This window comes from Rosa chinensis, chromosome 5, assembly GCF_002994745.2.
Source record: "Rosa chinensis cultivar Old Blush chromosome 5, RchiOBHm-V2, whole genome shotgun sequence".
Lineage (NCBI taxonomy): Eukaryota > Viridiplantae > Streptophyta > Magnoliopsida > Rosales > Rosaceae > Rosa > Rosa chinensis.
The window spans coordinates 38,729,257-38,801,345 of record NC_037092.1 but is presented as its reverse complement, the minus strand read 5'-3'; the positions used below and the strand labels follow the sequence as shown (position 1 = coordinate 38,801,345).

The following is a 72,089-nucleotide window of genomic DNA, read 5'->3' as shown; positions in this document are numbered from 1 at the left end:
TAAAAGTGGAATAAAAACCTAGCTCATCAAAAGCAAAGAAAATTTGGAAGTACCAGCCCTGACGTAAGTTGCAAGACTAAAGTCTGCCAATTTTATTGGAGATGAGAAGGCTTTTGTCCAAAGCCTTCAACTCTCATCCCATTTTCATGACGGTATAAAACTACCCGAATCAGATGCCTAAAGAGAACCCTTGCATCAGATTCAGAGAATTGCCCATGCTTCTCTAATTGGTGGAAAGCTCCCCGCAATCATCTCTCTTTATCTATTCTCATTATGGCCTGTGAAATCAATTGCATATACATAAACTTGGTTCAGATCCTGTTGCAGCTTCCCTTGCTCAACTAAGCTCTTATACTGCATTAATGGCCCTGAAAGCACAAAGCTTGTATTAGAATTCAAAAATCACAACTGAATTGATAATTTCGAAAGCAATAGCACACGAGACTCGATTGTCAAAGAGATCAAATCTGTTGTCTATAAGAAGCTAAACTTTTTTTTTTTTTTCCAAATAGCAAACCCCAATAGATGCAAACAGAAGAACCACCACGTGTGTACCTGCTCATAAATAAATGCATTGCTTGCAACTCAATTATGCTGCCCAGATCAGTGATTAGTTTCTATGAACCATACAACTCTTTTTCCAAGTACCAAGATCTCTCTCATCAAATTCTAACTATAACTTAATTATGCTGCCCGTACACACCAATTTTGAGGTCTTGCTAGAGGATTAAGTTTCATGATTTCTGCTTCGAGTGCCTTCTTCACTTTATTTAAAGGGATATTTTTCCAATAACAGGATCATCCCTTGCACAAGTAGGATATATGGAAATCATGTAAATTAAGATTATAGATATGTATATTGTACTCAATATAAGAACATGTTTATTCATTACAGTTAAGATGAAGATTTATTGTACTTGGTACTAACCTGCAACATACATGGTTGATCATGGTACTTCTCCTCTGAGCAATTCTTTAGGCAATCTCTCTTAATGGGGCAGTGTTGATGAATTGCTTATCATTGCTAAAGCAGGGACCAAGATATCTTTTTATAGGCATTATAGAACTAGGTACCTCCCATAAAGGATTCCCAGTCCTATTGCATAGAGGCCTAATGAACACATACATGTACAAATATGGTTACTTATGATATAGGTACGTAATGGCCATAAAACAAAACGTATCCATAAAGAATCAGGATATAAATAGAATATTACCAACATTGTCTAGTTACTCATTCTGCAAGGAACGTAGCTAAGTTGTTGCATTCCTTTTTGAGTATTGATAAGTCCACATTAATCTTACAGTCTTCCACTTGGACTATCAATTCTCAAAGCAACAAGAATGCTACTGCTTCAGATTTAGTAACTATGAAGTGTGCACAAGGGCAATTAAGAAATTCATAATTCATCCTAAAGCTTAGTCAATTCATGATTCATCATATCAAACTATGAGAAAACAGATGTTTAACAAAAGACCAACACCTCACAATGGTATAACAACTCATAAATCACAGGAGCCAGTAAGTGTGCATGAAAAATAAATATGCTTATAATATAACTTGTAAACTATAGTAAGCACATATATGGTCCAACTTAATGATTTTATAAAAGTAGAATCTATATCAGAAATCTTCAAATAAAGCTGACACAAGTGTGATGAACATGTGTGTGTGTGCGCGCGCGCGCGCGCAAATAATGCTAGGGCATTGAAAATAACTTTATTACTTGAGTAAATTAACAATATGCAGAACACATAACACAAAACCCAAGTCAAACTTGCTGAAATAAAGCACTGAATAGGAACTTCAGAAGGTTAATGTTATGAAAGATATAAAACCCAAAGCATATATCCTAAACTGAATATAAGACTATAGCAAAATAATTTTAAGCACAGCCAAAAGAAAAATAGTGCTCCCACTAAGCAAGAGAATCAAATTTATTAGGACTCTAGTCATATCAAATCATCCAAATGAACATGAAAGATGATTGTTGGTCGTTGTAGTTGTCGGTATCATACTTAAACAAGAGACATTGCATAATGCATATACTAAATTGCCATTGAAGATCCAAATTATATATCAAAGCCAGCGAAAGTGATTAATAGTCCCATCAGTTAGAACTATGCATGATACTCAGACAAATAACCACTTAACAGGAGCTACAACTTTAGCACAGTCAACGGCAAATAAAAATATGACTGATTGATACACTATGTTAGGCATAAGGAGAGAAACAGAAATATCTGCTTTATATATCATGTAGAAAATTTAATATAGTTCCGACACACACACTACTTGCATTTGATTTCATCAGCCAAAAGCAAAACAACTGTAAAACAAAAATTTACTATAAACAAACAGCTAAATTATCAGCACTTTTGGTAACTTTAGAACTCCCACTGATCTTTATAGGCATTTAAATCAAAGAGAATGACTAGTTGATGATCGATCAATGACTGTAGTTTGCATGGACCAACCAACAATTCTTCATAAATATAGCTTGGAGGTATCAATATCGGTCATCATCTACTAAATACATTTAGATTTATATCCAAATGAAATCATGCATATTGTCTTTTATAATGAGCAATGACTGCTAATAAGTAATAACTTGACATGTAGACGATAGAAACGCAACAGGCATAGACTATATAGATGATCATGCAAACAATTTGGCTCATTAATTATATTTACATTTACAGATTATTTGCACTTCTTACATATATATAACTCGAAACAAAGAAGAAAATCCAAATGAGCTTCCATCAAATGAAGTGATAGATTTTAGATCCTAGAAGGCTATAAATATGCAACCCAAGAACAAAGTACAACATAGGCATAAGGACAGGCATAAATTTATTAGTTGTAAAAACCAGGCACTATAATACACAGATTGATCAACCTGAGAACAATGAGCAAGAAACCATATGCAATTGCACACATCCATGAGATAGTTACATATGGAGGTAACAATGAGCAAACTGATCAAACTTCTTCCACCTTATTCATGCTTCTATACAGGCAACACACCAAAAGCTACTTACGAGTAGAAGGTAGTTAATAACCATTTCATTGATGACATAAAAACTCACACAAAACAAGAACGCAAGTTGCTTAATAACCATTTTAAATACTACAGACAAGTTCACAACACATGTTGCTTTATAATGGCCTTTTTTTTCTCTCTCTCTTTTTTTTTTCCTTTTTTTTTTTTTTTTTGAGTTGCTTTGCAGCTTTAAACAATACTTTTAAAACTATACTTTTATGGAGAGAAAAAGAGATGAGGAGAGAGCAAACATGGAGGAATAATTCACTTATAGGCACCGACTTCTTTCTCTAACAAAAAAGGACCGTGACCTTGAGAAGATCCAACTAAAAGGGAAGTCTTCGTTTTCTACATCTCCCAAATACTGAGTTATGAGTCTATTTAACGTCAATTTCAACTTGATGCAGATAACAAAAGAAAAAGAAAGGCTTTAAAGAGGCAAAGTTCGAACAATAGGAACCCGCAAAAAATTAAAAGTTAGCAACAAAAGTCATGCTCCTCATACAGAAAAAAAAAAAAAAAACAATGGTATTTGTCTTGGTATAGGTATATGCCCATTTAATTAGTTAAAGCATGATATTTTCTGGGAAGGAGATGAAAGGAAAACTGCTGATCTTGCATACCATTTTCCCCAAAAATTAAAAATAATTCAAGTCTCACTCATTTTTGGGAAAAGGGCAAACGATAATCAAAGAGTACAAAATGAGAGTTGATTAGACCATAACAAAATGATTAAGATGAACAATGCATGCTTATCATTGTAACCTGTATGTGTCATATTAAATGGAAAAAAAAATACACACACACAGAGTAGTGGCAGCACATTACTAAACAAATATAATGATGAATTAATGGTGAGGCCAGGAGAAGTAACATTGTCTCATGACACAATAACAATTATTGTCTCCCATTTATGCTGTACCTTGCCCAAGATTTTCAGTTTTAACATTGTTAGTCATGAGACAGAAAAAGAGTAGACAGAAGAAACATTCAACGTGAAGACACATTAGAAATTTTATAACACACAATAGAAGCATGCACTGAAAAACATCACCAATCATATGAGCTGAAGCTTAAGTGTGAAAGCTAAACAAAGATGATTTCGTAAACCCTATTGAAAATAAACCATATCCAAAACCAACATTGAAAAAACTACAAGTCAATCATAGAAGCGATGGAGTAGCACTAATAGATATTATGTCTACCTGCCCCAATAAGATCTTTCAATTCCCTAACTGCATGTCCATGGATCTGTAAAACTAAACAAAATAATGTCGCAACAGAAAGGGTAATGCATGCTCATTAAACTAGCCTGTCAAAATTAAAAGTAGTTTTATTATTATAATGGTTCTGTAGCCCATATGTGAATCATCAATAATACAATTTATTTGAAAAATGAGTAAATGAACTAAGAATGATGGACCCAATGATTCACTGTTACAAAAATATCACTTAGAAAAATATAGGTCAAGCTTAAATGAAAACAAGAATCACAAATTAAAATTGTGGTAATCTCAAAACATAATTTGGAGGTATATTTTTGGTAGAGAGTAGAAAAATGAATTTAGTCTCGCAAAAAATTCTCTTAATAGTTGATACTCAAATGAGCAAAAAAGCTTCCTTTGTTCTTTAATTTCACTGAGAAAATAGTCTTTAGTTAACTACAACTGATCTATGGGGTTAATGCAAACAATTGTGGGTCTTTATGTACAAAGGTAAAAACTCAGTTAACTGGTTGTTCTATATAAACTCATCCCAATTTTTAATAAACCAATATAACCACATAACCAGCATGTCAAGGAACATTATTACTCAAAGGTGTATAAAAGTAATATATGCAAATACACCCATGGACTTTATAAGACATATGAAGTCTTATCCTTAAGAATCAATAGACCTAGTATGAGCTCTATGACATGATTTCATCTATCAAAATTATTTAGAGGTTCGAGTTTGCTTATACTCATGAAATATAAGCTCATTCATCGATATTAACATTAACGGTTCATTAAAGATAGAAATTGTGGAATATACTAGGCATTAATGAAGAGCCCCAATATATACTAATTGTTTCGGCCTTAACTGGAGTGGTAAAAGGACTTGAGACACTTTACTGAATCTTATAACCAGAAACTAAACTCAACTTTAGGTAGATAGAAAAATAGGCAGGACAATGAAGTGCCTTAGCAACATGCTTATGAAAGTGTCTTGCTTTATGTGGAGCAGCGAAAAGACTATAGACACTTACTTTATCATATACCCGAAATTCAAAACTCATGTCAACACCTAGTAGGATGGCAAGAAGAACAATTCTAGTTACCTCTGAATATGAGTTTTAGAACTTGTTATATGCTGACATTGATATCAGGAGCCATAGTTATTCAAACCTCCTGTGGGGAGCAAGGATTCCAGCTTCTAAAACCAATATCAAAAGTTGTCGATCCAATACTAAGGTTTAGTTAAAATATTTTACACGGGCAATACTATATGTGAAAAGCTTTAACTAAAACTGGATCAAGAAGAATATTAATTGTGTTATTCGAGTTTTGTGATTAAAGCTTACTGTGTAGTTTTACAATGAATAAGGAGACTTAGATTTGCTGTAGGCAAACAATTACACAGCAAACCAGAGAAAAAAAAAATACTCAAAAAATCAATCATCCATCTGCAACAAGGCTATCTGAATTTAAATTGCAGAATACTAATATGAAAAAGAAATTTCGATTAGCACACCTGGGTTCGAGGACTTTGTAATCCGAAGGAAAATTAGAAGATGTTGAGCTTATTCGATTAACACTTCAACAAGTTTTGAAGAAAAATTTAGGCAGAAACCGATTGTTGAATTCTTAATCGAAGAACCGTAGCATCTAGTGCAACCCAGATTTGGGGCTGACCGTTGTGATATCAACGGTAAAATTTTAAGCACAGCCAAAAGAAAAATAGTGCTCCCACTAAGCAAGAGAATCAAATTTATTAGGACTCTAGTCATATCAAATCATCCAAATGAACATGAAAGATGATTGTTGGTCGTTGTAGTTGTCGGTATCATACTTAAACAAGAGACATTGCATAATGCATATACTAAATTGCCATTGAAGATCCAAATTATATATCAAAGCCAGAGAAAGTGATTAATAGTCCCATCAGTTAGAACTATGCATGATACACAGACAAATAACCACTTAACAGGAGCTACATACTTTAGCACAGTCAACGGCAAATAAAAATATGACTGATTGATACACTATGTTAGGCATAAGGAGAGAAACAGAAATATCTGCTTTATATATCATGTAGAAAATTTAATATAGTTCCGACACACACCCTACTTGCATTTAATTTCATCAGCCAAAAGCAAAACAACTGTAAAACAAAAATTTACCATAAACAAATAGCTAAATTATCAGCACTTTTGGTAATTTTAGAACTCCCACCAATCTTTATAGGCATTTAAGTCAAAGAGAATGACTAGTTGATGATCGATCAGTGATTGTAGTTTGCATGAACCAACCAACAATTCTTCATACATATAGCTTGGAAGTATCAATATCGGTCATCATCTACTAAATACATTTACATTTATATCCAAATGAAATCAGGCATATTGTCTTTTATAATGAGCAATGACTGCTAATAAGTAATAACTTGACATGTAGACGATAGAAACGCAACAGGCATAGACTATATAGATGATCATGCAAACAATTTGGCTCATTAATTATATTTACATTTACAGATTATTTGCACTTCTTACATATATATAACTCGAAACAAAGAAGAAAATCCAAATGAGCTTCCATAAAATGAAGTGATAGATTTTAGATCCTAGAAGGCTATAAATATGCAACCCAAGAACAAAGAACAACATAGGCCTAAGGACAGGCATAAATTTATTAGTTGTAAAAACCAGGCACTAATACACAGATTGATCAACCTGAGAACAATGAGCAAGAACCCATATGCAATTGCGCACATCCATGAGATAGTTATATATGGAGGTAACAATGAGCAAACTGATCAAACTTCTTTCACCTTATTCATGCTTCTATACAGGCAACACACCAAAAGCTACTTACGAGTATAAGGTAGTTAATAACCATTTCATTGAAGACATAAAAACAACTCAAACAAAACAAGAACGCAAGTTGCTTAATAACCATTTAAAATACTACAGACAAGTTCACAATGCATATTGCTTTATAATGCCCTTGTCAGTTGTGGGTTGGGCTTTCATAAACCAGGCCCAAATCAAACAAATATTCCTCCTCCCTTTGGTGCTTGGGTTTTCAAAATTATTATTATTATTATTACTTCTTCTTCTTTTTTTATATCAAATTTAAAATGATATTTAATCAAGCACAATGGCTCTGATACCAAATGTAAATTAAGATTTTAGTCTTATAGATATGTATATTGCAAATTTGCTCACCTGAGAGTCAGTGAGGGACAGATGTATCTCAACCACATATATTAAATTAAGAAGCTGTAATTAATTTTGTGCAAGCCTCATTAATTAATATTGTAATTCTAACTTATAAAATTCAAAAAAAAAAATTGATTAGAAAAAGTTAAAAATTAAAATTTGATCCACAAAAATGAAAAGAAAATATATTAAAATCGTAATTCTAACCCATGAAATCTGGTAAAATGTAGTAGTATTAAACTCTTTTAATAAATAAATTTAATAAAATTAATGGAAGGTAACTAATCATCCTTACACTAACAAGTAATTAGAGAAGTAAAAAAGAAAATATATTGAAATCTGTTTTAGAGAAACGGGAATTGAGAGAAAATCATTGTGTATTGTCATTGATAATAGGGGCCTCTTTATATAGAGGATTACAAGGCATATAATCTAAATCATACAAGAAAGGTAATCATACATTGAATTGGAATCTCTAAGATTCTTCGAGATTATCTAATTAAACGCTATTACCACTAGGTCAAGTAACCTAGAGTTTGGGCCAGACACAAACTAAGGATTTACTTGAACACTCCCCCTTGTGTCGCCCAAACGCGGTGCTTCTCTCGTTGCCTCGCTAAAAACCTTGCCGAGTAACAAAAACCCAGTGGGACAAAAATAACCTCGGTCGAAGGGGAAAAAGAGCACAACACACCCTTCACGTTTTGAGACTATATATGTAGACATCTCCCCCTGATGACTACGGTCATGGGAGTTCAGATAACTTCCGCAAACGATGCTACAAACATGTTTCTCGAAAGTGGAATTTAGGCAATGACTTAGTGAGCAAGTCTGCCCACACTGTCCTCAGATTGAACCTAGTTCACTTTGATCTTGAGGAGAGTTTGTTGCTGATTATGCTTGGTGTTGTCGCTTTTGATGTACCCTAAATGCTCGTAGGCTCATCTGTGGTAGACTTCAAACCACAATTGTTCGAACATGCGTAACTATGGATCCAATCCATATATATATATATATATATATATATATATATTCACGAACCACTTTGTGAAGAGCAATAATCTCTGCATTGTTCGAAGATATAGCAACTAGGGTCTGTTCTGTAGACCTCCAAGATATCACGGTGTTTTCCCATAGTGAACACTTAACCAGTTTGGGAATGACCTTTGTGTGGGTCAGAGAGATACCCAATATCAGCAAAACCTTCCAAAACACATGTCGTTTTGGGATAGGGATAGAGAACGCAGGCCAGTGTTGGCGGCTTTCCTGGTGTGTGATAGGTCTGAATCCATCGTCTCTCTGTAAGGGTAGAACAAGCACATATCAATCATACAACTCAAGTACCGAAGGATATCTTTTACACCAATCCAATGGCGTCACGTTGGCGCAGAGCTATACCATAACTAACAAGTTCACTGCAAATGAGATGTCCGGTCTTGTGCATTGAGCTGAGTACAATAATGCGCTTATTGTACTCAAGTAAGGCACTCCTGCCTCTAGCACATCTTCGTCATCGTCCTTCAGACGAAGATGAACCTTTTCAAGATCACGACTACGGACGATCATGGGGGTGCTTGAAGGTTTGACCTTATCAAAATGCCTAAGCATCTATCAACACGATGCTCAAGTTCCAAACTGAGACATAATTGTGTTCTCCCAAAATCCTTCATCTCAAACTCGGATTTCAAGTGTTCAGTGGTTTCCCTTAACTCTTTAAGGGCTTCCATTGAATATCATGTCTAACATGAACCGCGATAGAACTTGTTATGGAAATGCGTGGGCATATCCCTTCCCAATCAAGTAGTCACTTTAGTGAGCGTTTTAACCTTATTATAAATGCGCTCCGTGGTCTAGCCACTTGACTTGGGTAAATGAAGTTCACCATGAACCTTCATGTATATTCCATATTTAGATCCCCATATAGATACGTAGTGACTACATTTGTAAGCTGTATGTTCAGTTATTCAGAAACCACCAAAATAGAGTCATAATGAAAAGAATTCAAAATTTTATTCATAAGCCAACAGAGTACATCATTGTTTTTTTTTTACCAAAAGAAAATCTAATCCAAATAATAGGTAATGCAAAACAATGGTAGTCGTTTGACTTCTTTCAGTAACTCCAAAACAAATATGAGAAAGTGAGTAGAGAGATGCCCGTGTAGTACCACTTATCTCAAAACCTTCCTACACATCAATATTCTTACTTTGGATGAGCCTAGTTGAAGAAAAACTGCATCATTGGCATTTACTATAAAAATATTTGGCAAGTGCCTATTACATCTCTTGGAAAAAATAAAAGATTTATACAAAATCGTCATTCTCTTGATCTTGGCCTTTGAAGTCTTCCACTCTCAGATTGTGATCATCATCTTGATCTTCTTGTTCCATGAAGTTTGCTTCCCTTGCTTCATGATACACGTTGTATGCATTAACAACTTTCCGGACACAGTACATGTCTTGGCCCAATGTCTTGGTGCTCCACATCGAGGACAAGCATCTTTATGGTCTGGTCCTTTGATCGAGGTGCATTTGGGGCACGCATCTTTATGGTCTAGTCTTTTGATCAAGGTGCATTTGGGGCACTTTTGGGATGGTTATTTACCTTGGTGGCTAGAGGCTCTACCTCCTTCTCTCTTCACATGTTGACTACCTCAGTTTTGTGCCCGGTTTTGGTGGTTAATTACCTTCCTTATTACAGCGAGAATATGGACCAGAATGTCCAAAATTATCCCTAAACTTGGGGGATCCTTCCTAGCGCCCTCTGATAGGCTATTTCTATACACCTAAATAGATGCATAAAAATGCCTATAACTTAACCCTACAAGAACATCGAAAATAGTATAGGTAAGTAGGGATCGTTCCCGCAAGAGATTGTGGTCTAATCACTAATCTAAGACTCGAAACAAAATAAAACCTATACTGTTCGGTTAGAAAGATCTGACTGGTAGACGACTCTAAACTACTCTAAATGTTCCGAAAATTTACAAACAGACTCTAAACACGATAAACTAACTACTGACAATGTTTTGATAATTTTTGAAGATGTTTTGGTTAACGAAATAATCAACTAAAAACGAAGCAGTAAACGACTCCGAAAATAGAAAGATTTGATTCAGGCTTTTGAAAATTAAAGATAAAACAAGTTAGAGGAAAATTGCATCCACCACCAATCAATCAAGTAAACTAATCATGTTCAACCTATTTTCATTTATTTATGGATGAAGATGCTCAAGTTAACCCATCGTCTGAATTAACCTATTATTTTTCCTTACTTGTATGTTAGGTGAGAGACGCTCTACACCTAACCTATTTTCTAAAATGCAACCTTGGTTGATGCAACTCTAGATTTAACACAAAAAAATCATTACTCAATTGAAAAACGAGACATGACAAGGCATCTTGAGTACGACGCGTCTCAATTAACCTAGAAACCTAATCACTTGCCCTATAGACAATTTACTACTCTAGAACCCCAACGAAACCCTCGAAGCAAGGCACATGCAATGATTATTCATAGCAATGGAACCCTAAACACGCAATCTAAGTTACGCCCTAAAGATAACATGCAAAGGAATCATCAATGTATAAATAGAAATTAGGTTCTCATCCAATATATAAACAAAACTAATTGAAAGTCATAACAAGCCCTAACCCCTAAACAAAACTAATTCCTTTTTGGTTTAAGATTCCTAGAGTTATAGAGAAAGCCAACTTCTTGATTTTCTATTTGATTTTGGATTCTCCACATCACTTGCCAATAAAAGCTTGCCATGTCATCATCAATATTTTCTGAATATTTTCTCCTTTAATGTTGTGTCATCTCCATGGATTGGGCTCCTCAATTCATCAAGGTCTTTTGCTTGGGTCAGGACTTCAAGCTTTTCTTTATTTGCACATATCTTTCTCCATATCACCTCTTTTTATATATTTGCTCCAAAATACTTGATAAATACAAAAGTAAATAAATAAAGGGAAAATAGAATAAACTAACAAAGATTAATATAGGGATTGACATTATAAACGTTGCATAAAATGATCCTATCACCCTCCTTTAGCGGTATCTTGCTTAACGTTGGTCCAAGACTGGACCGCTACTGAGGAGGTTGTAACGCTACCGCTATATGTCAAATGAAATACACAGGGCGTCAGAGGGAGACCGCGGTTGGCGGTCTTCTCTTCTATGATGCTTAAGTTAGTCAATGTATTTATGTTGACAGAATAACGTTAGGTAAGTAATAAATGCGTAGTTAATGAAGAGAGAGGAGTTGACCTTTTATAGATGACGAATTGACTGATCTCTTCCTTGCTTTCGATGTGGGACTTATATGCTTCTATTCCCAGCTTCTGATGCTTCAGTGAATGTGATTTTGGCGTAGCGCCTGGCGGCACGTCAGCTGCGATCTTGGGCTGAGCTGGAGCTCAGGCGAGAGCCTGTCTGGCGGTGTTTCCATAGGTCACACCCTTGATCGGTGTTGGTATCGCTAGCGGTAGCATGAGCGTGCTCATTATAGCTAATTATGGTTAGGCAAATGCTTATGTAAGTACCAGTGTTCTAAAACTCGGCCGCCTAGGCGCTGAGCGGTGGATCTCCGATTCGAGGAATGACAACTCGGTACTATTGGGCGGTCAAATGTTCGGAGGCCGCCTAGGCAGTTTTAGGCTGGTCTGGGCGGGTTTTAGGCTGGTCTGAGCAGATCTAGTCGGATCTGGGCAGAATGGATTTCAAAACCTGAAAATTTTTCAAGATCATGAATTCTTCTCTGTCCTCTGTAAATCATGTCTTGGTGAGATCAGATTGCACTCAGAGCTCCGCTTCTAAATTTCTAACCCAGAGTGAAATTGAGAGATAGACATGGAGGGGGAGAGAGAGTGTGTGCCGTGATTTCAATCCAGTTGCTGGAGAGAGAGAGAGAGAGAGAGAGAGAGAGAGAGAGAGAGAGAGGAGGAGGAGGAGGAGGAGGAGGCGCAGCGAGGAGAGCAGGAAAAGAGAAAATTTTTTGTTCTTTACCGTATTCTCTCTCTGACAGAGAATAAATAAGATTAATTGTTCTTTCCAATGGCATCCTTTCCATTTTCCAATGTTCCCCTACCCCTTAATTCATTTATTAACTTTGAATCGACCGACATTGGAATAGGAAAATAAAATATATAATATCTCATTATTCTTCTTTATTAATTATAATAAGAAGTAAATATATTTTGAGTCCATTTATACTCTTATTTATATTTTTATATGGTATAAAAATGAATTGAAAATTAAAAAAATGTAAACCGCCTAGGCGCCGCCTAGTCACCCACCTAGGCGTCTAGGCGCTAGTCCCTTGGTCACCGCCCGACTAGCGCCTAGCGATTTTTCAAACCTTGGTAAGTACAAATCTCTCAAGTCCTAAACCCTAAATCCTAAATGGGGTGTATAATTAAACCCTAAACCTAAATACACTGGGCCAAATCAAAGACTGAAGTCATAATACAGTTTTATATTCACATTTATAAGCATATATAGTTGAACAGTATGTAAAATAAATAAATAAATAAACAAAATAAAAACCGAATATATTCCTATGATTGAATAATACCACACAGTAGAAATGACGTACCAGACTCCTTTCAAGGAACACATTGAGTGGAATTTCTTATATTTACATCTCTTGACACGAGAGGGGGGGGGGGGGGTCTGGTCCCACGCGTGCCTTGGAATTTGGCAACCTTGGCCGTAACTCCAGTTCCAGAATTACGAGAAATAACAAATGATACGAGTGCTGATGGCCATTGATGTACAGGGACATCATTATTTTCCAACAAAGGTCTCTACCCACCATTCCAACACGGAAGAGATTCAGTGGACCTCGCAGAAAACAATAGCTACCAATATAGGTTATGACATTTGCTAATCACGAAAATTTGAGGGGCCTTGAAATTTGAGCCAATATGATTCTCTTACAAGCCAAAACCAGTTGCTTTTCTGCAATCACATTTTGAAAGAACCTCTACTGCTTTTGCCTTAAATTTGCATTCACGGCCGAGTCTACTCTCCTTGCCAATTCTTCAGCTGCTCCAATAGTGTTGGACGGTCTATACCCTAGTAGTTCAATCTTTGGTTCGTAGTGTAAGTCCAGCAGACACATAAAAATCTGTTATAGTTTCCGAACCAACTAGTATTCCTTTGTTCATCAGCTGTTTCAAATCGTCCACTGGAAGATTAAAATTTTTCACAGCCTATATATGAATTGGCAGCATATAAATATTTGGCAGTACATACACTTCAATTCTACAACAAAAGAGAATATACACAGAAACTCTAATGAAAGTTATATACAGCCTTTAGTGGTCCAGAAAAAGATGGGTGAGACAGGTCCAACTCTACATTGATGAGTTCTTCATACACCTTAAGTGAGGAACAAAAAAAGATCAGAAATATATCCTGTGCAGAAAGTGTATTCTCTTTTTGGCTTGTATCTAATTTTGACCTAAAAGAATATTAGCAAGCAACCTTCATTTATTGCAAAGTTATATATTGTACGTGCTGCATACCTGGAGCTTTGATATTCCCTAAAGTCTGCTTTTGTAGGCAAGAAGAGAATGCCCTAATCCTAAATCCATGTTCCTCAAAACAGATGAGTCGATCAAGTCTCGCTGTAAGTACACAAACATAGTAAATATATCATTTCCAAGAACAGTTAAAGAAACCATATTTCCCAACAAATCATAACCAGTATATATAACAAATTGCTATATAGAAGTAAGTTGGCAGATGCATACCTTTGGAGTGTTATTCTTGAAACTTATAAAACCATAAGGACTTGCAGGGAACATAAACAAGTTGAAAGGATAACTGAAGTTCTTTTTAGCTGCAAACGTGAAATAGGCAACTTCATGCTCGGGTGATAAAGATTGGCATTAGCCACACCAAGATTGCCTTTGCTAATTTAAAAATGAATAGGGTTTATTTTTTGAGGCACTGCTGATGAACCAACCTCACTGTCCTTAGTTATCTAAGCAAATTTTTAGCACAAAATAGTCATTTTGATCTCTTGTTTAAAAGGAAAACAATGTTTTCAATGCCACATTATCAACACTCTCACCTAGGGGTGGACTCAGTGCGGGTTGGCCCGGTTTGAGGCCCAAACCGCATCCGCACCGTATTTTGCGGTTTGGTTATTTTCGGAACTGCAACCGGTTTTTCAGTGGGCTGGATCGCATTTTTCGGTTACACCGAAATGCAGGCCGGTAACAGATTTATTTAGGCCCAATAACAGACCACCTTTAATACTGGAATTGGTGTGGGAGTAGTTCGACTGGTTCCAATACTGGAATCTGTAGTTGGAGTTGTTGTAGGAGTCGGGCTAATCCCTTCCATAATCTGTATATATAAAAGAGAAGCCCCACATTAAAAATAGAAAGCCAGAACACCAATTGAAAGACTTACTATGCCTAATCTGCAACATCTCAAAGACTCAAACCCAGAACACCATTTCAAAGCCACAATGAAATAATTCATAAACCCAGAACAACAATGATTCAATGAAGCTCAGAAACCCTAATTTCAAAATTCAAATTTTCGTTTATATCATAAAGCAACACACAATCCAGTAACAAATTGACTTAACTTGCTTAAGAAACCGACTTGTTCAGCTTTTAAACATGAGAAAATCAAGCTATCTCAAGCTAAAAGCAAGAGAACACAAGCTAAAAGCTATCAAGCTTTCTTTTGCATTTCACTTCATTTCTTTTGCAGCATTGACCACAAGAATCAATAAGAACACAAAACCAATTGCAGAGAAACCAAATGCTCAGTAAATCAAAATCTGCCGACAGAGAAGGGAAGAGATTTAGAGAAGAGAAGAGATTTACCCTCGCAAGATTTAGAGAGAATATGGGATCAGAGCAGATCTTTTAGAGGTCGAGAGAGATCGAGAGAGTTGGGAGAGGTCGAGAGAGTTGGGAGAGTTTCCTAAAGAGTGTTTTGGCAAATGAGGTTGTGCGGCTAGGCTTTGAGGGTGTTAGGATTTCTGCAGATCCGGTGCATACAAGTCTATGTAAGCTTGGTTTATGACCAATCATAATTAGACTAGTAATAAAATTAATTAAAAAATTAATTTAAATAAAAATGCGGTTCGGGCGGTTTAACTCGGGCGGTTCAACAACTGGACCCGATTCCGAACCTTATGAACCGGTTCGGTTCGATGAGACTTCAAAACGGCACCGTTTTTGGTTGGTCCAGTTTCCAAGCAGGAAAATCCGGTGCGGTCCGGTCAGTTTCCGGATTTTCGGTGTGTTATGCCCAGCGCTACTCTCACATGCTTAAAGTAACATAGATGCTACAAAGTCAAACTCTTAAGCAACATGGGGCCAATTAATATTAGGATATGCAACAAGATGAGTGTTGTAATTTCCAACAGCACCAGAAAATTTCCCCATTATCGCCACTGAAGAGATCTCTTTCCTTTCTCTCCTTAATCTCACAGCAAAAGTTGCCATTTCTTTCCCCACAGTTGTGGTGCATCAAGCTACAAAATGATAAGGATTCAAATAAATGCATTAGGAGGTATAAATGCAAGTCCAAGAAAATTATGACAACAAAGCATGGTTGATTTGCAAAAGGTAACTTTATGAAAAGGCCAAAGAGGAAGTGTACAAGCAATAGAAATGAAACCTGGTTTCCTAAACCAAGGATAAAGGAATTTCAGTACATGCAAGAAGCAACTTTTCACCTGGCCACGAGTACGAGACCCCCTAGGAATATGAGCATTGGCCTTAGCCATGTTACATAGTACGTGCTTGAATCAAATCATCCATGAAAGGGATTACGACATTGTTCATGGCTCCTTCTAGCATTAATGCACGGGCAAGATTGTTGATATCCTCAGATGTGCAAGCAAAATGGAAAAATTCAAGCACCTTCAAAAAGAAAGTAGAGGATAATTAAATATTCAAAACAAAAAGCTATAAATTTAAATGATGTAAATTACAAGGAACATTTTGTTTTGCATTTATAGAACCCAATAAAGCGATTTTCAACGTTAGCTATTTCTTCCTGCAAACTCGCATCTCTGTTTGAAGAAGTACTCCACCACTTTAACATCATGGTTGGTCTCTCTCTCAATCTTCTTTATTTCTACTGCATCACTTATGCTAAATCCACCAATCAGTACGTTCTTGTAAATATGACTGACCATTTTCACTAAAGCTAGGTAGGTCTTTGACTTGAGGAATTTGTGAAAGCCATAACAACCATTTCAAAAGTCTAAGCCATAACAGACATTTCAGGAATCAGTCGAATCAGTTCTTGTAATGTTTCTGTGATGCAACCATTACAATACGGAAGCTTCACGCAAAATGTAACATCCCAATTTCAAAAGAAAAAAAAAGTTGTCATCTTAATCAAATGTTAACCTGTTACCATCACCTTCCAACTTGCAAAGTACACCAAAAACAGACAACATTGGTCAGAAATAAACAAAAGCATACACTGTTTTCTGAGATTTGAAATAAAAATTCCCCTGAGTCTATGCCCAAAATGACAATTACAACAAAATGTCTCAGTAGCCAACTATATCAAAAGCAAAACATGAAGATAGTAAAGCAAAGTAATGAGTACTAGTTGCGCTTGGAAAGACAATACAGAAAGTAGAGCAAAGTAATTTCAGTAGCTTAGAATTAAAGACCAAAAGAGTAGCTCGGTCCTGATAATTCCATGTTTCCACATACCAATCAATTCCTGCTTCAAATGCATATGAAAATTGCAGCTATAAGCCCATATTGGCTTCCCCACACGTGCGAGATTCCCACTCAAGCCGGTTCATTCTAATCCTTCACTTCACTATATCTTTCATAAATGATACTTTTATTTGGGTCATGAACACATTGGGCAGACCTAAGTGTTTGAGAAAACAGGGTCAGTGGCCCATCAGGGTACGAAATGTCGCTTTTGCCCTTTTTTTTCCAGCAATTACGGGTGCCACCGTGAGTCTGGGTTAAGAGTGGTCGTCGTTTTCCTGTTTGTATTTTGATGCTCTTGAAGGGATTGGGTTTGGTTTGGGGACTGTGGTGCTCGAATAGAAAGAAATGAGGGGATTTGGTTTCCACAACACTGAATTTGTGGTTTTACTGGGTTTGGCGAGAGTGAGAATTGCAGGTCTGGAACTTTTCTTCTGGTATTGTTTTTGTTCATTTTTGTGTTATTTGGCGTGTAATTGATACAGGTTTTTATGTTTTAGGGGTTTGGTTTATCTTTGGCTTGGAATTCCAGTTATTGATCGGAAAGGTTGCAAGGTATGGTTTTGACCTCAACTAATTTTAAGGTTGTTGTTGGATGGTGGTCAGGAACTACAAGGGCTACTTGCTCTATAGCCCAAGGGGAAATTGGGGCCAAAATCTGTCGGGGAATAGCCCAAATTAAAAAAAAAAAAAAAAAAAACTAAACTAATGCTTCTGGCTTGCTGCTGTCGGGCTTTAATGCTGTCGGTCCCGACTCTCATACCATCCCCGTCTCCCCCCGATCAGATCGATTTTGGTTCCGCCTTCCAGAGTTCCAGCAACCGAGCCACCTCCCCTTTCAGTCCGCCTGAGCCACCTCCACCTCCACCTCCACTGCGAGTCTGCATCTCTGATCTCTGCGACTACTTGAAGGCTTCAATCCCTGAATCTCAGGCAAACACCGTAAACTGATTACGCAGTAGCCATGCTGATGATGTTTGATAATTGGGAATGGGTTGTCCAGATTCGTGAATCGTGATGTTTGGTGTTTAGGGTGAGGTGGTAAACTGATTACCCAACAGTCCAATACCCAATACCCATGCTGAGAGCTTCTGTCTGATTGCTGCTGGAAATGAAGAGGAAAAATCTCTCCAAGTTAAGTGGTGCTCTGGTGCTGGTGCCATCGTAAATCATCTTCATCATCAGGTACCAATTTCTCTTCTTTTTGGTTTTATGAGTTTTGCTTATTCTGGAAATTGGATGTGTTGATAATGTATGAGTTCTGCAACGATTTTGATTGTTTGGAATTGGATGTGTTCAGTTTGAATGATCTGCAATTGGATGTGTTGAGTTTTAGTTCAAGAATTTACTTTGTGATTGTTGATTACGTTGTTTGGTATTGATTGGTGTTAATTTTCTAAGAGTCTATTGAATTTGGTTGATATAGTTATCATGCAGAGAAGTATTTGAATAATTTGAATACTAAGATAAAATCACCATTACCTGATCAGACACGTCCATCGTCATATAGTTTATACCAATCGTCTCCCCTGCCTTGCTGAAAACAGCTTGCATATATATATATATATATATATATATATATATAAACGTCTTTCTCCCAAATAATTCAGTCTTGAATGTAATCTCCCTTTTCATCAGAATCCCTTTTTCCAAAACCTCTCTCTTGAAGTCTTGAGATTCCTCAACTCCAGCCCCACTGAAAATCTCGACGTCTGTTCTCCCTATACTGTCCTGGCAAAAGAAAAGAAGAAACTTAAGGCAGTCTGGTCTACTGTGACACTTAAATGTCATTGTTACTTGAATAAACATGCGCTGCAGGAAAATGCAATGATTTTGGTAATTCTGATCCATGATCTATGGTATTGTCCGTTTAACTTTTGATCAAGAGTATTTGGTTAAAGTGGAAACACGTGGCAGTAGCTTCTAGCATTATGGATGAAAATTGGCTGCATCTGAATTCCTCTCTTCTGATCTGATCCCATGCATATAAGCATTAGCTTTCATTTCTTTCTTAGTTTGAACAAGAGAAAACTGAGAATTGATACGTCACTCCTCATTTTTAGAAATGCAGTTTTAATGAGGGAAATCTGATGATCATCCCCGTTAATGATCAAATATCAATAACTGGTGTTAAGCAAAAATTTTATCTCCTTGCTTTATAAACCACAGTTTCTTTGTTGATAGAACTAGATCAATTGAAAGGTACTGAATTTGGCTATTGATATGTCATATTTATATCTTTATTGTAGTCGCAAACTATAGGAGGAACTCAAAATGTCATTGTTCTAAATTTACTGTTGTCCACTTTATTAAAGGCGTTTGTTTTTCTTCTTTACTATTGTGATTGATATTTAGCGATTCATATCTGTATCAGACGCCTCTGTTATTTAATGTTGGAATTGATGTTAAGGATACCCATAATGCTAATTTAGATCAGTTTCCAAGTTGGGTCCAACATAATGCTAAATGGTCACGTTTGATAGTGGATGGTGCTATATTTTTTCGGTGAAGATTATGGCTTTAGTCTTAGCTACCTTTTCATTTGGGGATTCATTTGACTGTACTGACTACAATTGAAACAAAGTTTTCTTTTCAACTTCAATTCAGTTCTGTTTTCCTTAACTTCATTTTTGGCAAATTTCAATTCTATTTTATATACTTTTTCTGCTTAATGGGCAGCAACATGGTTAGTGGACAATAAAAATCATTAATGAATCTCTATATTTGCTTGGCCATGCGCATATTTCCTTTCTTTCTACTTAGACATGCATGTCTTCCCTTTTCTTTATTCTCTTTTCTGTTCCTTTTTCTTTTTCTTTTGTTGGAAGTTAATTGATGAAAAGACATGATTCATTCCAGAGCCAAGTTCTGAATTTTTTTAATTCTTCAATCCATGGCCTTCATAAGAAGTTTTTGAACTGATAGTACCATACCATTCAGCCTTTTTTGTGCAGGAATTGATCTTTCTATTGATTTTCTTTGATTGTTAGCTTGGTATTTTGTGGTTTGTGTTTAATTGGTTCTGATTAAATCAATACTTTGTGAATGAATTTTGTATTCATTGTTTCAGGTTTGATTCAAAAAAAAGTTGGAAACGCGGAAGCCAAGGAAACTGCAGACTGAAAAAAGAAAGTGCAGAGTGGCAGGAATGTCGTATAGATCGAAATTCCCGTTAAAGAGCAAGAGCAAGAAGAATGTGGATGAAGAAGACAAGGCGGAAAAAGGAAGAAAAGAGACTATTCAACGCTCTCTCTTGGTGGCGGCAGGGAAGCGATTGATGAGCAATCTGCGCCAGGAAAAGAAAGCCTTCATTCCCGACGATCATCGCTCTCTATACCTCTGCTTCGGTGACTACGAAGAGGGCAGCAAGGTCTCCTACACCATTCTATCACTCAGCTTGCGGCAACTGTTTTCTGCTTCATCTTCGCCATGGCAATTACAGCTGGTTACTAGATTATCCGGCGATGGCCTTCCCCGTTATATGGGTTGCGGCGTTTGGGGCTCCAAAATTCTCTTTGGGGGTGGCGCAAAACCGGGTTATTTGCATCGTCCGGCACGAGGGCACCCGGTTACTGGGCGTTTCATGCATCACCAAGTCAGAAAGATTTACTATTTTGAGACTACAGAAGAGACTCAGGTGCCGGTGCCACTCCCTAAGAAGATGCTGAATGGGAACATCCAGCCCCGGCTGGTGGAGGTGGACAACAAAGTATACGCTATTGGTAAATCATTATCCTCCTTTGAGATGTTTGATGGCAATGATTGGTGTGAACTGGCACCACCTCCAATCAGAAAATATTTCTGTTATCCCTTTACACACTCCGACCCGGCTTGTCAGTTCGATATATACTGTGCAGTTGCAGGCACAAATATATTGGTTTCTGATGGTGGTTCAAGCTTCCGCTTTGACACAGCTGACCCCAACCAAGGCTGGAGAAAACTAATGTGGGCCGATCAATTCTGTTTTAAGGGCACCTGTTTGGTTGTGGATGATGGTAAGCAATTTGTGCTTTTCACATTCCAACCCTCCAATGGTCAGCACATATCAGTGCATCTGATTTCATATGACTTCAATAGCATCACACAAGACTACAGTCAAGTGCAGCTGCCTTCGTACTTAATGGAATGCAAGGGTGATCGTCTTGGTGATTTTTCATTACCTAATTACCAGCTGGTACACCTAGGAGATAAGGCCGTCTACCTTCTTATGTCTGAACTTCGCCCCAGTGGAGTGGATGAGAGGGAGAAGATGATTAGGTCTGTTGAATTTGCCACATTCACATTCAAAGTGAAAGACAATGCTAAGTCCTTGAAAATCAAATTTCTACCTCGTACTCCAAAGCTCATATATGATGATGATATGGACGTGGCTTCTAGGGCTGGACAGATGCTTGGTGCCTTCTTGTTGTAAGCAACCTACGGTCCTTCCTTTTCGCTGCTTATAGATTCTTTATTAATCTCTCTCTTTTGCTTGCATTTGATGGTTTTTTAGCTTGATTGTGTCTCAATTTTCTCAATGATTTGCCTCTAAACCTGTAGATTGCATTTATAATAAAAGAGCACACTTGATGTGCACATATGGAGTTCAGTTTATTGGATAGATTGTGTAATCGGTTGAGAATCCCAACATAAAAACTCCTCATTACGACAAACAATTGTACCAAATACAACCATGGTAGAAAAGCTCACATTTAACTTCATCTAGACCATTAAAGGATGACATTAAATAATGTTATGCCTTCTACGGGCATTGTAGTTTAGCCCTTCTCCAATACAATGCAGTAGCGGTCCGGTCAGAACCATAGGTTAATAATCTAATAGAATCATGAGCCTAATAAGCCTCAACAGTCATTTGTAGTTTTATCGTATGGATCTCCTTTATCAATGGTGAACTCTTTGCTATTTATACACCTCTAAATAAGCCTGTAAGTTTTAATATTGGAATTTCTTGCCTATTTCAAGTTTGGCTCTTGGCTGAATGAATATGCTTTAGCAAATTGGAAAACTAGCCAACTATCTGCTCCTTTCCTTTTTTGCTTAAATTTTATTTTATTTTGGTGAACAAGAATTGCAAAGGATGTAATCAAGATCTGTTATTTATTTGCAACAGGGAAAATTCTCAAATGAACAAGGAGGACCTTGCAGCAGAATATTAGAGTGCAGAAGGAAGATATATGTCACAATGATGATGGTATGAACCAATTGCATAATGGATGCAAAGTTTTTTGTATTCTCAGACATGGATAGTTAGATGACATAAATGATCTGTTGTGGTCAGTATATATAAAAGCACAAGATGAAGTGTCTTACTGTGGCTTTTAGGGTCTAAGAACTATCTATCCTGATGTTTATTTTGAAACGCACTTTTGGTGGGCAAATATGGCAAAGGATTTAGTCAAGGTTTGTTATTTATTTGCAACAGGAAAAACTCTCAAGTGAAGATCAGTCGTAACTCACAAGAGCAGGACCTTGCAGTAGAATAACTATTGGAGTGCACAAGGAAAAGGGTTTCTGTGAGAACTAAAACTCGTAGTATCTCCTATCTAATGGAAGCTAATTTAGAGTTAGAAGTAATGTCAATAGGTCGCCAACTTAAACAGGTGCTGTTGCCTGCCATGTTGGCTTAGTCTTTGCTTTAGAGGCTGAAGCTCTTGTTTTTAAATGGAGCCTGTAATGGGTATATGTATATGATGTATGTTCAGACTTCAGAGATTCTAATCTTAGTAGAGGTGCTACTGGGTAAGGAACACTGTCCTATTACCCCAAATTGGTTTCTTACTCCTTTAATATCTTTCCGATATTGTTCCACCATGTTTGCTACTTATTCTGTAGTTTATTACCATGTTTAGGTACTTTCTAACTTCTTGCACTCCATCATCTGGTGCATTATCGGTATGGCCTTTTTATTTCTACAATTGTATAAATTTGGTTTGTGTTTCCAATTCAATAAATGATATGTGAGAACTTTACATTTTTGTCAAAAGAAGAGGAAAAAAAAAGAGGAGGCTGTATTATCATGCTCATCATCTCTTTTTTACTAGCATTGAATATGAAGATTACAGTGTGATAACTTCATAGTTTACATGAAGGAAAATACTTTAGTACATTAATGTACCGATACATCAAGCAGACTAGGTTCAATATAGAGGTAGACTTGCTCAGTACAAGGGTATATCAACTCCATGTATGTCTACCCATGTACTGAGCTAGTCTACATCTGTATTGAACTAGTCTACTCGATGTATCGGTACATTAATGTACTGTAGACGATCTATTGTCTGCTCTGGTTTTATCTAAGTTGACCAAATGCAGGGTTCATCAATATCATGTCTATTAAGTTTCATCAAATTCTCAACTCGCCTTAAGACCAACTAGGCATAAGGCTTTGAACCTAGTCAAAGAAAAAGTTACAAAGGAAAGACAACAAAGATGACCGTTTAACATATGCAAAGCTCTTGTATGTGCAACCAAAAAACTGGTACTACTAGAATGAGCACCTGCGCTATGCTGTGGGACTTGTCGTTGTTAACAATTTTGTATGTAAAACTCTATTAATGATGTGAATAATTGAGAGAAGTATAATTACATATGCATGGTTAATGAAATTATTCATTTGTTAAGAAATGATGAAAGGCCATTTCAAGTACATTTGTTTTGTTTATTATGAAGTATCAGTTGCTTGGTTGATAAGTAGTTTCTCAACCCGCAGCAAATGATTGTGATTTGTATATACAGTTTCAACTGGATTTGAAAATATTGTAGTTCATTCCTCTTTGCTTCAGCAATCGACAAAATTGATATCTTCCATCTAATATCTTTCTTATTCTCCATCTCGTCATAACATAGCACCATTTACATGGAGTTTAGGGAATCTAGGAGTTTAATTTGTTCAAGTGAGACAATCTGAACCAACACAGAAAAGCAAGTATTATCATCAAAAATGAAAACACCAGAACACTAATCTTCATAACAGGACTAGGGAAGCCTACTGCAATTTGCTGAAACCAATCCAATTTGCTGGTTTTCCTCGTCATATATCACAATTTTATCTAGCAAAGTAATACCTGTAAACAGAACAATAACAAAGACATCAGAATTTGACTACAGAAGAGACGAAAAAGAATTACTGCATGAGGGTTTTTTTTTTGTCAGTATACCTCCTATAATGTTCAATACTTCAGTTCTACTTCAGAGCCATTCAATATCCCCAAGCACACCTTGCCATGTTGCTGAAAACAAGACTTTGTTAGATATGCTTTCCAGGTGTTTTCTTCTCTCCACTACTAACAGAAGGGGGTAATAAGAAAAAAAATTGGCCTGTTTACTGAAACTATGAGATAAGATTTGTGTCCTGAAGTTTTACATTGTTTTATTTTGTTTTCTTATATGGTCATGGAGGAACAGGTAAGACTTTTCTATGGCACGCAATAATTAGTTCTGATGCATGAGTTAGCTTTTACTTCGTAGAGGATACACTAAGCAACAGTAAAAGCTATACCATGAATCTAATATATTGTCAGATATCTGATATCAAAGTATAGGGGCAACAACTAACTAAAAGTGGAATAAAAACCTAGCTCATCAAAAGCAAAGAAAATTTGGAAGTACCAGCCCTGACGTAAGTTGCAAGACCAAAGTCTGCCAATTTTATTGGAGATGAGAAGGCTTTTGTCCAAAGCCATCAACTCTCAACCCATTTTCATGACAGTATAAAACTACCCGAATCAGATGCCCAAAGAGAACCCTTGCATCAGATTCAGAGAATTGCCCATGCTTCTCTAATTGGTGGAAAGCTCCCCTCAATCATCTCTCTTTATCTATTCTCATTATGGCCTGTGAAATCAATTGCATATACATAAACTTGGTTCAGATCCTGTTGCAGCTTCCCTTGCTCAACTAAGCTCTTATACTGCATTAATGGCCCTGAAAGCACAAAGCTTGTATCAGAATTCAAAAATCACAAAGCTTGTATCAGAATTCAACTGAATTGATAATTTAGAAAGCAATAGCACACGATACTCGATTGTCAAAGAGATAAAATCTGTTTCATATAAGAAGCTAAACATTTTTTTTTATCAAACAGCAAACCCCAATAGATGCAAACAGAAGAACCAGCAAGTGTGTACCTGCTCATAAATATATGCATTGCTTGCAGCTCAATTATGCTGCCCAGATCAGTGATTAGTTTCTATGAACCATACAACTCTTTTTCCAAGTACCAAGATCTCTCTCACCAAATTATGACTATAACTTAATTATGCTGCCCGGATTAACCATCAGTTTCTGTATGATTCCATTTGCTTAGCCTGAAATATGATAGAAAGCAAAAAAATTGATTTACAAAAAATAGTCACAGGGAAGCTGAACTAATTGAATTAAAGCCTAAATGACAGTTGAGAAATCATTGCACAATACATCATGAAAGGTCAAGAAAACATAGCAAAAATAATAAAAGAAAATGGCTACTGGTTCTGGCGCCAGAACTCTCACACAATGAGCTCTAAGAGTTCTTCAGAAGATTTTTGTAGCACGTAAGGTTCCTTAAAGTCTCAAACAATGTAACTATATATGCCATTTGATAATATGGCTTTGAACAGGAAGTGAAGAAATCTCAACATGGATGATAATTAGAATCTGCAAGAGACACATGAATATTATACATACAGACCCAACAAAAGCATTGATTGACTATGAAGCTTACCTGGCAACTCCTCTGTACTTGGATACACCACTTGAAAAGCCACTGCTTCTTCTGTAAATAGAAAATAAAAAGTCAAAGACTTGAAATTTTTACAACAGTTAAGGTACGCTGCTCAATGCTTATTAATTTGAAGGTGAATAAATACCTTCTTAGAGAGGCCTAGTATTTTTCTCTTGTTAGAGTGTTCAACAGATCAATTTCATTCTCGTAATCGGACACTGGGAATTTGTAAAAGTTGATGTTCCCCAGTACTTGAGTACTGCCAAATCATACACTCCTGCTGAGGATTCTTCTTCACCATAAGCCCTTGTAAATTCATCGTGTTAGCTGATTTAAGATATGTCTATCTGACAATTACGTGGTTATGATTGTGTTAGCTGATTTAAGATATGTCTATCTGACAATTAAGTGGTTATGAGCAGTCTAGCTAGAAATTAAGTACTTACCCAGATAAATTTTCTTTCCCTTCTTCCTTTCTGTTGGATGCCAAGACCTTTTGTCCCATAAATGAGATTCATATCTCCCTGTCCATCTATGCATCCATATAATTTCTGACCATTAGACTTCTTCAACATTTAAACTTACCGAAAGAGGAAAGAAAAAAAAACAAATCAGTATCAAGTTCTTCAACATCCAATTTTACTAAAATTTCATATCAAACTGACCTTTGTGCCGAAAGGACCTTTGGGATGGTCGATTTCCAGGATATTCTTTCCCTGCGAAAGTTGAAAAATTTAAATCAGTAAAACCAGCATATTATTGATTCATAAAAATACTCCTTTAGCTTATGAACTCGTGATTTAAAACTCAGCTGAGCTACAATAACAACTAACGAAATAAAGCAAGATTCTACATTCACTCACAATCTCAACTTATCCAACATTTTCCATTCCAACAAACACAGCATATCAAATGAATTTCTAAACAGCATAAACACAAAGTTGGAAGAATACAGAAATGAAATTCAGAAAACAGAAATGTCACCTCAAGTTCAGCTGCACGCTCCTAGCTCGTGGCCGGTGGCAATGGCCATTTTCTCCACAACCTTCTTCTTCAGAGTGGTGTCCACTACAAAAAATCCACGCAGAAAACTCAAATCAGGAAATTTTCAAGATCAGAGATGGAATTAGGGATTTGAAGAGGTGTCTTAATCCATTGAAGGAGCCACACTTACGTAGGCCATGAGCACAATCAAGAACTGAGATAATTATCTTCTAGATTCTTTTTCTCACCTCAAATAAAACAAATCAATTAACAGTACGAAGCCAAGTTTTTTTGGCAGAGAGAAAAAAGAAAAAAAGAGAGAAAAAGAACGCGCCTCACGCGCCTGGTTTCCCTGACAGAGAGTGATGCTCCGTCCGGCGGCGCGTGCTTGGGACGTCGTCGTCGGACGGGTCTGTGTTGATCTTTCGCATTCCGACGGGGGGCTCAGGCGAAGACGTGGCCGTGGTAAGGTGGTAGGTGCTGGTTTTCCGGGTCGGACTGTGAGTTCTCGATCTGCCCTTCGCAGCTTGTGGACGTCTGCAGGTGTGGAGAGGAGGTGCGGCGCGGTTGTGCGGCAGCATGATCTGGTGTCATCTTTGCTTCTGAGTTCTGGGCGTGGGCGGCGATTTGGTGTTCTGGGCAGAGTCGATCCAGATCTGGATCTATTGTTGCCGATCGGACTCAAGCCGTGGTACTATGCGGCGCAGCTGTGTGGCGTCTCGGTGGTGGGATGGGTGGGTGCCAGGTCGGGCTCGTCTGTGGTGTTTGTACAGGCTGCGGTGGGTGAGGTTTTGGATGGTGTTGTTTGAAGGTGATCGGATCGGGTGGACTCACGGTGATCGGAGGGCTGAGAGAGATGGTGCTCCTCGCAGGAGGATTCATGCCAGTGGTCGGAAGGTGTGGATCTGGCTTGCAGGACTGTGACGTGCGGCTTGTAGTCTGAGCTCCTCTTTGGTTGGGCTTTGTGCGTTTTGGGCTTGGGATCTGGGCCCAAATTCGCTTTATTTTTTTAAGTTTTATGGTTTTTTTGTCTTTATTAGGTAATGGTGGCTATATGCCGGTAATAAGTCCCTATCGAGTGGTGGTGGGGCGACGTGGGCTTGGTCCCGGACTGCACCCTTTGTGTGCCTGGTCTGTCCTAGGTAGGCTGCGAGTTCCTTGCGTTAGTAAATGGTCGCAGTCTTCTAGTGGCAGTAATGTTTCTGCTCTAGGTAGGCGGCGAGTTCCTTGCGTTAGCAAATGATCGCGGTCTTCTAGTGGCAGTATTGTTTCTGCTCTAGGTAGGCGGCGAGTTCCTTGCTTGGTCAAATGGTCGCTGCCTCCTAGTGGCAAGGTGAAACTGCATGTCGTAGGAGTTCTCTCCCGACGGCAACATATCAGAAAAGCGGTGCCATTGGTAATTATGCTACTTTGTCATCGAGTTATCTTTCTGTTATGTCACCGCAATGTAAAAGCAAATAGAGAAGCCAGTAGTGCGCTCTTTGCTAGTTGGTGCTTCTTGGAATACATGGTTTTTGTAGAGTTTCCTAAGATCATTTCGGGTCGTACTCTTTATGCCTATTGTAATCTGAGGTTTAGGCTAAATGTCCCCCCCCCCCTTGTATTCGACAGTTTCATTAATCAAGGCTTGAGGGCAGTCGCACCGGCCCTTTTCAAAAAAAAAAAAATAAATCAATAGCATACCTACAAAATACATATAAACATATTAGCATCGATGTTAAACAATACAAATCTTGTTAAACCATTAATTATGGCCAACTCTTGAGATGCATCACATTTCACAATTAATTTCTTGAATTTAGGTTTGAGATCCAAAAACCCCTGGAGCAATTGAACCCCAAAGAAACAAAACAATAAAAAAATTTCAAATTCCAATTCCAGGGTTCTCTGAATACATCCTAGAAAGCACATAAATAATATCACATACAATTTCAATCTAAAGGGCATGGAGCCATTACATCTGTACAAATTCTATCCCTGATATGGAATTTAAATTCCAAGGTTTTTGCAGCAGGTATAATAGAAGAATACATAAAAGCAAAATAGTACAAATTTTGTACGCATTTTCAATAAGCTGTGGTCTAGTCTGGCTTACTTGCACAACCATCTCAGGAAAAGCTTATTCCTTTGGTTGTTCACTGATGTCCACATGTTGTCCTTCTGCATATTCTCAGCTTCCTCCATTAAAATCCTCCACTGCATTCTCTTCTCCCAATTCATAAGGCTTGCCTGCAATAGTTGAAGATAAAGATTCAAGCTTTCAATCCTCAAACTTTAAAATTAGGCTCAATATTAAAAAACTCTTATATGATATTCCTCCATTTCTCATAATGCTCTAATCTCCCGTGCAAGTATTCCAATTGAGAAGCCACGGCTACTTGATTCGGATCATGTTGCAGCTTCCCCTGCTCAACTAAGCTCTTATACTCAACCTCCCTATTTGGCCTATAAATACAGTCATATACATAATCAATATTACGGAATATTACTGTCATTCAGTAGACATAATGATTAACTTCCAACTCCATGGCTGAAATTTATTCTCTGCATACAATTGTAAAGATATACTCTGGTGATATAAAATGCAATGTAAAAAGTTCATGGACTCTCACTGGTGATATAAATTATACTGCTCGCCAATTTCAACTCTGCACGTATTTGGTATAGATTTGGTCAAGAATCAAGATAATATAATGAACTCTCCCATTATGCATTGTCAGCAATTCTCACTGAGCATTAAGATGGTCCAACAGTTAGTTCTTAACTATCCACATTAGTGTGTACATCTTCCTTTTTTTTTTTCCTTTTTTCCCCCCCTTTCTTTCTGCCTGATAGATACAAAGAATAAAATCTCATATGTGGATCATAGATAGGGTACGTTCACACTCATTTTGAGGTCTTGCTAGAGGATTAAGTTTCATGATTTCTGCTTCGAGTGCCTTCTTCGCTTTATTTAAAGGGATATTTTTCCAATAATAGGATCATCCCTTGCACAAGTAGGATCTATGGAAATCATGTAAATTAAGATTATAGATATGTATATTGTACTCAATATAAGAACATGTTTATTCATTACAGTTAAGATGAAGATTTCTTGTACTTGGTACTAACCTGCAACATACATGGTTGATCATGGTACTTCTCCTCTGAGCAATTCTTTAGGCAATCTCACTTAATGTGGCAGTGTTGATGAATTGCTTATCATTGCTAAAGCAGGGACCCAGATCTCTTTTTATAGGCATTATAGAACTAGGTACCTCCCATAAAGGATTCCCAGTCCTATTGCATATAGGCCTAATGAACACATACATGTACAAATATGGTTACTTATGATATAGGTAATGGCCATAAAACAAAACGTATCCATAAAGAATCAGCATATGAATAGAATATTACCAACATTGTCTAGTTACTTATTCTGCAAGGAACGTAGCTAAGTTGTTGCATTCCTTTTTTAGTATTGATAAGTCCACATTAATCTTACAGTCTTCCACTTGGACTATCAATTCTCAAAGCAACAAGAATGCTACTGCTTCAGATTTAGTAACTATGAAGTGTGCACAAGGGCAAGTCAGAAATTCATAATTCATCCTAAAGCTTAGTCAATTCATGATTCATCATATCAAACTATGAGAAAACAGATGTTTAACAAAAGACCAACACCTCACAATGGTATAACAACTCATAAATCACAGGAGCCATTAAGTGTGCATGAAATATAAATATGCTTATAATATAAATTTTAACTAAAGTAAGCACATATATGGTCCAACTTAATGATTTTATAAAAGTAGAATCTACACCAGAAATCTTCAAATGAAGCTGACACAAGTGTGATGAACAGGTGTGTGTGAGTGCGCGCGCGCGCGGGCAAATAATGCTAGGGCATTGAAAATAACTTTATTACTTGAGTAAATTAACATTAATATGCAGAACACATAACACAAAACCCAAGTCAAACTTGCTGAAATAAAGCACTGAATAGGAACTTCAGAAGGTTAATGTTATGAAAGATATAAAACCCAAAGCATATATCATAAACTGAATATAAGACTATAGCAAAATAATTTTAAGCACAGCCAAAAGAAAAATAGTGCTCCCACTAAGCAAGAGAATCAAATTTATTAAGACTCTTGTCATATTAATTCATCCAAATGAACATGAAAGATGATTGTTGGCCGCTGTAGTCGTCGGTATCATACTTAAACAAGTGACATTGCATAATGCATATACTAAATTGCCATTGAAGATCCAAATTATATATCAAAGCCAGAGAAAGTGATTAATAGTCCCATCAGTTAGAACTATGCATGATACACAGACAAATAACCACTTAACAGGAGCTACATACTTTAGCACAGTCAACGGCAAATAAAAATATGACTGATTGATACACTATATTAGGCATAAGGAGAGAAACAGAAATATCTGCTTTATATATCATGTAGAAAATTTAATATAGTTCCGACACACACCCTACTTGCATTTAATTTCATCAGCCAAAAGCAAAACAACTGTAAAACAAAAATTTACCATAAACAAATAGCTAAATTATCAGCACTTTTGGTAATTTTAGAACTCCCACCAATCTTTATAGGCATTTAAGTCAAAGAGAATGACTAGTTGATGATCGATCAGTGATTGTAGTTTGCATGAACCAACCAACCATTCTTCATACATATAGCTTGGAAGTATCAATATCGGTCATCATCTACTAAATACATTTACATTTATATCCAAATGAAATCAGGCATATTGTCTTTTATAATGAGCAATGACTGCTAATAAGTAATAACTTGACATGTAGACGATAGAAACGCAACAGGCATAGACTATATAGATGATCATGCAAACAATTTGGCTCATTAATTATATTTACATTTACAGATTATTTGCACTTCTTACATATATATAACTCGAAACAAAGAAGAAAATCCAAATGAGCTTCCATCAAATGAAGTGATAGATTTTAGATCCTAGAAGGCTATAAATATGCAACCCAAGAACAAAGTACAACATAGGCCTAAGGACAGGCATAAATTTATTAGTTGTAAAAACCAGGCACTATAATACACAGATTGATCAACCTGAGAACAATGAGCAAGAACCCATATGCAATTGCGCACATCCATGAGATAGTTATATATGGAGGTAACAATGAGCAAACTAATCAAACTTCTTTCACCTTATTCATGCTTCTATACAGGCAACACACCAAAAGCTACTTACGAGTATAAGGTAGTTAATAACCATTTCATTGAAGACATAAAAACAACTCAAACAAAACAAGAACGCAAGTTGCTTAATAACCATTTAAAATACTACAGACAAGTTCACAATGCATATTGCTTTATAATGCCCTTCTCTCTCTCTCTCTCTCTCTCTCTCTCTCTCTCTCTCTCTCCTTTTTTTTTTTTTGAGTTGCTTTGCAGCTTTAAACAATACTTTTAAAACTATACTTTTATGGAGAGAGCAAACATGGAGGAATAATTCACTTATAGGCACCGACTTATTTCTCTAACAAAAAAGGACCGTGACCTTAAGAAGATCCAAATAAAAGGGAAGTCTTCATTTTCTACATCTCCCAAATACTGAGTTATGAGTCTATTTAATGTCAATTTCAACTTGATCCAGATAACAAAAGAAAAAGAAAGGCTTTAAAGAGGCATAGTTTGAGCAATAGGAACCCACAAAAAATTAAAAGTTAGCAACAAAAGTCATGCCTCCTCATACAGAAAAAAAAAAAACAATGGTATTTGTCTTGGTATAGGTATATGCCCATTTAATTAGTTAAAGCATTATATTTTGTGGGAAGGAGATGAAAGGAAAACTGCTGATCTTGCATACCATTTTCCCCAAAAATTAAAAATAATTCAAGTCTCACTCATTTTTGGGAAAAGGGCAAACGATAATCAAAGAGTACAAAATGAGAGTTGATTAGACTATAACAAAATGATTAAGATAAACAATGCATGCTTATCATTGTAACCTGTATGTGTCATATTAAATGAAAAAAAAAAATACACACACACACACAGTAGTGGCAGCACATTACTAAACAAATATAATGATGAATTAATGGTGAGGCCAGGAGAAGTAACATTGTCTCATGACACAATAACAATTATTGTCTCCCATTTATGCTGTACCTTGCCCAAGATTTTCAGTTTTAACATTGTTAGTCATGAGACAGAAAATGAGTCGACAGAAGAAACATTCAACGTGAAGACACATTAGAAATTTATAACACACAATAGAAGCAGGCACTGAACAACATCACCAATCATATGAGCTGAAGTTAAAGTATGAAAGCTAAAGAAAGATGATTTCGTAAACCCTATTGAAAATAAACCATATCCAAAACCAACATTGAAAAAACTACAAGTCAATCATAGAAGCGATGGAGTAGCACCAATAGATATTATGTCTATTTGCCCCAATAAGATCTTTCAATTTCCTAACTGCCTGTCCATGGATCTGTAAAACTAAACAAAATAATGTCGCAACAGAAAGGGTAATGCATGCTCATTAAACTAGCCTGTCAAAATTAAAAGTAGTTTTATTATTATAATGGTTCTGTAGCCCATATGTGAATCATCAATAATACAATTTATTTGAAAAATGAGTAAATGAACTAAGAATGATGGACCCAATGATTCACTGTTACAAAAATATCACTTAGGAAAATATAGGTCAAGCGTAAATAAAAACAAGAATCACAAATTAAAATTGTGGTAATCTCAAAACATAATTTGGAGGTATATTTTTGGTAGAGAGTAGAAAAATGAATTTAGTCTCGCAAAAAATTCTCTTAATAGTTGATACTTAAATGAGCAAAAAAGCTTCCTTTGTTCTTTAATTTCACTAAGAAAATAGTCTTTAGTTAACTACAACTGATCTATGGGGTTAATGCAAACAATTGTAGGTCTTTATGTACAAAGGTAAAAACTCAGTTAACTGGTTGTTCTATATAAACTCATCGAAATTTTTAATAAACCAATATAACCACATAACAAGCATGTCAAGGAACATTATTACTCAAAGGTGTATAAAAGTAATATAGGCAAATACACCCATGGACTTTATAAGACATATGAAGTCTTATCCTTAAGAATCAATAGACCTAGTACGAGCTCTATGGCATGATTTCATCTATCAAAATTATTTAGAGGTTCGAGTTTGCTTATACTCATGAAATATAAGCTCATTGATCGATGTTAACATTAACAGTTCATTAAAGATAGAAATTGTAGAATATACTAGGCATTAATGAAGAGCCCCAATATATACTAATTGTTTCGGCCTTACCTGGAGTGGTAAAAGGACTTGAGACACTTTACTGAATCTTATAACCAGAAACTAAACTCAACTTTAGGTTGATAGAAAAATAGGCAGGATAATGAAGTGCCTTAGCAACATGCTTATGAAAGTGTCTTGCTTTATGTGGAGAGGCGAAAAGACTATAGACACTTACTTTATCATATACCCGGAATTCAAAACTCAATTATAGGTAGTTTAGAACATGTCAACACCTAGTAGGATGGCAAGAAGAACAATTCTAGTTACCTCTGAATATGAGTTTTAGAACTTGTTATATGCTGACATTGATATCAGGAGCCATAGTTATTCAAACCTCCTGTGGGGAGCAAGGATTCCAGCTTCTAAAACCAATATCACAAGTTGTCGATCCAATACTAAGGTTTAGCTAAAATATTTTACACGGGCAATACTATATGTGAAAAGCTTTAACTAAAACTGGATCAAGAAGAATATTAATTGTGTTATTTGAGTTTTGTGATTAAAGCTTACTGTGTAGTTTTACAATGATTAAGGAGACTTAGATTTGCTGTAGGCAAATAATTACACAGCGAACAAGAGGAAAAAAAAAAAAATATATATATATATATATATACTCAAAAAATCAATTATCCATCTGCAACAGTCATATATATAAGCCTCAACAAGGCTATCTGAATTTAAATTGCAGAATACTAATATGAAAAAGAAATTTCGATTAGCACACCTGGTTTCGAGGACTTTGTAATCCGAAGGACAATTAGAAGATGCTGAGCTTATTCGATTAACACTTCAACAAGTTTTGAAGAAAAATTTAGGCAGAAACCGATTGTTGAATTCTTAATCGAAGAACCCTAGCATCTAGTGCAACCCAGATTTGGGGCTGACCGTTGTGATATCAACGGTAAAAGCTTTGCTCTCTCCTTTTTTATATTCAGGCCTTTCCGGGTTGTCAGTTGTGGGTTGGGCTTTCATAAACCAGGCCCAGATCAAACAAATATTCCTCCTCCCTTTGGTGCTTGGGTTTTCAAAATTATTATTATTATTACTTCTTCTTCTTCCTCTTCTTTTTTTATTTCAAATTTAAAATGATATTTGATCGAGCACAATGGCTTTGATACCAAATGCAAATTAAGATTATAGATCAAATGCAAATTAAGATTATAGTCTTATAGATATGTATATTGCAAATTTGCTCACCTGAGAGTCAGTGAAGGACATATGTATCTCAACCACATATATTAAATTAAGAAGCTATGATTAATTTTGAGCAAGCCTCATTAATTAATATTGTACTTCTAACTTATAAAATTCCAAAAAAAAAATTGATTAAAAAAAGTTAAAAATTAAAATTTGATCCACAAAAATGAAAAGAAAATATATTAAAATCGTAATTCTAACCTGTATACTTTCGTAGTATCGCGGACAAAATTCGCTCCAAACTTTCTTCTTGGAAAGGTAAACAATTATCACAAGCTGCGAGGTTGCAACTTATTTCCTCAGTAATTTAGAGTTACTTAATCTACAGTTTTCAAATCTATGAGTGGCCTCGCCATCTCCTTTACAAAGTTCAAGGTTGGATGCGTAACTTCTTTTGGTCAGGGGACCCGTTGGTGAAGGGTTTGACCTTGATCTCTTGGTCTCTTTGTTGTCTTCCTAAATGCGAAGGGGGTTTAGGGCTCAAGAATATTTTGTCTCTAAATCAATCTATGCTTCTGAAACGTTGTTGGGAAGTCATTGAAAACACATCTTTATCAGCGTCCTTCATAAGAAGCAGATTTCTTTCTGAGTCTTTGCTTCCTGTTGCCTATTATAAGAGGTCGTCAATTTGGATTGGTCTGAAAAAGCAATGGCCTCAGGTCAATATTAACTTGAGATGGTTGATTGGTAATGGTCTCAATGTCAATTTTTGGAAAGACAATTGGCTTGGCTGTCCGTTAACCCATCTGTGCAATATTGATAATTCCCTTCTTCCTTTTCTTAATTTGAAAGTGAAGGAATTTTTGTTTCAGAATCAATGGGCGTTGCCTCAATATTTTTCTCAATGGTTCCCAGATGTAGCTCATCAGATTAATAATGTGATTCTTCCCATTGATGATGTTGATGATCAAGCGGTTTGGCAAGGTACGACATCTGGCAAACTCACAGCTTCTGATGCCTATGAATTATTGCCCAACAATCACCCAATTTCGGATTGGGGTAAGGTGATCTGGCACAGGGCCATTCAACCTCGAAAAAGTTTGACTTCTTGGAAAGTTCTACTTGGAAGGATTCTAATTGACTCAAGGCTTCAACGAAGTGGCTTTTCTCTATGTTCTAGGTGTGAGTTTTGTTTTTCAAATGTGGAAACAATCCCTCACTTATTTTTAGATTGCCCTGTGAGTTTTGGGATGTGGAACTGGATTCTAGGCCTCTTTCTTTTGCATATGCCTTTACATGGGACCCTACATGATTTAATTGCTGCTCCCTTTTGGTCCCGGCTTCCCTTTTGGTCCCGGCTTCATTCTTCAGGTGCGTTACTTTGGAAACTTGCTTTTTGTAACATGGTTTGGTGCATTTGGGTGGTCAGGAATAAGCTTAGGTTTGATAATGCTTTTTTTAGCATTATTCGTTTTAAGCAATTTTTCCTTCATTCTCTTAAAGACTCGGCATTTCTATGCTTCAAATCTTGTGCTACTCCTTCCTCTTCCCTTCCCATTTTTAACCTGTTGGGGTTGTCTTCTCTAAATTATCGATCCCCAAAATTCACTCCAGTCATCTGGACTTGTCCCAATCCCCCATGGATAAAAGTGAATACAGATGGGTCGTTTGTTGATGACCAACATGCAGGCTTCGGTGGAGTCTTTAGAGACTCTAATGGCTTATTTCTGGGAGCTTTTGCATCTAGAGTAGTGGTTCCTAGTGCGGTGGATGCTGAGGTTCTTGCTATCATTAAGGCTTTACATATTGCTCATGTTCGTCATTGGACGCATATTTGGCTTGAGACTGATTCAAGTATAGTAGTTCATTATTTTAACAACCATACTCTGATTCCTTGGCTGCTACGGGTTCCTTGGTTGAATTGCCTGCATATTGCTCGTCAGTTAAACATAAAAGTTTCGCAAGTCTGTCGAGAAGGAAATAAGGTGGCAGATTGTCTTGCAAGATTTGGTGCCGCGAATGATGGCTCCCTTTGGTGGGACGAGGTTCCTGATTTCATCTCTGGGCCTTTTGGCAGAGACATCACTTCTACAGTTTATTATCGGTGTTCCTAGTTTATTATCTGTATTTTTCTTATGTCCTTTTGAGACTTGAGTACTTTTTTTTTGTGCATTCTTCTTTGTACTCTCTAGGCAAGGTTTTGGTCTAACCCCCCTTGCTTTGTATTTTTTTATTGGTTATTAATAAAACTTCGAGTGAGGGTGCTGAGTTTGCCCTTATCTCGCTTCCCAAAAAAAAAAAAAAAAAACCCATGAAATCTGGTAAAATGTAGTAATATTAAACTCTTTTAATAAATTCATCACCATCCTTAGTTATTTGCTCAAATTTTTAGCATAAAATAGTTATTTCAATCTCTTGTTTAAACGGAAAATATTGAAAACAATGTCACGTTATCCAGATTCAAGACTCTCACCTACTTTAAAGTAACATAGGGATGAAAATTCAATCCAAGAGATGCTACAAACTCTACAGTAACTTGGGGCCAATTAATATTAGGATATGCAACAAGATGAGCGTTGTAATTTCCAACAACACCAAAAAATTTCCCCGTTATCGCCACCGAAGATATCTCTTTCCTCTCTCTCCTTAATCTCATAGCAAAAGTTGTCATTTCTTTCCTCAAAGATGTGCATTAGGCTACAAAATGATAAAGAAATAAATGCATTAGGAGTTTTAAATGCAAGTCAAAGAAAATTATGACAACAAAGCAAGGTTGATTTACAAAAGTTAACTCTACGAAAAGGTCAAAAAGGAAGTGTACGTACAAGCAACGTACAGAAATGAAAAACTGTTTTCCTAAACCAAGTATAAAGGAATTTCAGTACATACAAGAAGCTTCTTTTCACCTGGCCATGAGTACGAGACCCCATAGGAATATGAGCATTGTCCTTAGCCATGTTACATAACGCCTGAATCAAATCATCGATGGAGTATGACATTGTTCATGGCTCCTTCTAGCGTTAATGCATGGGCAAGATTGTTGATATCCTCAAATGTGCAAGCAAAATGGAATAATTCAAGCATCTTCAAAAAGAAAAGAGAGGATACATTATTCTTAAACATTCAAAACAAGAAGCTACAAATTTTGAATGATGTAAATTAGAAAGAACAGTTTGTTTCCCACTTATAGAACCCAATAAAGCGAGTTTCAACCTCAACTATTTCTTCCTGCAAACTCGCGTATCTGTTTGAAGAAGTACTCCACCACTTTCACATCATGGTTGGTCTCTTTCTCAATCTTCTTTATTTCTAGTGCATCATTGATGCTAAATCCATCAATCAGTTCTTGTAAATATGACTGAGCATTTTCACTAAAGCTAGGTAGCTCTGTGACTTGAGGAATTTGTGAAACCATAACAGCCATTTCAAAAATCTAAGCCATAACAGCCATTTCAGGAATCAGTTCTTGTAATGTTTCTGTGATACAACCATTACAATACTGAAGCTTCACATGAAATCTAACATCCCAATTAAAAAAATAATTATTATAATAATAATAAAAAAATAAAAAACAAAATAAACTGTCATTTTAATCGAACTTTCCAGTTAAACTGCTACCATCACCTTCCAGCTTGCAAATTACAATTTCGGTATTAACCAAAAACAGACGACATTGGTAAGAAATAAACAAAAGCACACACATTATTCTGAGATTTGAAATAAAAATTCACCTGGGTCTATGCCCAAAATGACAATTACAGCAAAATATCTCAATAGCCAACTGTATTAAAAGCAAAACAAGAAAATAGTAAAGCAAAGTAATCAGTACTAGTTGTGCTTGGATGACATTGAAAAAATAAAGCAAAGTAATTTGAGAAGCTTAGAATTGAAGACCAAAAGAGTAGCTTGGAATGTGATTCATTGAGATGAGAGATAGTAAACAAATTCATAAGCATAAACTGAACAATATTTGCCACTAGTTGTTAATCAAGTTCAAAATGATTAGCATTTGCGTGAATGAAAGAAAGTATGAATTATATTGGCAACATGGCCTCACAATCCAATAAATCATAAGGCTTTAAACATAAGTTGAAAACTCATTTTATTGCTATGCTAGGTTGACAAAAAACGAAAAACATAAAATTCCAATAATGGAATATACCAATCAATTTCGATCGACCATTCACATAACAAGGATGAAGCATACATACCATTCCCGTTTCAAATGCATATTCCATCTTGAATCGAACAAATTACAGCTATTCATTCCAGTGGTTATGCCCATATTGGCTTCACACACGTGCGAGATTCCCACTCAACCTTCTACAGCCAGTTCATTCAAAACCTTCGCTATAAATTAAATTGTTTGATAAAACTCTTTTATGTTAAAAACATATATCTTTATCTAAAAAAAAAAACATTTATCTTCATAAAATGATACTTTTATGTTAATCAAGTTCAAAATGATTTGCATTTGCGTGAATGAAAGAAAGTATGAATTATATATATATTGGCAGCATGGCCTCACAATCCAAGTAAATCTTAAGGCTTTAAACATAAGTTGAAAACTTATTTCATTGCTAATGCTAGGTTGTCAAAAAACAAAAAACATAAAATTCCAATAATGGATGATACCAATCAATTTCGATCGACCGTTCACATAAGAAGGATGAAGCATAAATACCATTCTCGTTTCAAATGCATATTCCATCTTGAATCAAACAAATTGCAGCTATTCATTCCAACAGTTATGTCCATATTGGCTTCACACACGTGTGAGATTCCCACTCAACCTTATACAGCCAGTTCATTCAAAACCTTCACTATAAATTAAATTGTTTGATAAAACTCTTTTATGTTAAAATCATATATCTTCATCTCAGAAAAAAAAAAAAAAAAAACACTTGTGTTTATAAAATGATACTTTTATGTTAATCAAGTTCAAAATGATTTGCATTTGCGTGAATGAAAGAAAGTATGAATTATATTGGCAACATACCATTCTCGCTTCAAATGCAGATGAATTCAATCTTGAATCGAACAAATTGCAGCTATTCATTCCAGCGGTTATGCCCATATTGGCTTCACACACGTGCGAGATTCCCACTTAACCTTCTACAGCCAGTTCATTCAAAACCTTCACTATAAATTAAATTGTTATATAAAACTCTTTCATGTTAAAAACATATATATTCATCTATTAAAAAAGAAACATATATCTTCATAATAGTATCATAATAATATTGTTATGTTAAACGGTGAACGTGGATTTTGATCAAACATGTTATAAAGTTGAAATTGTGGAACAAAAGTACATGGGCAAAGAAGGTGCATCGCGACAAGAATGTTGTATAGATCTAAATTTTTGATAAAGGGCAAGTGCAAGGGCAACAAGAATGTGAATGAAGAAGACAAGGTGGAGAAAGGAAGAAACGAGATTATTCAGCGCTGTGAGCAAGTAAAAAAAAGCCTTCATTCCTGACGATCATCGCTCTCTATATATACCTCTGCTTCGGTAGGTTTTCCGGCGATGGTTTTCCCCGTTATATGGGTTGCAGCATTTGAGACTCCAAAATTCTCTTCGGGGGTGATGTAAAAGTGGCTTATTTGCATTGTCTGACACGAGGTTAACCGGTTAGTGGGTGTTTCATATATCACCAAGTCATTAAGATCTATTAATGATCTATTGTTTTAAGACTACGGAAGAGACTTGGGTGTCGTTGCTTCTCCCGAAGAATATGTTGAAACGGAACATCCAGCCCCAGCTGGTGAAGGTGGACAACAAACTATACGTTCTCAGTAAATCATTATCCTCTTTTGAAATGTTTGACGACAATAATTGGTCTAAACTGGCATCATCTCCGATCGGAATGTATTTTTGTCATCCCTTTACACACTCAGACCCAGCTTGTCAGTTCGATATATACTATGCAGTTGCAGGCACAAATATATTGATTTTTTATGGTGGTTCAAGCTTTCGTTTTGACACAGCTGACCCTAACCAAGGATGGAGAATACAAATGTCAGCCGATCAATTCTTTTTCAATCAATTCTGTTTTAAGGGCACATGTTTAGTTGTGAATGATGGTAAACGATTTGTGCTTGTCACATTCTAGCCCTCTGATTGTCAGCACATATCAGTGCATCTGATTTCATATGACTTTGATAACATCACACACGACTACAGTCTCCATGCAACAGCCTCCATACTTGATGGAATACAAAGATGATCGTTTTTGTGATCTTCCATTACCTAATTATCGGCTGGTACACCTAGGAGATAACGTTGCCTGCCTTCTTATGTCTGAACATCGCCCCAGTGAAGTGGATGAGAGGAAGAATAAGATGATTAGATGCCACATTCGCATTCAAAGTCAGAGACAATGCTAGGCTATCCTTGAAAATCATATTTCTGCCTCGTACCCCAAAGCTCACATATGATGATGACAAAGATAATGATATGGATGTGGCTTCTAGAGCTGAACAGATGATTGGTGTCTTCTTGCTGTAATCAGCCCACGATCCTTCTTTTTTGCTGCTTACATATTCTTTATTAATCTCTCTTTTGTTGCCGATTCTTTACAGATGAAGTGTCTTATTGTTGTTTTTAGGGTCTAGGAACTATCTATACTGATACTTTTTTGAAACGCATTTTCTTTTCTTTTGGTGGGCAAGAATTGCAAATGATTTAGTTAAGGTTTATTATTTATTCGCAACACCCAGTATTTTATGATTTTATTTTGTTTTTGTTTATGATAAAAATGTACTTAGCCTAAAAGTTTAATATATATATATATACACACACTTTGTTGTTGTTGTTGTAGGGCAACCTAACATACCTACAAATCGAAGTAGAATTGACCAAGATGTCGCCAGATTTTATTCCATGCCTTCATGATGCTTTTGAAAGTGTAACATTTGTGCTGAAGTTATTGATGAAATGGATAATGTAAGTAATAATTGTCTTATCATCTCAACTGGTTTTATTAGGACACATAGCTCATTCTTACACAGCTCATCTAATTTCAATGTTTTGACTTTCAGATACCACCTTAAGGGGTTGGGATGTGCATTCAACTTCTAATCTTAGTAGAGGTGCAACTGGGTAAGGACCACTGTCTTTGTACTCGAGGGAATAACATTTTTTTCCCTTGAGTTTCCCTCAAACACCATTGCCTTATCGATTTTGATATATGCTCCAATGATGGAATGCACGTTCTTATGGACATTTTTAAGGCAAGCGTTGTGCCAAAAATATGCATTCTCATCATTCATCCAAAAAATATATATATATTGTGGTCCGCATAGAATTTCTATTTTGTAAAACATGATCTCGAATTTTTATTTTTTCATACTTTGTAACTAAATCCGTTCTTAATACTATTTGGTTCTACATCAATAATATAGATGTGTTAAAATGAATCTCTCATGCTATACCACAAAAATAAAAACAAAGTTTTTAGCCCAAAAAGAAAAAATTTTGATAAGCAAAAGAAAATAAAAGTTCCCCCTATTTCGTGCTTGGGACGTGCAAAGCCGACTCTTGCTTATCCATAATCCAATATAACTCAGCCCAGTACATCCAACACTAAAGAATAGACCGAGCCGGTCCAACCTCATCTTTGTCATGCTCGAGCTGATATTAAACTTGTTGGGCTCATGTCGTTTTCTGGTCTTTTGGCCCGTTTACCACTGCTAATCGAGATGATAAAAAACTTATACTTCCATTATCCATTTCATCAATAATTTCAACTAGAATAAAATCTACCCACATCATGGTCAATTTTACTTCAAAAATGTTAGGTTGTTAGGCTAAAAAATAAAAACTAAACTTTTAGGCTAAGTATGCTTTTACTAGAAATTAAAAAAAAAAGATAAAATATTGGGGGTATTAACGAAGATTATGACCATATCAAAGGAAAGAGAGTAGAACATCCTTATAAGGAGCATATTTGTATAGCAAACAGGTGGAACTAATGCTAATCAAAATTTAGAAGTTTAAGAATATCCTATTTCAATGTTATAGTCTTAATAGTTGGTAGCCTAGCCAATATTTACCTTGAGTTGCCGAATATGTGTTTGAATTAAATGAAAGATTTTCTCAATAGCATTATGACATGTGCGGGACAAAAATTTCACTATCTTGGCAGTCACTATTTTACGAAAAAAGTATCATCCTCAATGATTTTGGAAATCTCTCTTAAATTCTTAACCTGAATTACACCTGCATGTATTCTTCTACAAGCAACCTACATGCAATAAGAACCCAAGTTAGTAATTACCTCATGGCTGCTCCAAAACTATCCGAGGGAATAACATCTTGTCACACTCTTCTAACTAGAGTTTTTCCCGAACATAATTGCCTTATCGACTTTGATGTGTTCTTAATAAAAATTAATAAGGCACCATTGCTCTATCTTTGTGAAGTTCCTTTATAGAAAGTACATTCTTAAGGACATTTCCAAGGCAAGTGTTGTGCCAAAATATGCATTCCCATCATTCATCCGAAAAGAAAATATTATGGTTTGCGTAAATTTTCAATCTTGCAGGATATGATCTCGAACTTTTCTTTTTTCATACGTGCAACGAGATGCGTTTTTAATACTATTCGGTTTCACATCAATAATAGAGTTGTGGTCAAACGAATCTCTCATGCTTTACCAAAAACATATAACAACAAAAATTTTATCCTAATCAAGGAAAATTTTAAAAAAATATTGTCGTGCTTGAAACTTTCCGGGACGATCATTGCAAACTCATGGTCTACTATACCTTAACCCAGCCCGGTCTAAAAGAATGAGTCTAGTAGGCCCAGACTCATCATTATCGTGTTCGGGCCGTGTCAGGCTAATATTAAATGTGACGTGCTCGTATCGTTCTCGGGCATTGCGCCCCGTTTACTACCCCTAATTGAGATAATAAGAAATTTAAGCTTACATTATCTATTTCATCAATAATTTCAACTAGAATATTAATCTTCGCAACGCTTCATGAAGGTAAGGAGTAGAATCTGCAGACACCATGGTCAATTCTACTCGATTTGTATGAATGTTATGTTGTTATCCTACCAAAAAAAAAAAACTAGCCTAAAGATGCTCATGATCGATTGATAGCTAGGTGGACCTTAGTTCTGGTTGGTGATATCATTTGTCTACGCTGCAGTTGTATCCCAACACATTCTAACATGATCCATGTTCTATTCAATTTTGTTTATTCTGGTTTGATCATTTACTATTATTCTGCTGAAAAATGAGGTGACAATGTAAACTTTTATATGCCCTAGGAACTCAGTCATGCAAAATTAGTTCAATTAATGTATCATGCTTGAGCCCTTCTTTTTGAATGTTATCAACAAGACGGGCATGGCCGTGCATGAAGTTTTATTCTAACGGGAGTTTTCACTTTGGCTCTGGTGTTAAAATTAATATATGTTGGACATTAAACTAAAAAAGTCCAATTTTCAATGGCCGTGGTCCGTAAAATTCTAACTTATAGATAAGGAACATGATGTCCTACATCTACACTTAATTAGCTGGTTTTCAATTCGGAGACTACAGTGCATGAATGGATTTTATACAATAATGTAAGAAGATGTTTCATAATAGATGCGAGCAATTTCATTTCTTCATTCATTTCACTTATATAATCATGTAAAGAGTTGCTTTCCTTGGAACTCCTCTTACTAATTGCCTTAAGACGTTAGAATTCGATGTTTTTAATAAGGCCCAGTTTTGGAGTGCATTTCTGCACTCCAAAAGCGAACCAAAAGGGGTTCGGTTTTAATTTGGTCATATGGACTTGATGAAATTTGTTGCTAGCTATTTGCATTTTCATCAATGTTCTTATACAGTGCAGAATAGCTTGCTTAATGGACTAAGCAGACTCGTGATTAGAAGTTGGATTAAGTACTTACAGGTAGCTAATTAACTTAACATGATTTTGTGCTTTAGAGGACATGTGGATGGAGATTTGTAGCTCATAATATAGAATTTTATTTCGCTTTTGGATCTCATTGTGAATTTTGAACTCTCATGGTTCAGGAATGTTGCTTTTAATTAAAATGGTAAAACATATAAGTGAGTGAGTGAATTATGGTATGCTTTAGAACCTAATTTTCTTAACTTGTTTTCCCTGAGTGAGTGAATTTTGAGCTGTGATGGTTTAGGAACGTTCATTTTTTAGTGGCACCAACTGATTATATTAGAAAATTCCAAATTAACATCATTATTCTTGTGATTCTATGCGATTTCTTGATCTCTGTAGAACTGGTGCTGTTGCTTCTGTACTGAAGTTTGTATACATGGTCTTATTTGCTGCCTCTATATATAGAGAAGTTCAAGGACCAAAAATTTCCATTGTGGTATTGGGAATGTAGACAAATTATTTACATGTGAATTGTTTTTTTTTCTTTGGATACAGAAGCATTTTAATCTTTTTGTTTTTGGTATCTCTGTATGTGTGTGTGAATGTTTATTTGCTTGTAATTATGAAGTTCGGGTCATTATCCATTTTGGTGCCTTACGTACAGATAGTTTTTTTGAAATTAACTGATGGGACGGCTGATATGCTGTTAAGGTTATGTCTAGAACCTAGGGGAGTGTATTAGACTGGCTTAGTCTTAAGAGCGTCTTACTGTAGCTTTTTTGGCCAAAACTGCATGCACTAACGATCAACTTATGTTTAACGTCGTCCAAGATTAAGCAGGATAGTCATTTTTGTTTTCTTAATCAGGAAGATACTCAATCTCACAGCTAAATAATTCTTTTTGGTTTTCCCAGTAGCTAATTAACAACTTAATATGGTGAGAATTGATTCTTTATTGACTCAGAACCATAGGTTAATAATATAAGACGATCATGACTTGGCCTTGCAACAGTGTCGTGGGTGCAATTTGCAAATTGTCAGTTGTCCATCCAGTTTGGACTTTGGACCAATCAACTCGATAGTCATTTGTAGCTTTATCATTTGGCTCCTTTATCAATTGAGAACTTTTTGATATTTATACAGCTGTGAGTTTTGTTATAAGTATCTTCAAGTTGGCTGTTGGCGGCTGAATGAATTTTCTTTAGCAAATTGGAAACTAGGCTAACCGGTTTGCTTTATTTGCTCCTTTCCTGTTTTTTGCTTTCATTTTATTTTCTTTGGTTGGCAAGAATTGCAAAGGACTTAATCAAGATTTGTTATATATTTGCAAAAGGGAAAACTCTCAAGTGAAGATCAGTCGTAACTCTCAAGTGAAGATCAGTCGTAACTCACAAGAGGAGGACCTTGCTGTAGAATAACTATTGGAGTTCACAAGGAAAAGGGTTTCTGTGAAAACCAAAACTTGTATTATCTCGAATCTAATGGAAGCTAATTTAGAGTTTAGGAGTATTGAAACTCAATGTCAATAGTTCGCCACTGAAAACAGGTGTGGTTGCCTACCACGTTGGTTTAGTCTTTGCTTTATAGGCTGAATTCATAGAGTCGAGATTCTAATCATAGTAGAAGTGCTACTATAGTGGGTAAAGGACACTGTCCTAGTACCCAAAGTTGGATTCTAACTCCTTTACTATTATATTTCAGATATTGTTCGACCATGTTTAGGTGTACTTGTTCTGTGGTTTACTTGGTTTTATAAGGAGAATGTTAACATAAAGAAGTATTGTAATATTTGTACAGTTCATCATGTGGTGCATTGTGATATTAAATGGCCTTTTGAATATTTTTACATCTACAATTGTATGCTAGCTTCTGGTTTGTGTTTCCAAATACTAGAATATATAAATGATTTGTGATGCAGGAAATTAGGTTCTGAATTCTCAAAAAGTCAAAAGAAGAAAATAATGGTTGTAATTATCATGCTATGCGTTTATCTAAGTTGAGATTGTTCCAAATAAGAGGTTACATACCAGTCTCTATTAAAAGAATGAAGGGTATAATCATCCCATCTGGAAACAGCCATTCCAGTGATGTTCATATAGAAGAGTTCGAGTCTTCATTCCATTGATTACAGAGTCCACGATGTTGAGATCTCATTGTGACGTCTGGTGTGAATAGCATTGCTTTGTACATCAATTGTCAGATGTTGTTCAAAGACAGCAGCTTAATTATTCAAATCCGTTTTCTCTAATCTTCAACCATGTTTGCTGGAGATACAAATCTCTACTGAGAATACACAAAAGGTTGTGTCAATGCCATTTCACCGACTGTTCAGCAATATCTTGATCATCAAGTTTCATCAAATTCTCAACTCGCCTTGAGAACAACATAGCATAAGGGGGTTTGCAGTCAAAAAAAATGTTACAACGTTAATACAACAAAGATAGCCATAGTTAAAGCAAAAGTTTTCACATAACAGTACTGAAAACTGGTATTATGAAGTGCTTCTTGGCTGCAACAGAACTGGCAAGGCATCAAGGCATTCATACACCAAGTAAAAACTACGTACATTTGTCACATTTTCATGATCAGCTTCTTGGAGTCAGCTTTACATAATCCTTGTTAGGTCCAAGATATCCAATGGATAGTATTCCAAGACTTCAGCAAAAACTCCTTACAAATTAACCAGGAAGGTTCAGAGTTTTCTTCCTCCACAGGAGCATATCAGCCTGCATCTAAATGTCAAATTTCCTGGTCGTTAGAGATCCGCATCATCTTACAGGAAGAGAACAACTCTAGAATCCATGATGGACTACATAACTTGTTTATATAAAGGCAAAGAGTACTAATGCAGGATACAACAAGATGGAGGTAGCTAGATTGGGTGCTCAGAATGGACCAAATCGACATATGGATGCATCCATTTCAGCAAGCTACCAAGAATCCAAAGTCCTCTTAGTGAGATCAAGAATTCAAGATTGTGTAGACAAGTTGATTAACTTGCTAATTAAGTAATAATCCACTTGCTCTGAGAGTACAAGGGTCCAGGTACAATACCAAGCATCTCAAACAACCTAACCTGACAGAGGTCCAAAATTTGGCATTTTTATTGCAACATACAATTTTTTTCTTCGAAGAAATGGGAAGTCGACTGCTACTTTTGCTTCAGTATGTATTTCTTGAGTCAATTAAGGAACAGAAAAGGGAAAGCAATCCATTAACTTCCATAGGCACATGAATCAGAAGTTACCAACCTTTTCTTGACACCACTTAGTCTCCCAGTCTGCATTGTCAGCAATTTCTAGCTCGCTGAGCATTAAAAAGGGTCATTTCATAAAGCTCCTCAGGATCTTTGGAATCCACACTCCTGGAAGATGCATTCAGACATTCAGTGGAAGGTCCAGTTCCTGCTGCTGCGCTAACAGTTAACTATTTACAATAGGGTGTACATTGTCCTCTTCTTTCTGCCTGATAGATACCAAGAATAAATCTAACATGTAGATCGTAGATAGGTTACGTACACCCTAATTTTGTGGCCTTGTTGGAGGATAAGTTCCCTGACTTCTGCTTCAAGTGCCTTCTTCGCTTTATTGAAAGGGATATTTGTACAATAACAGGATATCATCCCTTGCAAGAGCAGGATCTGACGATCTGTGGAGATCAAGGCATATCAAGTAATTTCACATCAAGCACCTTGTCAAATGAAAAGTGAGAAATAAAAAATGAAAAAAAAAAAATTACAGCAAACTGCATAAACTATGCTTTTTTAAAATGTATGAATTCAATTATTAACATGTATATATATGGATCCAGTTTTGACTAAAAAATTCAAATTGACTGCAGATAATAAGATATTACCTCAGGTAGACCAAATTTTGAAGGAGATCTATAAAGGACATCAGAGCTGTAGCTTAAAGTGAGAAAAAAATAAAATTAAGCAGAAATGGCAAGAGGACTGACAAAAAGAGGCCAAGACCAATAAGAAAAGGTCTGCAGATTTTTTTTTTTTTTTCCTTCGCTGGCCAAGGCCGAGGCCAAGAAGAGTTGACAAGTTTGCCGGGCAATTCTATAGTAGAAAGATATCAAGTTCTCTTCCTATAAGTCCAATAATTATATGTCAGCGCTATCAACTTGATATCTTCCAGCAAATATTTCAAATGGACCAGGGGTACAGCATTTTCAGCACCTCAGCAAAACAAGGTATTTAAAGAACGCAGAAAGATACAAGCTCATATTCAAAACAATTTGATACTAGAACGTTTCACTATTATACAGAAAGTTTCTTACTTCCTGCAACTGCTCCCAGCCAGGTTTTAGCTTGGCCACCATCACGAAGTTGATCATACCTCATAAATTCCTAACCAAAATGATAGTTCACAAACAAGGAAATAGAGTAGGGCAATTTCGCAATCTTGTTTTATTAAACTACTGAAACAACAACAAATGCCAACGCAAAATGGGATACTGAGCAATAAGATCACAAGAAAGTAGGTTTCCCTTTTATTATATTTAAGAACAAAGGCATAATTTTCTCCAAAACAAGGCAAAGCCTATATTTTTATTCTTCTGCTAGAGCTTTAAATTATAAGGCATATTCCCATCACAATATGATAAGAAACAAACTAGGGCTGTGTATCAACGTGTATCAAAAACCTAAAGTTTTCTCTTGACTTCATCATCATAGTCGTGATCAGCTACAACCGAAGGTAAGGTAAACAGCCAAAATGCAGCGATGCTGTCAATTATATGCTGAAACAGATCAATGACAGAATATCAGATAAGAACAAGATGTCAAAGTTGATTTCTCCCTTGGAGGATTACAAAGTACTTATACCTGCATTTATGTATATATACCAAAATTGTACATGTGTATAGTGTAGAAAAGATGACCAACAATATTAACATTAACTGAAAGATTGCAGAAATATCAATCTCCATACATCGGATTCTCCATTGGAACGGGAACAGAGAAATCCTTGATATTTGTAAGAAGCGATAGCAGCTAAACAACCATAACAACGAAAAAAGTAACACCGTATTAGAAGCCTATTATTAATTTATAATCACCCTTATTGACATGGAGCTCTTAATTATACGTTACACCTTGATATTGCCTTGACCGTAAGAGCCCGATTCTTCAGTGTCCAGACCAGAAGAAAAAGAAAGACAACCTAGTCTTGAGATTTGTTGCCCTCCAATATGAGGTGGCCGGACTATCTTCATCTATAAAGCATCCTCTTCAGCGAGGCTAAGCCCCCAACAGTCACCATATATATATATATATATATATATATATATATATATATATTCAACTTTTTTTAGAGATGTTCAATAGTAAACCAGAGTTACACTCGTAGAAGCAACTATCACCGCTGCGTCCGGGAACCAATATGTTCAACAGGTTTCTGCAGTAACTATAATCCAGTACGTCATGAATACGTCGTGAAACCACAGCTTCCTCATATTCTTCTTGTCAAACACTCACACTCTGGTAAACGTTTTTTGTCCAGACCTGGTAAACAAATCTAGCTGTCCTTCTGGATTAGACTGATCCCGGCCACCAAGTCCAGGGATTTTTGTGGAGATTGAATGACGTGGCGGAATGGGGCCCTGGGCCTCCTTTTTGTGATGGTGGCTAGGTCGAGATTGTTCTGGGTATAAAAATTCCTCCGCGTCGTCGGTGGATCTACGATCAAGGATTGTTGGTTTGAAGTTTTGCTCTAGGTCGATATTGACTTCGAGTCGGAGCGATGTGGATGGTCTTTTGACGGTCGACGTCTTGCGAGGGCTGATAGTTGGACGGAGCTTGATTGGCCTAGGCCCAACTTTGTAGCAACCAGTTACTATAAGACGCTGAATTTTAGGGTTTTGAAAATTTTAATAAATTTTCATCTTTTTTTTTTTTTTAAAAAGAAATTGCATATTATTAAGCAATTTAGATAGGTACTGTTTGGCTCCAGTTTTGTTGCAGCTGGTCAACAGTCTCTTTTCTTGCGCGGGCGTGCCAGCACCGTTCTGGTGTGGTCGTCGGGGGTGTCCCTTGACCTAACTTCTGTCGAGCGATTGTAGACGAGGAGAGCACCAACCTCGTCGCGGGATTCTTTGTGCCTCGTGGCGAGGACTTTTGCTGAGCTTCTTGAAAATCACAATCGATACTCGATGTTGTAGATCGAGCAGAGCGAGAACCACTAGGAAGTGAGGAGAACTTGCTAAAGCGTGACTTTAGCTTGGCTGGGTTGCTAGGGCGTTACCCTTGCTTGGCTGGTTCTGTAACCGTTGTGGTTGCGGCACTACCGTGGGCTCCCGAGGAGACTAGGACGGAAGTACGTTGACAGAGGGTTTGGTGGCACTGAAAGTCGGCTTCTGAGAAGACTAGGACTAGGAGTGTGATCACCGGTAAGAGAAAGAGAAGGAGAGGAGTTGCTCTTAGAGAGGTTGCTCTAGAGAGAACTTAGATCATCTTAGAGATGTTTTGATGTTGTGAATGTGTGTTTTAGAATGAGAGGAGAAGGTGTTTATATAGGGAAGAAAAAGAAGAGTGAAATGATGAGTGGAAGAAAAATAATGAAAGTGGAGTATGGAAGTAATTTGTAAAATATGGAAAAGATAGAGTTCAGCAAAGCATGAAGGTGCAGAAACATGGAAGTGATGATGATCTATTAAAGAGATTGTAGTAGAAAAATATATCCAAGGAAAAACAGAAAAGCATCTAGCTTTCTTAATGTGGGTAGGAAACATGAACATGATGAATGTTGAGCTGGTTTTAGGTCAGTTTATGCCCCTTTATTCCTTCAATTATTTCTCCACCAAGACTTCAGAATGGGCCTTCGACTTCTTCATAAAAATGTTCCACTATGAGTGTAGATCATCCTGGTAAAATTTCAGAGCTTTTGGTATAGCGGTTGGGCCGAAAACGCTGCTGGACCTCTTACAGGTCCAGTTTTCCAGTTTTGCTTCTGCAGAAAATTGGACTGATTGTTTGAAGGCCTTCCACTCAAAAATAGCTCTGGCACTCTTCATAAGAAATGATCCTTGGGCTTTCTAAAATTAATCTGGAAAGTTTTAGCTCATTTGGATTTCATTTGATTAGTCTGCCGCCCCTCTTTCCTTGTTTAGCTCGGTTTCTCTTAGTCGAAGTAGGAAAATGTGCTAAAGTTGACTTTTCATTTCCATGTTTCCATCATTTCCTTTTCTTGCAGCTCGCATAATCTTCCATATTGTTGCAGGTAGGCTTTATTTAGCCTCTAAATAATATATCTCGAATTTGTCTACAATATATAGCTTGGGCCACTGATATTGGCTCAATTTCTCCAAGACACGCCTTGTCAGGCCAAAATGCTCATTTTAGGTTCAAACAGGTACATCAGATAAAAGTACATCAGATGGCCAATATGGTCTATCCATTACCCCAATTTAGAATGCAGGAAACAAAAGCACTACCTAACTAAACATGCGCTGCCTGAATACATTTCCTAGGGCATATGTACAAATAACTGTAGGGAAGAAGCGGAATGGGATCATCACTTCTTCTATTACAACAATTGCAATTCAACAAAGATAACACTTGACAGTGAAGAACTAGCAAAAGCAACAATATAATGGCCGGTAACAATAGGAGAACTTTGCGAAGGCCGGCAACTTCATATTGGAGGAAGAGCCACAAGTATCTAAATCAAAGACCAAACACCATCCAAGTTCACCCTCTTTGACTACTCCAGAGACCACTCCACTAAGAGCAACACTTCCAGCAGTAGAAAAGGCAAACCATCAAAGCAACATGACTTTGTTAAGTTGATTATATTGTTTCCAAAATGAAAGCAATATAGGATCAATCAACCCCAGCAACTCTAAGAGCACAATAATATGATTCTAGGACAACCCAATTCTAGAGCACATCATCATGATTTCATTTTTTGAAATGGGTCTGCCAAGCCGAACCCACTGGTGCCTTCCTTTTATAAATAGCTGGTGAAGTGGAACTGACTTTGAGTTTAGGCTTGGAGGTCTGGGAGGAAGCCACATCCACATCTGAAGAATTGCAATTACCAACATCTTGAAGAGGTCCCATCGAAATTTTGAAGGAAGAAGTATGTGAGGGGGTGCAAGGTTTAGTTGTCTTCAAAGAAGTTAGAAGAGGATCATCAACTTTGATCAAGTTTTCCTTCGCCACAGTCGCTTTCAAAGCCTTTGAACGGGCAACCCTCTTTAAGTTAACATGGCCAGAAGAGAAAGATACAGTTTAAGAGACAATTGGTACTTCCACCAAGCATGAATTGAGATGAGACTCATGAGAGGAGTCTGAGAAAGTAGAAGCAATAACTGGTAAGGACAAAAGTGACTTCCCAACTGATGTAAAGAAAAAGCAGCTGTAGGATCAGTTTGTTGCATCAACAAAGTGGCACTAGATTGTACTGGTGGTGTCAAAATGTCACGTGATTGTTCATAAGGGCCTAAAATAGATTGGGCCTGAGTGGGTAAAAGAGAACCCAATATAGAAGTAGAGGGTGGGTGAGTAGGAGAGTCCCATGAAATCTGACCAGTATAAAACCCACTATGTAACCTCCGGTTGTAACTGTTAGTAACCGCTGGTAACCGTTCACTATGAACCACCACCGAATCTGCTCCGATTGCAACATGACTAACTCTGACATCACCTCCGCCTTGGATTACCGCCAAACCAACAGAAAAGGGATGAGAATTGGGAGGACAAAACCCCAACAACATTCGTGAAGTATTGCGTAGGGAAGAGCTAAAAGGGAAATCCACCGGATCATTTGGATGTTCTCCACGCTTAGGGCTAAAAGGGAAAACTCCACCTCTAAATCTCCAATGTCTTCTTGAGTGACAATAATCCTTTGGAATAAAGCCTAAGCAACATCCAGATGAACTCAGATACGAAGAGTGCTTCCAATACAGTCAAAATCATTATCACGATCCACATTAATGTACTGGCCAAGAGTGTCCCCAATATGTTTAGCCATAGGCTCGGTCATACTTAGCCAAGGGAGTTTATGGACATGAACCCAAAAATTAGCCTCAGACAAGTGAATAGAAGATGAGGATGCTGACGTTACCGGTGCCATTTGTTTGGACCCAAAATGAGCATTTTGGCCTGACAAGGCACGTCTTGGAGAAATTGAGCCAATGTCAGTGGCTCAAGCTATATATTGTCGACAAGTTCGAAATATATATTTAGAGGCTAAATAAAGCCTACTGTGGAAGTATGGAAATGGAAAGTCAACTTTAGCACATTTTCCTACTTCGGCTAGGAGAAACCGAGCTAAACAGAAGGGGCGGAAGACTAACCAAATGAAATCTAAATGAGCTAAAACTTTTCAGATTAATACTAGACATCCCAAGGATCATTTCTTATGAAGAGTGACAGAGCTAGTTTTGAGTGGAAGGCCTTCAAACAATCAGTCCAATTTTCTACAGAAGCAAAACTGGAAAACTGGACCTGTAAGAGGTCCAGCAGCATTTCCGGCCCAACCGCATGGAATAAAGCTCTGAAAATTTGTCAGGATGATCTACACTCATAGTGGAACATTTTTATGAAGAAGTCGAAGGCTCATTCTGAAGTCTTTTTGGAGAAATAATTGAAGGAATAAAGGAGCCGAAAGTGATTCAAAATCACTCCAAAATTCATCATTTTTACCTCCATTATCTCCATTTAGTGCTCCACCTCCACCTCCACTATCTCCATTAGTGCTCCACTATCATTTGTTTAAGGCCAACCACTTTGGCATGGTAGCCTATAAATAGAGGTTACAATGAAAGACTCAAGGACACATTCAAAAGATCAAAACATCTCTAAGATGATCTAAGTTCTCTCTAGAGCAACCTCTCTAAGAGCAACTCTTCTCCTTCTCTTTCTCTTACCGGTGACTACACTCCAAGTCCCAGTCTCCTCAGGAGCCGACTTTCAGTACCACCAAACCTTCTGCCAACGTGCTTCGGTCCTAGTCTCCTCTGGAGCCGACTGCAGTACCGCGACCACAACGGTTACGTAACCCAGCGAAGCTAAAGTCACGCTTTAGCAAGTTCTCCCCACTTCCCGGTGATTTCGCTCTGCTCGACCTACAACGTTGAGTATCGATTTGGTGATACAAGAAAAAGTCCTCGCCACGAGGCACAAAAGAATCCCACGACGAGGTTGGTGCTCTCCTCGTCCACAATCGCTTGAAAGAAGTCAGGTCAAGGGACACCCCCGACGACCGCACCCAAACGGTGCTGGCACGCCCGCGCAGAAAAGAGACTGTTGACCAGCTGCAGCAAAACTGGAGCCAAACATTTTGGCACGCCCAGTGGGACTTTAGTTTGGTAAGGGTTTGTGAATTACAACGGAATAGGTGAAGTCTCTTTTGTTAATATTGGCCTAAACTCCTTATTGGTGCCTAGTTTAGGTCCCTTAAGGTTAAGGGCGGCTTTTATTAACACTTGTTGAACTGTCTACACACTTATGACCTTTCTCATCTTAGTAAGCATAGCCTATGTGAAATGGTGTCTAGAAAGGGGACAACGTTCATGACAGGTTCTTGAATCTAGAAGTGCGTACAAATGGGCCTAAACCACTAAGTGGGAGTAGCTCACGCCAAAATAGATTCTGCCTCTCTTGTTCGCCCTCCCCCACTGGCCATTTCAGTAAGGTTGCCCAAAGGATTTGAAAGAGAATTTGTGTCTAGGCGACTATACTTGGGCCGCATGTCCAAACCTTGATTCACAAAATCTTATTAAATTCAGCTACTCAGACATCCAAAAGCCATTGGGAAGTCAAGCGCAAACCCTTATCAAAAGGTTTACGTTAACTGCCTGAAACACAAGACCTCTAGTTACAGCCCGCACTTTCGTGTAGACTGTCGTGGTCTTTCTGACGAACAGGTAATCCGAAGATTTTCTCTCCACTCACCGTCATCTGACATGTCAACCAAACAGGGAGGAAGTCAACAGCCCACCACTGGGGGTAACAAGGAGCCTATTCTCCAGCCTGCTGGGACTGGTAATCCATCCAACACCACTCAGGTGGTGGGAGGCGAAATCTTCTTGGATGGTTTTGTGCCCATTCCTATCCCACCGAATGCGAGCATAGAGGAGAAGCTTGCCATCTTCCAGCAGAACAATGCATCGTACTATGAAAAGACAAGCAAAGGGTTCGCGGAAGAGCGAAGAAAGATTGACGACCTTGTTAATCAGGTCCAAACCCTAGGGCAAGGATTGCAGCAGACACAGGGGCGTTTGGATAGCATGTCTCAACGAAGCCAAGTGAACCATGATCAGCTCGTGACCTTGATTAATGACCAGGCTGCCCAGAACAAACACATCGCAATAGACATCGCGGCTATGCGTAAAGATGGGTCCAATCTCGCGACCCAAGTGGCCATGCAGCAGGCCGAACTGGGACAGGCCAAGGAGGTTCTGAATAAAGCATTGGGAGATTCCAATGCCATCCTGGGTTCTCTTGGTCAACCTGTTGGAACAGGCAAGTATGTACCGCCGAATGCTCGAGACAAGGTCAGCAGTAGCACTACTACACCATATGCTATTGCTACAGCCACGTCTACCAAAGCCAAAGAAAAAGCATTGGTGATTGGCGACAAAGACAAGGCCACACCACCGGCTGGACAAAAGAGCAACAGTTTGAAATTCGGCAACGACAGCCTGGCTGATCCCGTTGTGCTTGCTCAATATGATAGTGATGGGGTAGAAAATGTTTATGAAGAGCTCCCAGGGAATTACTACGGGATTGATCAGACGGGCACTCCAATCAAGATCACTTCTTTGGCCAAGGATGTGTCCGCACCAGGAATTACACTTCAACAGCCCAATATTCCCCGGGTAGTTCACATGGGAGGAACAGCGACTACCAGCCATGCGATGCCTCCTTTGCAAATGGCCCATCAGACGGTGGCTGCACCTCCTCTTCCTGGCCCAGGTTATGTGCGACGTGAGGAGGTGGAGGAAATGATTAGGTTGGCTAACCCTAGGGCCCACCTCGATGGGGTTTATGAAGGGCCTTTCCCACCACACATCATGCTCGCACCTTTCCCCAGAGGCTATAAGAATATCATATTTTCTACTTTTTCAGGAGAAGATACCGAGAACGCGGCAACTCATCTGGCTAGGTTCAAGGTGCAATGCGGCCAGTACCAGAATGATGACAGCCTCAAGTGTAAAATCTTTGGCACTTCTCTGTCTGGAGCTGCTTTTACATGGTTCTCTAAACTCCGCCCAGGGTCGGTGGCAAATTGGCCAGCAATGGAGAAACTCTTTAGAGAGACTTTTGGCGCTATAGAGCCTGAAGTTGATTTGGCTTCTCTTACCCAGATGTCCCAACAGCCTACTGAGTCTGCGGTTGCTTATCTCCAAAGGTTCCAGATTCAGAAGGCTAAACTGAACATGGTTTTGCCAGAAAGAGAATTGGTTAAGCTGGCAGTCAAGGGCTTGGAGCCGCGCCAGCGAAAGAAACAGCATGGTAGCATGATACAGTCGATGGGCGAGCTCATTACTGAGGTAGGTAGCTTCGAGCATCTCCTCAGAGAAACAGATGCTAGGAAGAATGCATCCAAAGGAACTTATGTGCCTGGCAAACACCGTATGGTGGCCGCCCTGAATTACCAGCCAACCACTTATGATCCCTACTATCAAGGCGAAGAGGTTTTCCAGGATGATGATGAGGAAGAAGAGAATGATGTTTCCGCTTTAGAGTTGACAGGAAGAAAGAACCCCGCCTTGAAACAGTTGAAAATAACTAAGGAACCAGTCAAGCTCAAGTCCATAGCCTTCACCAAACCTGAGTTCGCGACATATACTTATGACGCCAATAAAGCTCATGAGATATTAGATGAAATGATAGCCGCAAAGATGGTAAAAACTGACTTTGGACCCTTTCCTCGCCCCGATCAGCTAAAAGGAAAAAAGTATTGCAAATTCCATAATCTGTGGAACCATAACACAGCTGACTGTGTTAAACTAAGGGACCAGATTCAGGTATGGCTCAATAATGGTAGTCTACAGGTGGAGACTCCGGCAACCGCAGCAGCTCTGGTTGATTTGAATCCCTTCCCTGACACCGGGGTCAATATGGTTGATGTAGCTTGGACCAAGAAGGGCCAAAGGAGGCCAACCTTGGACCTGACAACTAGAAGACAAGAAGAAAAGAATGAAGAGGAACAAGTCCCAGCAAAGAAAAGGGGCAGGCCTATCAGTGAAGCCTCATCAGTGGTCTTATGTTCGCGATGCAAGGAGGAATGTGGCACCCAGGTGTCACATGAAGAGGACGAACGGACATTACGTTTTGGCTCTCTTCCGCCAATTAAGTGGGCTTCGCAGACCCGAAACTATCAGCCTTCCAGCCCAAGAGCGAGAGACAAGATAGTGCCGCCATCATCTCCAAAGGATTCCAACTTGTTTAATAAGTTAAGGGCAGCTGCGGTTGAACAAAAACAAGTGGGGAAGCCTGAAAGCGATGTTTGGTCCAAACCATACATACCGCCATCTTCAACGTCTTCTCTCAAGGAAGGCAAGTGGTACACCCGAGAAAAGGGGAAGGCAGTAGAAATCAGCCCTTCTAAGAAAAGGAAGTTGCAACGCAGGTTTGGAGAAGCCAAGCGAACATTAGAGGCTCTAGGTCAAGGTTTAATCAAGCCTTCGCAATTGGTTAAGTCCCCTGCACAATATCAGAAGGAGATGAAGGCGCTAGCTGCTAAGCCTTTAGTGGCTCCCTGTAACTTTCAAAAGCAAGTAAGCTCAGCATCAGGGGCGTCTAAACCCAGCGTCATCTGTAGGATCACTAAAGAAAGGACACACCGGCCTGCTAGGGAGGAAAGTTCTCCAAATAGGCATCCAAGCATCCGACGCAGTTTGTTTCGCGACAAGCCTGAAACCAAGTCCTCAGTTTTTGAAAGGCTGGGGGGCAAGGACAACGCCTCAGACACCTTGCAGTGGAGACCTAAAAAAGTTCAAAGCTTGGTGGTTGTTCTTCCAGAGGAAGTGCCAGCGGCGAAACAAATTTCAGAATCACTGAACCAGATTCCCATGGTACAGGAGCACGAACAGACCAAGACGGTGATCCCCGCAGAGGAATCATTGGTTGCTTTCATGGCTAAACAGTTCAACGCCGAAATCCCAACAGATGAACCCAAGCTTAATCTTGATGATGACATGGACGAAACAGAAATGGTGGATACCTCTTGCAATATGGTTTATGTGCTTCCTGCTAAGTATGCATTACCAGTCGCTGCGCAGGAATGCGTAGAGGCTGACACGATTGGAGAACAGCAGTTGCAGATCACTTCAGCAGCAACAACGCCAATGAAAGAAGCAGTGTTCCTTCAGACTGAAGATGCTAACAGCAAGGGTTTCTTTATGAGCTTCACAAGACCCACTCCTGCCATGGTGCAACACATGCGGCCTTTGTATATCACAGCAGAAATTAATGGGACTAAGGTCAGCAAGATAATGGTTGATACCGGCGCGGCTGTGAATGTCATTACTACAAGGACCATGCAGCTTTTGGGAATCAAGAAGGAGAAGATCCAGTCTACCTCTCTCACATTGAAAAACTTTGCGGGCACAACAACCAAGACGTTAGGTTTACTGTTCCTAAAAATCAAAGTGGGTCCCGCAAAAGACGTTTATGCGTTCTTCGTTACGGATTGTTACGCGGCCTACAGTGCCATCCTGGGGAGAGATTGGATTCATCGAAGCTATTGTGTTCCGTCAACACTCCACCAAGAGCTGATTATGTGGAACAGGGTGACAGATAAGGCTGAGATAATTAAAGCAGACCCTCGCCCTTTCTCTGTTTCAGCGAATTACGTAGATGCCAGGTACTATTTGGAGCCAATTACTCCATTGCAAGTCAGTAACATCGACAACAAGGGCCGCCCCACAGGGGTGACGGCTTCTGAGTTAGCACAGTGGGGGCTCAAGCTTGCAAGAGAAGACCTAGCAAGGCCCGGCCATGCTGTGCCCCACGCAATGGGTAATTGATGGATTACGACCTTCCAGAGGAAGGGATAGAGGCCTTCCATTCCTTGTACGAGAGGCTATCATCATACTTGGTGGAAAAAGAGGCCTATGATCGAGTCGCGACCTTAGAAATTGTTAATGAAGAGTTCTCTGACCAAGAGGAGGAGGAAGAAGAGATTCAGATTGCTCCAGCGGCATTGGATGACACACCTCCGAAGGTTAGGGACCCTACTGAGAAAGTCAATCTAGGAACAACTGATGAGCCTATAGAAGTGGCTATTAGCGCTTACTTAAAGCCTAGCGAGAAACAGAGGCTCGTCGACTTATTGTTGGAATTCAAGGACTGCTTCGCGGAAAAATACGAAGACATGCCAGGCCTATCACCAGACTTAGTATGCCACCAACTACCAACGTTGCCTGATAAGAGGCCTGTGAAGCAAGAGCCGCGAAGAATGAACTCGGAAACCCAAGTTCTGGTCAAAGAGGAAGTCGAAAAGATGCACAAGTCGGGCATTATCAGGGTAGCCAAGTACAATCAGTGGCTGTCCAATATAGTGCCTGTTCGCAAGAAGAATGGCAAGATAAGGGTCTGCGTGGATTACAGAGACCTTAATTTGGCCACACCTAAAGACGTCTACCCCATGCCGGTTGCGGACATGTTGGTAGACGCAGTTGCAGGGCACGAACTATTGTCTTTCATGGACGGCACAGCGGGATATCACCAAATTCCGGTCGCGGAGGAAGATAGACACAAGACTGCATTCCGCTGCCCTGGGTTCACAGGAGTTTTTGAGTATGTGGTCATGCCTTTTGGACTAAAGAATGCCGGAGCAACATATCAGAGAGCCATGAACCTGATCTTCCACGACATACTTGGGAAGATCTTAGAGGTTTACATTGATGACGTCGTCGTGAAGTCTAAGAAGAGTGGAGATCACTTCACAGATCTCAGAAAAGTTTTCGAGCGCATGCAGCTACACAAGCTCAAGATGAATCCCGCCAAGTGCGTTTTTGGAGTTCAGGCAGGAGATTTCCTGGGATTCATTGTCCATCAAAGAGGCATTGAGGTCCCTGAGGATAAAGCAAACGCAGTCATCAATGCATCTCCCCCACGAACGAAGAAAGAGTTACAGCGACTACTGGGTAGGATCAACTTTTTGCGACGATTCATTTCTAATTCTTCAGGCAAAATCCATCCGTTTTCCCCACTGTTGAAGTTGCAAGGACAGAATGAGTTTGTGTGGGAACCTAAACATCAAGAGGCTTTCGACAAAATCAAGGCTTATCTGGCGAGCCCGCCAGTGCTTGTTCCTCCTAGAGCGGGATTTCCATTAAAGTTGTATGTTTCAGCAGCTGAGGCTTCCATTGGCAGCCTCCTCGCTCAGGATGATGCAAATGGTGTTGAACATGCCATATTTTACCTCAGTAGGACACTCACAGATTGCGAAACAAGGTACACTCCAATGGAAAAGCTGTGTCTTACATTATACTTCTCAGCATGCAAGTTGCGGCATTACATGTTGTCCTTTACTACTTGCATCATTGCTCAAACCGATCTAGTCAAATATATGCTGTCGCGACCAATCTTGCGAGGCCGTATTGGCAAGTGGGTGCTCGCATTATCAGAATTCTCGCTACAGTATGTGCCACAGAAAGCAGTAAAGGGGCAAGCCATAGCAGACTTTCTGGCACATCACCCTATGCTGGATGTCCCCGCAGTTAGAGATTTAGAGGTCGCTGCCACAACTTTAGATCACCCAGATTTAGCGTGCTTGCCAGAGTACGCCGCGCTTTATCAAGCCACAGTCTCACTCCAGCCTTGGGTGTTATATTTTGACGGGTCAAGAACAGATACGCTAGCAGGAGCAGGGGTTGTCTTGGAAAACCCGGCCGGCGATCGATTTTCCTACTCTTTCCAGTTGGAGTTCCAGTGTACCAATAACCAAGCAGAGTATGAGGCCCTCATTATAGGCCTAGAAGTACTACTGGAAATGGGAATCAGGGATGTACAAATACTTGGCGACTCTCTCTTGGTTATCAATCAGTTGTGCAACGAGTTCAGATGCAATAGCTTCACGTTGGTTCCTTATTGGAACAGGGCATTAGACCTATTGGACCAGTTTGATAACATGCATCTTGAGCACATTCCTCGCGAGCGAAATTTTGCAGCGAACGAGTTGGCCCAGCTGGCAACAGGGGTAACATTGAGATATGGCGTGCGGGAGAGAATCCTTAAAGTCGAGCGTCGCACACTTCCTTCATGGATGGCGAGAAGAGATCCTCCAGATGATACCTCAGTCGCGACCCTGGAACCCATTGACGTGGATTGGCGCATCCCTTTGATCGCTTATCTCAAGCAGCCAGATCCCACTGCCGACAGGAAGATTCGTTTTCTTACACTAAATTACTTTCTTAGAGGTAACGAGTTGCGACGACGCGGCGAAGATGGCATAGACTTCAGATGTGTTTATGGCTGCGAAGCGAAGCAACTCATGCGCGAAGTTCATTCCGGCATTTGTGGTGCTCACCAAGCAGGTCCAAAGATGCGATGGTTGCTCAGACGACATGGATATTTTTGGCCCAGTATCTTGAAAGATTGCATCGCATTCGCTAAAGGTTGTTTGGACTGCCAAGCTCATGGGCCGGTCCAGCATGTCCCTAATGTTCCAATGCAACCCATTATTAAGCCTTGGCCCGCAAGAGGATGGGCGCTAGATTTAATCGGGATGATTCACCCACATTCATCACTTCAGCACAAGTTCATCATCGTCGCGACCGATTTCTTTACAAAATGGGTCGAAGCAGAACCTTTGAAAGAAGCATCTGGTGGTGCATTGCGACAATTCCTATTTAGGAACATCATATGCAGATTTGGTATCCCAGAAGTTTTTGTTTCGGACCGGGGGGCAGCTTTCATGGGTGGTGAAGTTGATAAACTGGCAAAGGAATGGGGAATACAGTTCGTCCATTCCAGTCCTTATTATGCTCAGTCTAACGGTCAAGCGGAGGCCAGCAACAAAATCATCATCACTTTGCTAAAGAAAATGTTGGAAGCTAATCCGCGACAATGGCATGAAACCCTTTATGAGACTCTTTGGGCCTACCGCACATCGAAGCGAAATCCCACCGCGACTACACCTTATGCTTTGATGTTTGGCCATGACGCAGTCCTGCCTTTGGAAGTCAACGTCCAATCATTACGAGTCCAAGAGCAACATCATCTCATTGGAGAAGACTACGTTCAGGCTATGTGGCAGGAACATGAAGACCTTAGCGAAAAGCGCTTGGAGGCTTTAGATAGTTTGGTCATGGAAAAGCAACGAGTTGCTCGAGCCTATGACAAGCGAACGAGGGGAAGGAATTACAGTGAAGGAGAGTTGGTTTGGAAAGCAGTTCTTCCGCTTGGCGAAAAATTAGATGGTCGCGGCAAATGGACTCCAAGATGGGAAGGCCCGTACATCATTTATAAAATCTTAGGGAAAGGAGCTTTTCATCTCAAGGACCTGGATGGAGATGTCCATCATAACCCTATCAATGGGAGATACTTGAAGAAATACTTTCTCAATGTCTGGGATTCAGAGGAGTCGTAGACAGTTTATTAGCATAAGACATGGGAGACAATTCTAGTGTTCCTACTCTTGCAAAGCCCATTCATGAAGGCCTGTTTTTTAGGCCCATAATCATTTCTTTGCTATGCCTAGCAACACTAGGGGGGCAACACTATACAATACTAAGCCTAAACCCTAAAAAAAAAAAAAAAAAAAAAAAAAAAAAAAAAAAAAAAAAAAAAAAAAAAAGAAGTCATAAATACAACTCTTCGGGGGCAATTCTAAGTGTCCCTACACTCGCGAAGCTACTAAGCCGAGTCAACAGCTCTGGAAACTTTTTTCAGCTTTGCCCTCACAGGAAAGGCTAAGCTCAAGGGAAATGTAAGAGCCACCACCGTGACCACCACCTCCATCGGAAGTAGTCTTTATGTGGCCAAAGATGTCCTCATCGTGTATGGGAAACAGTGGAAGGGTTTTGATCTCCTGGTGATCTTCTCCTCGTTGTTCCATGATGGATCCACCAACAACAGCAGAACTAGTTGACCCAAAATTGAGATTAATGGATCCACCAACATGCCCTGATCTTTGCTTGGGCACTTGAACATCCGAAGTGAGCTTCTTCTTCTTCTGCTTCTCCCGAGCCCTTTGGTTCACGAACCAAAAATAGACATTCTTGAACTCGATCCTGCCGTACCATTTCAGCTGGAGACAGATCCTCTGAATCTGCTCTATAGTTGGGGACCTAACTCCCTTGTTGTAGAAAAGCTCATTGAGGATTCTTATATGATTTGTAGTGGGAATCCACCTAGTACGGCTCTCCCTGTGAAGCATGCTAGCACTACTCCCAGCTGCTTGGTTACTTCCTCCATCCTCATTTGGATGCTGTTTTTGTGGTTCCATTGGTGATGGATTGAGAGAATGCGAGAATTGAAGAGTGATGATGATGAGTAATTAAGAAAGATTGCTGTTAGAAATATTCGAGTTGATGAAATGATTTTGGGATTGGAAATTTGGGTTTATAATGTGGAGGAAGATATAGGCATGCAAATGTCCACCCGTGGATGGACAGTCAAAGAGAAGAGTCAGTAAAGTGTGATTAAAGTTGCCCTAATTTCGGAAAAGAAGATATTATCTTCTCACGGTGGGGAACCGAACGATCTTCGAGGAGACGGTCTTCGAGGAGGTAACTGTTCCATTTTCAATATTATCTTCTCACGGTTTCCCAAGAATTTTGAGTTGGGGCCTATATTTAGGGCCTTGCGAGACACAATTATTGACTCCTCACGGATATTTGAATATCAGGATAAGAAAACAGCATTATATTCATAAAGTGGCTTTGCGGCCAAAAGTAGTACATTTATTACAAAGCCAAAAGTGGCTAGAATACAAAACAGGAATCTGTGGATATCTTTTGAATCTTTGCTCGAGTGGAAGCAGCTATGGAATCCAACGTCGGGTTGAGCCGCGCCATTATCCCAAGGAAAGGCAGACTTCAGGAAGAAAAAGAGGAGTAACGGAGCCCCCGCGCCCCCTTTCCATGGAAGCGGCAGAGGAATACAACATGGGCTCGTCAACGTCAGTATCCATGAGAAGGGGAGACTCCAGTCAAAGAAAATGGAGCCACCAAGCCCCCTCAATTGGAAGCAGCTATGGAATCCAACGCCGGGTTGAGCCGCGCCATTATCTCCTGGAGGGGCAGAGAGTGAAGGAACCGAATATCAGCTTGAGTCTCTGCACCCCCTCTAGCCTTGGTAACCACCATTAGCTGGACGTGAAGTACAGGAACAGCCATTCTGTAGCTTGAACCCATTCCTTCAAAGAGTCCATCCCTTCTCATCCCTCCAAGATTCTATCAAGAAGAGAAAGGGGGAGAAGGAGGTGAGAACCAAAGCTCCTTCCATCTGGAGGGCACAACACGGGCCGGGTCCAGAAGGAAGGAAACAGAGGAGGAAAGACGAACCTCAATTTGGCTTCCCTCCCTTCCCCGATTTGCTCCGCGTGTAAGGATTATGATGAAGATGACTCGCATGATCGTGGATCCCACACTCGGAGCCCCCTCGCGTTTCTAAACCAATCTGAAGCCTGGCATTGTTGTTGCAAAATTCCAGAAAGGCGAAACAAGGGGTTGCCTAAGATTACGCCATAAGGCCTAACCCAGGCTTAAGATTACGCCATAAAGCCTAAAAGTTAGAGGCTAAAGGTCATTTCATAAGGGGAAGATTTGTGAAGAAGGAGAAAGAGAAGCAAGGACTGAAAGGCCATTTCTTGAATGTTTCAGAAAATTTGTTGTGAGTATTCCTTGCTCAAAATACAACTATTTAAAGGGACTTCAGGAAAATCTCCACCCTTGGATGGATGGTTAAAGAGTCAAACCGATGTCAGTAAATCGAGATTAGTGATTCTGAATCTCGGGAAAAAAGGGACTAGTAGCATGCGAGGAGCGGCTTTTGAGGAGCTAGCTATTAAAAGAAGAGATTTTTAACATGTAAAGAGACCGACCGGTTTATGAGGGGGCCTACAAAGATTGGCCCGCAAAGCTCAATTTCAAACAAAGTTCCTCCAGGTGGTGTTTCGCCGCAATGGCACCAGCTTCGGCCTGAGTGGCCCAATCTCTGATACGGGCCAGGTTGCGGCCCATTTCTTCAGAAGCGCCAAAGGTTCATCAAGTTGAGCTTCTTCTACAACAATCGCATTCTCAATAGAGAGCCAGCGAACAAGGCAGATACTTGCTGCTATACACATGGCGAAACTACCACCAAGGAAGAGAAGGATCCTCATTCGCGATCAAAAGCAGTCTCCTTCGCATGGGGGGCACGCTAAAGTTCTGATCTCCTACAACCTGCTCAAGTTTCGCCAATTCACTGCATACCAGACATCAGATACATGGGGGGCAATAAAGTTGGCAAAGAAAGCATCAGTTCATGACAAAGGCAATTCAGATTGATGCATTCAAACTTTATGGCCTATTTAGAGGCCTATATGGAAACAGTCAAGCCAGTACAAGTGGCTTTGGAGCAACAACATTATAAGAGTAGTGCTGATTCAAGACCTCTTCAGTCAAGACGAAGACCTTTGACTTCGAGGTCTGGGGGGCAATGTTTGGACCCAAAATGAGCATTTTGGCCTGACAAGGCACGTCTTGGAGAAATTGAGCCAATGTCAGTGGCTCAAGCTATATATTGTCGACAAGTTCGAAATATATATTTAGAGGCTAAATAAAGCCTACTGTGGAAGTATGGAAATGGAAAGTCAACTTTAGCACATTTTCCTACTTCGGCTAGGAGAAACCGAGCTAAACAGAAGGGGCGGAAGACTAACCAAATGAAATCTAAATGAGCTAAAACTTTTCAGATTAATACTAGACATCCCAAGGATCATTTCTTATGAAGAGTGACAGAGCTAGTTTTGAGTGGAAGGCCTTCAAACAATCAGTCCAATTTTCTACAGAAGCAAAACTGGAAAACTGGACCTGTAAGAGGTCCAGCAGCATTTCCGGCCCAACCGCATGGAATAAAGCTCTGAAAATTTGTCAGGATGATCTACACTCATAGTGGAACATTTTTTATGAAGAAGTCGAAGGCTCATTCTGAAGTCTTTTTGGAGAAATAATTGAAGGAATAAAGGAGCCGAAAGTGATTCAAAATCACTCCAAAATTCATCATTTTTACCTCCATTATCTCCATTTAGTGCTCCACCTCCACCTCCACTATCTCCATTAGTGCTCCACTATCATTTGTTTAAGGCCAACCACTTTGGCATGGTAGCCTATAAATAGAGGTTACAATGAAAGACTCAAGGACACATTCAAAAGATCAAAACATCTCTAAGATGATCTAAGTTCTCTCTAGAGCAACCTCTCTAAGAGCAACTCTTCTCCTTCTCTTTCTCTTACCGGTGACTACACTCCAAGTCCCAGTCTCCTCAGGAGCCGACTTTCAGTACCACCAAACCTTCTGCCAACGTGCTTCGGTCCTAGTCTCCTCTGGAGCCGACTGCAGTACCGCGACCACAACGGTTACGTAACCCAGCGAAGCTAAAGTCACGCTTTAGCAAGTTCTCCCCACTTCCCGGTGATTTCGCTCTGCTCGACCTACAACGTTGAGTATCGATTTGGTGATACAAGAAAAAGTCCTCGCCACGAGGCACAAAAGAATCCCACGACGAGGTTGGTGCTCTCCTCGTCCACAATCGCTTGAAAGAAGTCAGGTCAAGGGACACCCCCGACGACCGCACCCAAACGGTGCTGGCACGCCCGCGCAGAAAAGAGACTGTTGACCAGCTGCAGCAAAACTGGAGCCAAACACCATTAATACTAAGATATTACTGTATGACCTTGGTTCCCCATCAAGAACTCGTTGCATATCGCTCAACAAAGAAAAGCAAAAGAGGAAGAGATTGTTGTCAACAGCTTTCGACACCCTTTAGCAAATTTCCATAATCTGGTCATCTGGCGCATGAAATCATCCCATCTAACAACTTCATCAGTAAGAACCTTAGCCACCAAGAGGAATTTGTTCTCCTTCTGCAGTGTTGTGTTTTCAGCATTAAATCTGGCACTTTCCCTTAGAGTTAAAGGATGGGAGGCAGAAGAAGGTCCTGCAAACATTTTGAGAGAACTGAGAAGGCAAGGGTATAATCCATTTGCCTTTATTAGGACCCCGGTACCCCGATCCATGCCTACCCATTATCCAATATAATCGGCTCAGTCCAGCTTGAAAGAATGGACCAAGCCGGTCAAGCCCTATCTTTGTCATTCTTGGACTAATATTAAACGTGTCGGGATCATGTCATTTTCTGCCCTTACGGCCAGTTTACCACCGCTATTCGAGATGATAAGAAACTTACACTTACATTATCCATTTTATCAACAACTTTAACAAGAACAAAATCTACTCACATCATGTTCAATTCCACTTTGATTTGTACAAATGTTAGGTTGTTAGGCTAAAAAATAAACATTTAGGGTAAATATGATTTTACCATAAATAAAAAATGATAAAATACCGGGGGTGTTAACGAAGATTGCGACTGTGTCGAATGAAAGATAGTAGATCATCCTTATAAGGAGCATATTTTTATAGCAACAGGTGTGACTAATGCTAACTGAAATGGAGAAGTTTAAGAATATCTTGTTTCAATGTTATGCTTCTACTTAACCTCCAAGTCTTAATAATTGTAGCCCAGCTAATATTTACCTTGAATTGCCGAATATGTGTTTGAATTGAATGAAAATATATTCTCAATAATATTACGATATGTGTGGGACAAAAATTTCACTATTTTGGCAGCCATTATTTTACGAAAAAAGTGTCATCCTCAATAATTTTGGAAATCTTTTCTAAATTATACCTACACGTATTCTTTCACAAAAAATAGGAACCCAAGTTAGTAATTACCTCATAGTTGCTCCAAAACCACCCGAGGGGAGAAGAACATCTTATCACACTCCTCTTACTAGAGTTTTCTCCGAACATTATTGCCTTATCGATTTTGATACATTCTTAATGGAAATTAATAAGGCACCATTGCTCTTTCTTTTCAAAGCTCCAATGATTAAAAAAACATGTTCTTACAAACATTTTCAAGGCAAGTGTTGTGCTAAAATATGCATTCCCATCATTCATCCGAAAAGAAAATATTGTGGTCTGCATAAAATTTTTATTTTGCAGTTTATGATCTTGAAATTTTCTTTTTTCATACTTGCAACGAGACTCATTCTTAATATTGTTCGGTTTCACATCAACAATATAGTTGTGCTCGAACGAATCTCTCATGCTATATCAAAAAAATATAACAATGAAGAGGGCAGCAAGGTGTCCTACATCATTCTATCACTCAGCTTGCACCAACTGTTTTCTGCTCCTTCTCCATCGCAATTACAGCTAGTTACTATGTTTTCTGGCGATAATCTTCCCCATTATATGGGTTGCGGCGTTTGGGGCTCTGAAATTCTCCTCGGAGGTGGTGCAAAACCGGTTTATTTGCATCATCCGATGCGAGGACAGCTAATTACTGGGTGTTTCATGCATCACCAAGTCAGAAAGATCTACTGTTTTGAGAGAAGAGACTCAGGTGCTGGTGTCGCTCCCAAAGAAGATGTTAAAAGGAAACATCCAACCCCGGCTGGTGGAGGTGAACAACAAATTATACGTTATCAGTACATCATTATCCTCTTTTGAGATATTTGATGACAATGATGGGTCTGAACTGACACCACCTCCAATCGGATACTATTTTTGTTATCCCTTTACACACTCAGACCCGGCTTGTCAGTTCGATATATACTATGCAGTTGTATCAGTACAAATATATTGATTTTTGATAGTGATTTAAGCTTCCGTTTTGACATAGCTGACCCCAACCAAGGATGGAGAAGACTAATGTCAGCCAACCAATTCTCTCTCGATCAATTCTGTTTTAAGGGCACATGTTTAGTTGTGAATGATCGTAAACAATTTGTACTTTTCACATTCCAGCTCTCTGATGGTCAGCACATATCAGTGCATCTGATTTCATATGACTTTGATAGCATCACACAAGACTACAGTCGTGTGCAGCTGCCTTCATACTTGATGGAATACAAGGATGATCTTTTTGGTAATCTTCCATTACACAATTATCGGCTGGTACACCTAGTAGATAACGTTGTCTGCCTTCTTATTCCGCCCCAGTGGACTGGATGAGGGGAAGAAGAAGATGAGTAGATGTGTTGAATTCACTGCATTCACATTCAAAGTCAGAGACAATGCTAGGCTATCCTTAAAAATCAGATGTCTGCCTTATACCCCAAAGCTCATATATGATGATGACAATGATGATGATATGGACGTGGCTTCTAAAGCTAGACAGATGCTTGGTGCCTTCTTGCTGTAATCAACCTACAGTCCTTCCTTTTTGCTGCTTACAGATTCTTTATTAATCTCTCTTTTACTTGCATTTGATGGTTTTATTAGCTTGATTGTGTCTCAATTTTCTCAATGATGTGCTGCTAAACTTTAGATTCCATTTATAATATAGGACCACACTTGGCGTAGATTTATGGATGATATCATACCATCCTTATTGTGACATATATCCTTCTGCACTCTAATATTCTGCTACAAGGTCCTCATTGTTCACTTGAGAATGTGAAAAACAAAAATTGTTTACCATCATTCACAATTAAACTTGTGCCCTTAAATTGCTAACTGAAATGGAGAAGTTTAAGAATACCTTTTTTCAATGTTACGCTTCTACTTAATCTTCGGGTCTTAATAGTTGGTATGCAGCTAATATTTACCTTGGGTTGCCGAATATGTGTTTAAATTGAATGAACGATATTCTCAATAGTATTCTGATATATGCGGGACAAAAATTCCACTATTTTACGAAAAAAGTGTCATCCTCAATGATTTTGGAAATCTCTCCTAAATTTTTAGCTTGAATTACACCTGCACATATACTTCTACAAACAACAAGTACCCAAGTTAGTTACCTCATGACATGAACTACTCCAAAACTATCCGAGGGGATAAGAACATCTTGTCACACTCTTCTAACTACAGTTCTCCCTTAACATCATTGCCTTATCAATTTTGGTACATTCTTAATGAAAATTAATAAGACACCATTGCTCTATCTTTTTGAAGCTCCAATGATAGAAAGTATGTTCTTACGAACATTTTCAAGACAAGTGTTATGCCAAAATATGCATTCCCATCATGCATTCAAAAAGAAAATATTATGGTCTGCGTAAAATTGTAATTTCGCAATATATGATCTCAAAATTTTTCTTTTTTCATACTTGCAATGAGACCCATTTTAATACTATTCGATTTCACATCAACAATATAGCTATGCAAACGAATCTCTCATTCTCTACCAAAAAAATATAACAACAAAATTTAATCCTAATAAGAAAAAAATTTGACAAGGAAAATTCATAAAAAAAAAAAAAATTATTCCGCCTATGTTGTGCTTGGGACTTTTTGAGCCGGTCAATACAAACTCATGGTCTAATATACCTTAGTCTAGCCCGGTCTAAAAGAATGGGTCAAGCAGACCTAGGCTCATCCTTATCGTGTTCGGGCCATATCAGGTCAATATTAAACGTGACGTGCTTGTGTCGTTCTCCAACATTGCACCCCGTTTACCGCCTCTAATTGAGATAATAAGAAGTTTATACTTCCATTATCTATTTCATTAATAACTCCAACTAGAATGTTAATCTTTGCAACGGTTCATGAAGGTAAGAAATAGAATCCGGACAAACCATGGTCAATTCCATCAATTTGTACAAATCTTGTGTTGTTAGCCTTAAAAAAAAAAAAAAAAACACTAAACCTTTAGGCTAAGTACAATTTTACCACAAAACAAAAAAATATATAAAATGATGAAATACCGGGGGTGTTGATGAAGAATGTG

General features: G+C 38.4%; 3 protein-coding genes, 1 long non-coding RNA gene and 1 pseudogene across 4 annotated transcripts; 2 read left to right on the top strand and 3 right to left on the bottom strand.

Annotated features, from left to right (window-relative positions):
• Positions 1–15,773: 15,773 nt before the first annotated feature.
• LOC112203791 lies at positions 15,774–16,915 on the bottom strand (annotated as a pseudogene).
• A 930-nt stretch (positions 16,916–17,845) lies between these two features.
• Positions 17,846–23,000, top strand: LOC112202475. The gene is made up of 4 exons (XM_024343488.2): positions 17,846–18,374; positions 20,260–21,596; positions 22,300–22,380; positions 22,612–23,000. The coding sequence occupies exons 2-3, from the start codon at positions 20,338–20,340 to the stop codon at positions 22,343–22,345; spliced, it is 1,305 nt and encodes a 434-aa protein (XP_024199256.1). The 5' UTR covers positions 17,846–18,374; positions 20,260–20,337; the 3' UTR covers positions 22,346–22,380; positions 22,612–23,000.
• Positions 23,001–26,252: 3,252 nt separating this feature from the next.
• On the bottom strand, positions 26,253–27,756 carry LOC112202476. Its single transcript, XM_040505853.1, has 6 exons — positions 27,709–27,756; positions 27,123–27,568; positions 26,875–26,958; positions 26,556–26,606; positions 26,337–26,422; positions 26,253–26,287 (listed from the first exon to the last, which is right to left on the bottom strand). Exons 1-6 carry the CDS (start codon positions 27,754–27,756, stop codon positions 26,253–26,255), a joined length of 750 nt encoding a protein of 249 aa, XP_040361787.1.
• Positions 27,757–28,835: 1,079 nt separating this feature from the next.
• Positions 28,836–30,415, bottom strand: LOC121053156. Its single transcript, XR_005810929.1, has 3 exons — positions 30,271–30,415; positions 29,986–30,168; positions 28,836–29,319 (listed from the first exon to the last, which is right to left on the bottom strand). It is a non-coding gene; the product is annotated as an uncharacterized LOC121053156 (long non-coding RNA).
• Positions 30,416–60,158: 29,743 nt separating this feature from the next.
• On the top strand, positions 60,159–63,728 carry LOC112203790. The gene is made up of 3 exons (XM_024344712.1): positions 60,159–60,513; positions 61,324–61,563; positions 61,699–63,728. Exons 1-3 carry the CDS (start codon positions 60,159–60,161, stop codon positions 63,726–63,728), a joined length of 2,625 nt encoding a protein of 874 aa, XP_024200480.1.
• Positions 63,729–72,089: the final 8,361 nt, after the last annotated feature.

Bases quoted from the DNA above. Each gene is read 5' to 3' on its own strand.
- LOC112202475 (XM_024343488.2), top strand. From the start codon at position 20,338: ATGTCGTATAGATCGAAATTCCCGTTAAAGAGCAAGAGCAAGAAGAAT. The intron at 21,597-22,299 runs GTAAGCAACCTA...TATTTGCAACAG, and splicing joins ATGCTTGGTGCCTTCTTGTT to GGAAAATTCTCAAATGAACA.
- LOC112202476 (XM_040505853.1), bottom strand. From the start codon at position 27,756: ATGAATCCTCCTGCGAGGAGCACCATCTCTCTCAGCCCTCCGATCACC. The intron at 26,959-27,122 runs GTGAGAAAAAGA...GATTTTTTGTAG, and splicing joins ATTGATTTGTTTTATTTGAG to TGGACACCACTCTGAAGAAG. The intron at 26,423-26,555 runs GTCAGTTTGATA...ATGGATGCATAG, and splicing joins AAGGTCCTTTCGGCACAAAG to ATGGACAGGGAGATATGAAT.
- LOC112203790 (XM_024344712.1), top strand. From the start codon at position 60,159: ATGGATTACGACCTTCCAGAGGAAGGGATAGAGGCCTTCCATTCCTTG. The intron at 60,514-61,323 runs GCCTATCACCAG...CTAATTCTTCAG, and splicing joins AAAATACGAAGACATGCCAG to GCAAAATCCATCCGTTTTCC. The intron at 61,564-61,698 runs GTAGGACACTCA...AAACCGATCTAG, and splicing joins ACATGCCATATTTTACCTCA to TCAAATATATGCTGTCGCGA.